Below are 69557 nucleotides of genomic sequence, written 5' to 3' on the forward strand. Positions count from 1 at the left end.
TCCTAAGTGCTCTACTGGCTCGGGAGCAAAGAAGGCTTATGAGGAAGAATGAGCCTATCGAAAGTGCTCTGCAAGCCAAGCTGAAATTGCATACTCGCGAAAAGGGAAGAGGATGGAACCGGAATAGAAGACATGTTGAGGCCGGTCATAGTCATAGCCGGGGAGGTTCAAGTAGTGGTGGACACGATAGGAAGTGGAATGCGGTTCTATGCAAGCATTACGGAAAGAGAAACCACCCTCATTTCAAGTGTTGGAAGAGACCGGATGTGAAGTGCGGGAGGTGTCACAAAATGGGCCATGTTGAGGCCATTTGCAGGGAAAAGCATCGGCAACAACAAGCTGAAGGTCAAACTGCAGTAGCCGGTGAAGTGGAGCACCTGTTTGTTGCCTCCCGCTTCATCTCAAATGCATCTAGAGATGGATGGCTCGTGGACGGTGGATGCACCAACCATATGACAGGTAGTGAAGGATTATTTAGCAATTTAGACAAATCTGTGAAGTCTAAAGTCGGGATTGGCAATAGAGAATGCATAGAAGTAGAAGGCAAAGGTGATGTAGTGCTTGAAGGTCCTGGTAGTGTTAAGCTTATCACGGAGGTTTTGTTTGTGCTAAAGATAGATCAGAACCCGCTGAGTGTGGGTCAGTTAGTAGAGAAGGGGTTGAAGGTCGTGTTTGAGAAGAGTGAGTGTGCCATAGGAGATGAGAATGGTCACATTTTTTTTAGGATTCCTATGAGGAACAAGTGTTTTACATTTGATCCAGTTGATGAGAATTATGAAGCCATGAAAAGTATACAAGATGAGGAGGAGTTATGGCATAGAAGACTGGGTCATTTCCATAGCAAGGGGCTGCAATACTTGCAGCAAAATGAAATGGCAGTGGGGCTACCTATGTTGTAAAAGGAAGTAACCGGCTGTAGAGCATGTTTACAAGGCAAGCAAGTGAGGATTCCTTTCAAAAGGTCAAATTGGAGGGCCAGTGAGAAGCTGCAACTAATTCACACCGATGTGTGTGGTCCAATGCCGGAGGAATCACCGAATGGCAGCAAATACCTCATCACTTTCATAGATGACTGCACTAGAATGTGTTGGGTGTACTTCATAAAGACTAAGGCTGAAGTTAATGAGATTTTTTTGCGATTCAAAAGAGAAGTGGAGAAGGAGAGTGGCTGCAATATCAAGACAATTAGATCGGACAATGGAGGAGAATACACCTCGGGCGGTTTCAATGATATATGTGATAATGCGGGGATCAAGCACCAACTCATTGTGCCATACACTCCACAGTAAAATGGAGTGAGTGAAAGGAAGAACAGAAGTATCATGGAGATGGCTAGATGTATGCTACATGAGAAAGAACTCCCTAAGAAGTTCGAGGTTGAGGCTACCAACACTGCAGTCTTTCTTCTGAACGGATCGCCCACTAAAGCTCTCAACAAGCAGACACCATTTGAAGCATGGCATGGTTACAAGCCTAAGGTGAGCAACTTGAAAGTGTTTGGTTGCATTTGCTATTCATTGATTCCTTCTGTTAAGAGAGATAAGCTTGATCCAAGAGGAAAAGCATGTATCTTTGTGGGATATAGTTTGCAATCTAAGGCTTATAGAGTTTATAATCCCGCTAGCAACCAAGTTGTGGTGTGTAGAGATGTGAGTTTTATGGAAGATAAGAAGTGGGACGGGTGTGTAGAAGGTGGCAAGGCTGAAGAGGAGGTAGTGCCATTGCGGGTTGAACCAAATGAAGTGGAAGTCGAGGATCTAATTGATCATGTTCTTGTGAGAGGCACTAGATCTCTTGCTGAAATTTATGAGAGATGCAATATAGCTATGATTAAACCAGCTAGCTATAAGGAAGCAAGTGAAGATGTGAAATGGTGTGCTGCAATGGAAGAAGAAATCGGAATGATTGAGAAAAACCGGACATGGGATCCGGTTGAGAGGCCCAGAAACGTAAAGGTGATTGGAGTGAAGTGGGTATTCGGGACAAAGTTGAATCCCGATGGCTCAGTACATAAGCACAAAGCAAGACTTGTTGTCAAAGGCTATGCGCAGGTATGGGGAGTAGACTATTCCGAGACCTTTGCTCCAGTGGCAAGGTTAGATACCATAAGGATCTTTGCGCTCTTGTTGCACAAAAGGGCTGGAAAGTATTTCATTGGATGTGAAGTCGACTTTCCCGAATGGAGAGCTAGTGGAGGAGATATATGTTGAGCACGGCTGATGGCTTTGTAGTGAGAGATAAGGAAGATCATGTGTATAAGTTGAGAAAAGCCTTGTATGGGTTGGAAGCGGGCTCCAAGAGCTTGGTATAGTAAGATTGATAAGCATCTGCGGGAACTTGGGTTTAAAAGAAGTTTGAGTGAAGTGACCCTATATGTGAAGAAAGGTATGGAAGGTGTAGCTATTGTCTCTCTTTATGTTGATGATCTTTTGGTCACTGGTGATTGCGAAGAGCAGATTGCGGAACCGAAGAGAGGACCCGATGAAGCGGTTTGAAATGACCGATCTTGGACTAATGTCCTTCTTTCCGGGTATGGAGGTGCAGCGAGAGGAAAGGCGAGGTATTCATCTGTCAAAGGAAATACCTAAGAGAGATCTTAAAGAGATTTGAGATGGAGGAATGTAGAAGTGTGAACACTCCTATGAATCTAAAGGAGAAGCGTAAGATCGAAGGAGCCGAGCCCTCGATGAAGGAGTATACGGGAGTTTAGTTGGTTGCTTGATGTATCTAATCGCAACAAGACCCGGATATCTTGTATGCGTAGGTGTGCTTTCAAGATTCCTAAGTTGTGCTGGTGAAGAACACTTGGTAGCCGCAAAAGAGTGATTAGATACTTGAAAGGCACTCGGTCATTTGGTGTCAAGTTTACTAAAGTGGACAATTGCGGGTTGCAAGGCTTTCTTGATAGTGATTGGGCTGGTTCGATCGAGGATATGAGGAGTACAAGTGGTTTTTGTTTTACTTTGGGATCGGATGTTTCACCTGGAGCTCAAAGAAGCAAGAAGTGGTTGCTCGCCCATCTTGCAGGCTGAGTTTCTAGCAGCTCTTTGCAAGCAGCCAATCATGCAATATGGTTGAGAAAGGCGATGCAGGATCCGGAAATAGAAGTTGAAGGACCAACCGAGATACTTGTGGACAACCAAGCTGCACTAGCCATATCTCAAAATCCTGTCTTTCACGGGAGAACCAAGAATTTCAAGATCAAGTTCTACTATTTGAGGGAAGTGCAACAAGAAGGTGAAGTGAAGCTACTCTATTGCAAGACGTAAGATCGGGTGGCTGATGTGTTTGCTAAGCCACCGCAAGCAAGCGGACTTGAGTTACTGAAGAAGAAGGCTGGAATGTGTTCTGCTCCTTAAGCCAAAGAGGAGTATGTTGGTTATGCCTTAAGGATCATTCTTGGTCATTTTTTGTTCTGGTCCGTTAGCTGTTTGTTTTGTTTTACTTAGTCAACAAGAGAGTAGGAGTTTGTTGTTCGGTTCCTATTTTGTTGCTAGTTAGTGCAATTCAATTTTTCTTTATTTTTTTAAAATGCTATGTACTCTTCTCGGAATTTTTTTAGAGTGTGACAAGTGCATTTCCAGATTAATCTTCTCTTGTTCTTCTAAATTGAGAGCACATTCTCTGTAACAACAGAGAGCACATTCTGTGCAACACGGATAACGATGGGTTGAAAAAGAGAGAGACGAAGAAGACAAAAGAAGAGAAACCAAGGCTCATAGAGAGAGACGAGCAGACCGAGGTAAATTTAAGGGTAGAAAATAGCTCTCTTTTAACGACAAAGAGATGTGTGCATCGCGTTCACATAGGAAGAAAAAAACAAGAAATAGCTTTTCTTGTCTAATGGTCTTCGCCTCTCCCCGTATAAAACATAAACCGACATCTATAGACATATAGATTTTCTTGTTCTTTTAAGTCTTTGCCTCCTTCATGCATCATCTCTGTTTAAAACTTCATACATGCAAATTTAACGCCGGAACACGGTATCCCGCAATGTCACCGAAAAGCCATGTTCACAGATAGAGAATGTTGCATGAAACTATTGCAACAAAATGGAAATGACCTTTTACACACACATACATAGAGAGAGGGGGTATATATGATTTTGGTGGTGATGTTCATGTTCAATTTGGTAGCTTTCGCCCTTGCCGTCGAGGCGGATCAGCGGAGGAACACTATAAGTGGTCTCTGTTCAGTGTACTCGACCAAAGCACTAAGGTTCTTTTCTTTTTTGTTTTTTTTTTTTGTGTTGTTTCTGTGCATTCCTCTCTTCAAGACAAGTCGCTCTCTGTTTCAAGAAGAGAGAAAGAATGTAGAGCAACCGAAGATCTCACCTCATCGGACAGTGAAATCTCAAAAAGTGATATTGCAAATCCGTAGGGACAAGCATACGCAACACATAGTGTTCACGGTCCGCAAGATCACATTTTGAGATTTCACTGCCCGATGAGGTGAGATCTTCAGCGATGCGTTCATGGGCAAACTGTTCCTTCAACTCTCTTCTAATTTCTCGGCAGCGAAAACTTTTTCAAAGTTATCTTCGATCACTCTAATCTTTCTTTTCCTTCTCGGACGAGAGGCATCGGATTCTCTTCTCGGCATCTAGGGTTGAGGCCATCTGGAGAAGTTTATGTTTTCTAGAATAACACATGGTGGCACATCATACGGAGGCACATCAATTGCTATATCCGTCGAACGAAAACAAAGTCCCATAGATCCCGAGAAAGAGGGCCTCCCCAAGGATTTGGTTCTTTTCTTGTTGTGGATAATTTGCATTGAAATTTGCAAGAGATTGTTGGATGCTGTCTTTGGTAGGTTTATGGGCCTAGGAGTAATCCCATGGCACTTCTTTATCATAAACACTTTGGCGGATCTCTTTTGGAATTACTTGGTTCTTTTCGCAAAGGATCTTCCGTATAGCTCCGTATTTTCCATCGAGGTTTGCAATACCATGTGAAATAAAAGCTACTGCTTTATGAATTACATGGGACATAAAGAAGAATAAAAATTGGAGGAGGAACTCCATTGGGTTTATTTGTCTTTTTTATGTTTCTTTAATGTTATTTGCGTTTGAACCAAATTATTTGAATCGTACACAATTTGCGTTGATCGCTCGTGTTCGTATTAGTGTAACAAAAATTTGTGTTGATTTACAACAAAATTAAAGTGGCCTAACTTATGAACGACATAAAAAGTGATCAAATTGTTCCATAAGCATGTCAAGTAGCGTCCTCTTCATCCTCCTCAAAGTCCCCGAATTCCAAACGCTTGTACTGCTTGTTTGTCGGGAATGAAGCAACCTTTATGCTTGGAAAATGTGTTGCTTCCATGCTTGACATTAGTTAGCAAAAGCAAGTACCGATTTCGTGCGAACCATCATTTTCTAAAGTTTCTCCCTCTCTGTAATTGGCTTCTCTCATCTTATTTTTATTTGAAAGAGAGATTTCAATAAAACCATGTCATGGAAGGTGCTATGTTAATCAACAAATTCATGAAAAAACTATGACAAACAACATAAGTTAGATGCTGATGATGAGCAGGTGGTTTACGGAAAATGATTTATGCTTTTTCTCCCGAAGAATCAATTCCGAGCTAGCCAGTTAGATATTCAAGGCTTAAGTATACCCCAAGTGCCATAAGTTGTGTACGCGCTCACTTTAGTGCCAAAACTTTCAAATCGATCACTTTAGTGCTAAGTTTTTGTAACTTCGATCATTTCAGTGCTAAAAGTTTTAAAACGATCACTTAAGTGCCAACTTTTTTTTAAAACGATCATTTAAGTGTCAATGTTTTTAAAAAACGATCACTTTAGTGTCAAATTCACCGAGCTCCGTCATCTCAAATATTAATAAAAAAAATACCACGTGTCGAATTTTCAGCAAGCCACGTTAGCTCTGGCACTAAAGTGATCGTTTTTAAAAGAAGTTGGCACTTAAGTGATCGAAGTTACAAAAACTTAGCACTAAAGTGATCGATTTGAAAGTTTTGGCACTAAAGTGAGCGCCGTACACAACTTATGGTACTTGGGGTGTACTTAAGCCGATATTCAATGACAAACTAGTTGGATGTATTTTCAATGTTGAGCTAGTTGAGCAGATATTATTCGTTTTTCTACTTTTATTATGCATGTTTAGGCTAAGTGTAAATATGTGAGCTCAAGCTATATTTCTCAATACACCAATATTGGACTATTATGGTCTTTAGAAGGGAAATATTTATTTCCTTCTTTGAATTTTCAATTCTGTGGTGTAGGTGGGGATAGACATTCTTTAGTTATTTGCAATTCCGTATACGTCACGTACGTATAGTATAACGTCGTCAACATGTTTGATTAATTCCTAAAAAACTTATGGTAGGTTGTTAAGGAATGAAGAATGAAGAGACACGAGGTATTTGTGTGGATCATGTTACATAATTATAATCACATTTGGATTATGTCAAAAAAAAATATCTCCCTTTAACGTGATGTTTTCTGTTTCGATTGATTCCTTTTACGGTGTCTGGTGAAATCACGGTCCTATGTCACTAGTTCATATTTGTGATTGAGTCATTTTGGTGATATAAAATGTGCATTTGCCTAACATTATTCCAACGCTTGGACTTCTTTAGTGGTTCTTTATTATTCAAACTTTGAAACATACTCTTTTCTTACATGAATTCTAGTGTTCCCTTTGTTGCTTGTTCATAAATTATAATAGAGAAAAAGTGATGCCGAATCGCAAACGGAAATTGGCTAAACAGGAGAATTGGAATTGATAATGAGGAACAATATGTTCTCTTAGATATGATTATCAAATCGATAGAATAATATCAAAAAGTCTAAAGTCCCTTTCACTCAAAACCATAAACACCCTTATATATGGTGCTAACCCTAATTAACCTAGGAAACACACTATTACGAAAATATCACTAAAATCACGAAATTATCTAAAATCTAAAATTATGTAATATTACGCAATATTACAGAGATTGCCAATTTTATTTGCATCATTCTCCTCTGCTAGGAAAAAGATTTGTCCACAAATCCGGTTCGTCTTCGTTGACTTCAATCTCTTCAAATTCAATCCCATCTCCAAGATTGCGAAATCTGCTTAGTTTGGGACAGCCTCTCCAACGAATCAAGTAATACATCAGCTTGAGCCCCAAGAAATTCTCTGAAAACACATCTTCAAGTTTATTCATTAAAAGACACAGTGCAAAGTGTACAAAACTTCCTTTCTTGCTTAATTCACTTTCATCTGCGGGAACTTCCACATCGACCTATTTGCTTGCCCACAAATAGATGGGAAAGTTAATAAATTTCCAGTACTTCTTCACTAAATCTTTCCCATAATCAAATATAACTTCTGCAAGCGGGATCCCCTGATGCATAATTGATGGCATCATATACATGGCCTTGTGCACCGTGATATGACACTGGGCAACGACTTTGAGAATCTGGCATATAAAAACTGCTGCATCTTTCTCAGTATAACCGATGTCTTTCTTGGACAATATCCGATCGAGTAATTCATCACCATTATATATTCCACAAATAACATACAAATTTGTGTGGAAGCCCCTACCAAATTCAACAATACCTTCATGAATATTAACAATATCCAATAGTCCAGGCACACGCACCTTCAAAGAACTCGATGTGCCCATCACGTTCATAGTATCCATACAAACTTCCACGGACAACGGACCCAATGCGCAGTCGCGCGATTCTTGCACGTAGCACGGACTTGTGATCGCGCCCTCCTTGAGCGCATCCACCTCCCATGCTGGCATCCGCGCCGTCGCTTGGGGGACGTTAGCCTTCGTCGACACGATGGCTTCTATTGTCGTGCCTGGATCCGCATCTTCTTGTCCTCCATCGAATTCATCATAAACTGGATCTTCATTAAAGATTGGATCTTCAACAAATATTAGATCTTCGTCAAAGATTGCATCTTCGTCAAATATTGGATCTTCGTCAAAGATTGGATCTTGAAGCTCGGGAATCTCGATCTTCATCCCGAAATTGAGAAAAGTGGACTGACTTTCGGGTCGTACTCCTCGATTCCGTCCCTAGTTCAAATCCTCGAAAGGATTATCATCCTCCTCTTCATCATCGGATGGATCTTTAGATTCCGCTCCTTCTTCAGATTGAACGTCCAAACTCGCCTCTGCAAGTTGTCGCTCCAAATCCTGGATTCGCCTTCTCTGTTCTTCAATTTCTATGTCTCGCGGGTCTCTTAGATGCGGTTGTTCGTCCGCTTCGAGAACGACTCCACGTCCCCGACCACCACGAGCTCGCCGTCCACGACCTCCTCGATTCTGTTCAGCCATCGGTCCAAGGCAACTTGTGCTCCGATACCAATTGATGTCGAATCGCAAACGAAAATTGGCTAAACAGGAGAATTGGAATTGATAATGAGGAATAATATGTTCTCTCGGATACGATTATCAAATCGATAGAATAATATCAAAAAGTCTAAAGTCCCTTTCACTCGAAACCATAAACACCTTTATATATGGTGCTAACACTAATAAACCTAGGAAACACAATATTACGAAAATATCACTAAAATCACAAAATTACCTAAAATCCTAAAATTATGTCAAATTACGCAATATTACAGAGATTGCCAATTTTATTTGCATCAAAAAGTCTATTCCATAGAAGAGCTATCAGAAACTCTGTATAAGGCGATATAAAAGCTATTATTTGATAGACACAGTTGTTGATCATGCTACACTTTTGGTATAACGCTGGCGATGGTGGTGATCGGTGGGTGGTTACTAACCATCACTCAATTTTGAACTCTTTTTCTTCTAAGTTTTCATTTATGTGCTTCTCTCTCTCTCTCTCTCTCTCTTAGTGCCCAAGATGTTGCTGCAACATCTTGCAATGCATGGAGGATCAAGACAGCAGTGAGCGCAACTTCACCTCACCAAAGCTAGAAGAACCTCCTTCCACCGCCGCGTTAGTTATGCGTTACCCAAGTCCTCATATTTCATCGCCTTAGCTCCAGCGGGCCCTCCATAGCGGTGTATGTGGTATGCTATTCCAGCGTACCCAAGCCCGAGCTCTATGGGGACGATGAGACGCTCGGCACGTATATTCCATTCAAATATAGAAAAAAAATATTCGAAAAACATAATAACCAACTCAAAAAAAATTGAAAAAATTTTGGTTTGATTGCTTCTAAATGTTGATGCATGTTACCGTAAATGTTGATTTCGCATAATTATAATGATTGATAATGGTTTGGTGCATGATTTACATGTTTTACATTCGAGTTTGTAGCTCGATTTTGCGTGTCTAGATGATGGAATCTTCTGACTTTCTTCAAGAGATTCATAGATCACTTCAAGAGCTTCGATTTCATATATAGATCATCCAAAATGGGCATCGTTTGATCTGTCTAATGCATTCATGAATTTCACGATTTAAATTTGTAATATGCTATTCATTCATTTTTCTGTTTTCTAACATATTTTCATGTTTGGACTAAACTGTACCGAGCTAGCATGAATGTAAAACAAAAAATTCATAAAACAATTTTCGTAGCTTAGATCCATATTTTTTCAACAGCATTTTTTGTGTGCAAAACCGAGATCGTTTGCTATGTCAAAAATATCTCATAGTATGAAGTCAAAATTTGAAATTTTTGCTTGAATCTCGGAGGTTGTTCTGTTTCGATTTGACCTTTGTTGCTTCTCGATTTTTTATGATTTTTTGGAATTTAATTGATAAAACTCTCTCGATAAAAGTTGTTCGTAACATCCAAATCTATCACATAAAAAATTTTCATTGCAATCAAAATCATCTTGATCAGTGCGATCGTCCCATTAAGAGAATAAAATTCTTTGAAAATTCCTTTTTTGTCCTCACATTTGCATATCATTTGATTTTTATGATTTTTTCTGTGTAGAATCTATGGATATGTTCTTCATGAAAATTTCTCGTAATATCTTGAAGCTTGACATATCAAAATTTTAGAAAATTACATGCACATTTAGTATGCACAAAATATGCTAGAGATTCATAAAATCTACTAAAATTTCTTTAAAAATATTTTTAAATATTTTTAAATATATTTTTATTTTATTTTTCCTTTCATTTTTCTCCTGCTACCGGCGGCAAGCGGCGGAGGGACTGCGGCGAACAGCAGCAACCGGCTATGGTCGACAACGGACAACGATGTCGGTGGTGGTGAGCAAGAACCGGGGGCTGCGGCGGACAGCGATGGAAGATAGAAGGAAGCGGTTGTTGGCTACGGCCGGCGGTAGCGACTACGGGCGATGACGGATGGCGGCGGACAGCTATGGACAAGAACAGATAGCGGTGGTCAACAACAAAGGGTAGCGGTCGAGGCGGCGGCGAGCGGTGGGCGATCGGCCAACAGCTTTTATATTTTTTATTATATTTTTCTTTTATGATTTCTTTCATTCACTTATAATAAAAAAATAATAACCAAGTTGAGCCTTTGAAGCCCTGTGCCAATGTGTAACTTGTGGGAGTTGCCCTCATGAGTTGAAAATGGGTTTAAGTGTGTGATTTATTTTTGACCCATCTGATTCAACTTAAATTTTTTGGATCCCATTTCATTCAGCCCTTTAAAAACTTAAAATCCATAACAACCCATTTGTGCACCCATATTGACGGCTCTAACCTCGTCCGAACCTGAATGATTGTGACATAGACTTTAAGAACAATGTGTGGGGCCTTCGCTCTTACTCGTGGAATTGAAAGCGAAAGAGCGAAAAGAGTAAATGAAAGTCATTAAGTGCAGTGAATGAGTGGGGACCTCACTGCCTTTTATAGAGAATTCTTCCGCAATCGACAAGTATGAAGGATGAAGGAGACTCAACCATAGTTCATGCATTAATTGCCATAAGGTTAAACTAATGATTAAGGTGGGTATGTAGTATTCAAGTGTCCCTAAGTTTATAGATAGGGTGCATGTGGTGTAATGTGATTGACTATAAGAATAGACATTTGGGTGAAGGAAGGAAAGAAATGTTGTCTATAGGCCAGTTAATCATTATGCACGTTAAATGACTAAGACCATTTGTTGAGGCAGTGTATGACTTCATCTTTACCAATCTTCATCTGCTAGCAAAGGAATAAAGGCTCCATCCGCTGGCAAAAGAAGAAATCATTAAATGTATTAAATGCTCTAGGCGATGCAAGTTGTGAAATCAATAACAACATGGGAGGTGAATCCGTCAAGAAGAAATTAAAAGAGGTGGCATACTTAAAAGAAAGACAAATGGCTCAATTGTAAGATTTCAAAAATAGATATTAATAAATCGTCAAGATATCAAGTAAATCATGATGGAATTGAAGAAATTGTTATTCGTTTTAAACATTGATAATATAAAAAAAACATATTGAAATCGTCAAAACGTTTCACAAGATTTTCTGAATGAAATGAAATATTCAACTCATAGAATTTCAAATATACGACTAGTTTCGATATGTAAACTCGGTGCATATCGGTCTCTGTTGATAACTAACATGGTGTTACGTGATTCACCACCACTTTATAAAATCAATATGAAAACAAATATCTAATAAACCGAATATATTTCTCAAAAATTACGAACACGAAAATATATTTCACATTTTCGCTAAATTACGTAAATCACCCAACTAGAATATCTTGAGTGCGATGTTTATCGTCCATGAACTCCCATATAATATATACTAGCGTAGGAATTTTCAGGATGTCACATATTTCCTCCGATTTTCAATTATTTCTTATATCTCATGGGATTTTGCATCGGACATCTAGTTCTTTTACCCCCAGCAAAATGGGGGGGTGGAATGAAAAAATCGCCATCTTTTGGATGTTGTTCGTCATCTACTTTGTCATATGAACCTCACCAAAATGTTATGGGCCATGTTATTCTTGCAACATGCTATATCACAAATTGTCTTTCATTCTCTATACTTCATGGGGGCATACCTTTTTCTACTCTCCATCCTACGAGCCCACTTTTTTCTTTACCACTCCGTATGTTTGGGTGTGTTTGTTTTGTGGATCGTCTTGGTCCTAGTCATGATAAGCTCAACCCACGGGCTGACAAATGTGTGTTTCTTGGGTACTTTCAAACTCAAAAAGGGTACAAGTGTTATAGCCCAATTAGTCGGCAATTCTTTCTCTCCACGGTTGTGGCCTTTTTCGAGGACCGGTTATATTACTCCTCCGTTGACCGACCGGTGACTTCTTCCGAAGATACTTTGTCCTCGATCACGGCTCCACAACCGCCCGTCCCCTTGATGGGGGTGCCCGTGCGATCGCTCGATTTTCAGTTCTTCGACAAGACCTATCAACGATACCGTTCTGTTCAATGTGAGGAAGTACCGTCGCCACGCACGTTAGACATACATGCTTCTCCACCAATTCATGTCCCGCCCTCAAATCCGTCTGTTTCTTCCGAGCCCGAATCTACTATTGATATTCCCATCACATTGCGCAAAGGTATGCGTTCTTGCATCGATCAACCGAATTCTCAATTTACTCCCTCTATTGGTTTATTTTGTCATACTCATACTCCTCACTCTCTTTCTTAGTATTTATCTTACGATTGTCTTTCTTCTACATACTTCTCATTTGTTGCTTCTTTATCTACTATGTTTGTGCCAAATACCGTTGTAGAAGCTCTTGCCCATTTAGGTTGGCGGCGGGCTATAGAGGATGAAATACATGCTACATGATAATGGGATATGGCAAATTACACCATTACCCGATGGTAAACAAGGCGTGTGGTGTCATTGGGTTTTCATAGTGAAGTTTCAACCAAATGGCTCCGTTGACCGTTTGAAGGCACTTCTGGTTGCCAATGGTTATACTCGGACCTATGGAGTTGATTATGATGATACATTCTCTCCTATTACAAAGATATCTTATGTTCGTGTTTTCATATCTCTTGTTGTCCGATATGGTTGGACTCTCCATCAGCTTAATGTCAAGAATGTCTTTCTTCATAGTGACTTGGCAGCGAAGGTGTACATGGAGCAACCCTCGGGTTTGTTACTCGGGGGGAGCCTACTGATGTTAATTGCCTGCACAAGGTGTCATATAGGTTGAAATAGTCTCCTTGTACTTGGTTTAGCCATTTTCGTGATGCGATTATTCTATTTGGTTTGAGGCGCTGTGCCGTCGACAATTTTATATTTAGCTCTACTTCTCCTAGGGATGTGTGCTCCTTGTTGTGTATGTGGATGATATTATCATCATTGGAAGTGATTATGTGGGCATACAAAAGTTGAAACAGTTTTGACAAACATATATGAGTTGTCTGCGATATTTCTTGGGCATTTAGGTGGCCTACTCACGTGATGATATCTCGTTATCATAAGACAATATGTTATGAATATTCTTAGTGAGGTTGGTTTCCTTAGAGCGAAGCCTGTCAATACTCCAATGGATCCTACTGTGAAGCTTAATGCAGAACATGTCGACTCAATTCATGATCCGAGTAAGTATCAAAGGCTAGTGAGTAAGTTTAACTATTTAACTATCGCTCGACCATATATTTCTTTTGCTATTAGTATGGTTAGCCGGTTTATGAGTGCCCATCACATTACACATTGAAATGCAGTGGTACGTGTTATTAAGTACTTAAAGGGAACACTTGGTGAAAGGCTTCTATTCAAGCATCATGGACATCTTAGTATCATTGGCTACTCCGATGCTAATTGGGTTGGATGTTCTATTGATAGGAGATCGACTTCCGACTACCGTGTATGCTTGGGAGGCAATCTTGTGAGTTGGAAAAGTAAGAAACAACATGTTGTGTGTCAATCTAGTGCTTAGGCGTAATAACGGATCATGGCTCATGTAACTAGTAAGTTGCTTTGATTGAGAATATTGTTATCTAAACTCAGTATACCATCTTCTGCTCCCTCGGTTTTGTGTTGTTATAATTAGTTTGCTATGCATATTGCTTCAAATTTAGTTTTAATAAATGCATGAAGCATATTGAAGTAAATTGTCATTTTATGTGAGAAAAGATTCAGAATAAGAAAATAAATCACTTGATCAACCATGATCATGCTCACCCCATTGTCTATTGTGTGTCCGATCCCACTTCTTTTTCTCGTCCGCTAAGCCAATCTCATGGGCTTTTCCAAATATTGTCCACGTCGTCTAATCGTCGGCAATGCATGTGCATCTTTTTGAACGGGACAAAGCTAGAAACTAGACATGGCCGGTTCCTCAAAACCGCCCGATTCGGGCCCATTCCCAAGCCGATTCCGATTCCATTTTTTAATTTTAATTTTTAAAATAATAAATAATAAAATAAACATAATAAATTATAAATTATAATCAAATTGTACATTGTAATAAAATGTGGGAAAAAAAAAAAGAGGAGGAATGGACTTGAACTTAATGAATTATCATTAAGCGCCTACATATCTTCTTGGGGATAGAAGAATCAAAGCCAATGTAGTACTTTTTACTTTTGATAATCCCAACTTACCTCATCGTCAATCATCACTACCCGTTGTGGTACCCGTGGCGGTAGTATCTCCACAATCCTCACTAAAAAATTCACGTTCTCGATCCAGCTCTTGGTGTTGAAATTTAACCTTTGTCCAATCGTCGACACAAGCTTGAGCTTCCACGGACTCCAGGCTTAATCTTCAACGGCGATAGTCCAAAACTAATCCTCCGGCGCTAAATGTTTGTTCAACTGCAATTGTTAAAGAATGGGTTGCTAATATCTAGCGAGCGATGAGGGCAAGAACTGGGTAATCGATTGAGTGACTCTTCCACCACTTTAGGATTTGGAAATCCGTACCATGTTCTGCATCACGAAACTCAAATTGAGTGGTTAAATATTTTTCTAATTCGTAAATACTACTTGTTGCCCATTTTTATTTTTTATTTTTTGCCTACTCTTAAGCATATTGTATCAACTACTAAGTAAACTACCAGCTTCGCTACGTGAGGCGATAGATTGTAAAGATCCACAATCACTTAAACCATATCTATTACAAAATTTTTCATATAATACTACTAGAGATTCTTTAACATCTTCTTGTATATTTGAAATATCTATTGAATCTTCCAAATGTAAACAATCATGATAATACACATTCAAATAATCTAGTAAACCGTCTAATTTAATACGTTGATAAAAAACAATACCAACTAAATAGACAAGAGGAATTTGAAAATAATAATGTAACCATTTTCCTCGCATTACTAAAATAATCCGATTTAATTCAGTATCTTTTTCATATTTACTAAAAACACTACCAATATCAACACACTTTATTAAAAATAAATGCGTAATAGGATAATAAATACCAGATAAAGTATTAATAGTATCATTAAAAATTTTCAAAAGAACCGTTCCTCTTTGGGGCGAGGTTGGGCTCTTTCCCCACCGGGCCCATCCCTTTTTTTTTAAATAAATGGGTCAGAATCGTGGGCCCGGTCAACGGGCTGATTCCGGGCCTCGGTTCCACTTTGGCCACGTCTACTAGAAATGGAAGCGTGGGACGTTTTGCTGGACGTTGCTATAGAAACACCAGACGTTGTGATTCTATTATAAAAATAGGCTAAGCTAGAAAGAATAAAATCGTGTCGACAGTTGTCTGACAATTTCGAGTTTTACACCTCACACGTGGCGCTCATTTAGCCCATGCCACGTGTCCTGCGTTACCTACTGGGAAGTCGAACGCCATCGGTTCAGGATATTATAATCAAGGTTTGATGTGCGCGGGGCTTGGATCGAATGACGTGTCCCCTAGACGTTGCGGATCCAGCACGCGACCCGGCCCGAGCCGAGACATGGGGAAACAAAGAGAACAGGAAAATGGCGGGAAATAGGTGCGTGTCCTGTCCGTGGATTGCGGTGGCGGGACTCGGTTAAAGCTGTCGTGTGCGGAGTGGGGCCCCCAACCGGAAGAGCCTGGTCAGCACAACAGCAGGGAATTTCTTGGCTGTGGACGGGCCCACACACGCCGCCGTGTCCATCGCTCTATTGACCCTTTCTTCCCTTCCCCACCGCGCATATCTTGGCTTGTCCTTTTTTGACGGTTGGATACTCGTACGCCTACGCTTTGTTTCACAGCCGCGGTGGATCGAGCGATGTGAAACTTTGATTCGCAAGTCGACCGTCGCAAGTCCGGTCTCTCAATTTTATCATCAGTATTGAAAAGTTCTGATTGATGCGCGAATTATTGGCACAAATTCAGATATAGGGCTGATCTAAGATTTCTCAATTGCATCGGGAATAGGCCAATTTTGCAGCCTTAAACCGAATATTTTCCCGCGGGGACATACATTTGGCCGACCCTTTCGTTCTTTATTTCAAAGTTTGCACTTGAGCAATCGGGGTTATTCTCTTTCAGGACTTGAAAAAAGAAATCGAGTTTTCGAACGTCAAAGAGTTTTAATTACAAATGTTTTGAAAATGTTGTAGACAGAAGATTGAGAATGAATGGGAAGAGCAAAGAGAAATTCTTCTATTTTGGTTCGTGATTTCTCTCCCCAGAGGTCGATTGGACACGATGTTCTAAAACAAAAAGAGACGATGCGGAGAAAGGAAATGGATAATCGTATTTAATAAGTGAACTAGTTAGGAGTAGAGAGAAAAAAATCACTCAAAGAAATTCGTACCGAATAAATTTCAAGCTTATCCTCTTTAGTTCGGTGTCCATAAAAGACTTCCCAAATGATTTCTTATTTAGATTAAGAGAAATCGAAGTAATCAAATGTATCAAGTTCTTAAAGTCCCTCTTAATCTGTCCGAAAATGGTGGGATTTGCAAAGGATTGTGTAATAACACACGCTCGTGCTGTTGCTCCATCTTGAGTTTATAAATACATAGAACAATTCTTAGGTCTTGAGGCATTCATCGCTAGTGTTCAAGCAACGTTCGATCTCTCTATTTTAATTTTATATTCTTCTCCAATTAGTTGAATCCCTTTCTTTTCTTCGTATTGCTCATATGATCAAATCGAGCTCAATATTTGACGAGCTTAACGTCTAGAATAAACGAAATTTTCAATGCATTGAATTGTCTCGAGACACATGCAATTAATATTCGAAAGTTGAACTTATATTTAATAATCATGCACGCTCGTATTAATTTCGAAGACGATATCCGCTCGTTCCGTGGATATGGAGCTTTATCCAATACACGTGGGCGGGTCGGATTGCGTGTGTCAAAACAAAAAAAATTCGGGTCATAAAAGTCCCGTGCCGTCGACCGTAACCTTATTAAATATCCGAGAAATTAATTCCCTCATAATGAAAAAGATTAAGGATGAAATAAATTATGAGAGACCAGTTTCATGGTCAATTCATGCTTCATTTGGAACTTGAAATTTATCCGTTGGAATCGGTTCTCGAAGTTTTGAAACCCGAAACCTACTCATCACAAGTTTCAAGATCTACCGAGATTCCACTCATAATCCTAATTGAATTATTGCAGCGAATCGTCGCCTCTGATGATTATCATTTACCGCTACAATCCACCAACCACAACTCATATTCAAACAACACCATAGACTAGAAACATCAACAAAATATAAAAATTTCAGTCGTGGATATCGCCGAAAATAGAAACTTGAATTAGTATGTCCATATTAGACACTCATTGGCGAACACCATGAAATAAGGTAGGATCGCGCGAAAAAATACCGAGCAAGAAAAACACGAAAACTCGATCCGAGCTCCCAAACCTACCCCGTCGAAGTTGGTTTACTTAGATTTTTGAACCTGAAATTCCTAACCCACGTACCTTGGAACCACGTCGATCCATCCCTCGTATAAATTTCGTCGTGTTGGTGCGGAACGGTGAAGTCAAATAAAGAAAGCCAACGAGTATCATGATGACTGGTGAGCAGACACGGAAATCGAAAAATGGAAATGAAAATTGGGAAGCTGGTGAAGGCGATGAAGATTTTACAACAACGACAACACCCAAATGGAATCATCCGTTTCCTTCTCCCCCTCGTTAACCGAAACCACCTCCTCCCACCCACTTTCTCTCCCTTCATTTCCTCCCACCACCTTCCTTCTCCACTCCTCTTGAAGCGTCCCACCGATCCCCGATCAGATCGCTACTCCTCTCTCCGCCGCGGTTTCCGGATCCGTCGCCCGCTTCAGATCGATCCGAGATTCGATCGGGGCTCTGAGAGGTAGTGGTTTCTGATCGATCTCGACATGGGTTCTCGTTTTGGGGTTCGACGGGTTTTCGAGAAAGTAGTCGAGGGTTCGATCGGTCCGCAGGTTTCTTTTCGGTGACTGGTGTTGCCGGGCGCTTGAATCGACCGATCGGTTTCTGGGTACTGTGGTTAAGCGCTGATCGAGAGTAGGTGTCGGCGTTTTCCTTTCCGAAAACGCTGTGTAATTTGTTCTCTGATCTTTGGTTTCTTTCTTTCTTTCTTTCTTTCTTTCTTTCGGTTTGTTGACAGTGAGTGAGTTTCTTGAATTTGCGTTGAACTCGAGGATGCGGGATTGAGCCGCTTTATCTGAGCCCCTTCGATTTCTTGATTAATCAGGAACTAAGAGACTTGCTTCAATAATTTTTTGAACTCCACAAATTGACCATCTTTTGTTCCTCTGAAGATGAACCCAAATGATAGAATCTTGACTATGTGTTTCCATGTAAATTTGGCGATCTTCATGGGTCATTTACTATTTTGCTGCGGCTGAACTACAAATTTGAGATGCTAGATTTTTCACCGACCTCCTTTTTTGAACTTTAAGCTCGAGTGCTCTTGACATTTTGCTGTGTTTTTCTTTCCTCATCTCGTATAATTAACTGATTTTTGCTTCTAGTTTCATTAGGTCTATCACTGAGCACGTATAGTTTCTGTACTCGGGTGGTCATTCTTCATCATCCTCGTTTTTTGATGTTTATATTCTTGTTTTCAGCAGGAAAAATGTTCGGAGGTGATCCCAACAATTGTGGGTTTCCAGTGTTCCTTGGAGATAATGGGTTTCAATATGATACTAATGCATTGCCTCAGCTGCAGTTATTTGGAGATTGTAAGTTCAAGCAAGAATCCATCGTTGATAGCTTGTCCTATTTTTTGGCTTGTGAAAATTAGTGATCTTCTGCCGTTTTTAGTCCCTTTACACTATCCTGCTGCTGCTGCTGTTCTCATCATCATCATCATCATCAAAATTTAGCAGCAGCCAATGTATTGTTATTATGCAGCATTATCATCAAAAGCCAGGTAAGAAGATAGCCTTTGCATCATCACCATCATCGTCAGTATTTAGCAGCAGCCAATGTTTTTTTATTGTACAGCATTATCATCAAAAGCCAGGCAACTCATAAGATAGCCTTTGCATTAATAGCAGCTATTCTCGTGGAGTCATGGTATACGTGCAATTGGCAAACCTGTACTTGTGCAAATTTATGTCATGCTCATAGATGAGGAGACTAGTATTTTCCTAGCCATGTCTGATCAGATTCGAGATAATTGAAGTTGAGTAACTTTGGTTTTGGTTTGCCATGCCAGAGAAATAATGTAAGTAACTCCTGGATGCACATTGGTTGTGTTCTGGATTATTCATGCTAGAGAAATTGGAATCATCTTTTTATTCGAGAATTTGGTGCTACTTTTGGGTTTTTCTTGGACAATGGCAGTCAGATGCTAATTTCCAATTGATTTGTCGTCGAAATTTCAGGAGCAGGGCTAGTGACTAACTGTGACACTGGTGCTTTGAAAGTCACCGCTAGTTTTGACTAGATGCATATTAATTGGCTGGTGATACTTTCCACATTTATATTGTTCTCGTCAACTTTTCTTTCCTATGCCGTTATACTTCTTCCTTTTAATTGGAGCACGGCGTGTACTGCCTCTCAGTCATATGTTTGAAGCTTGCCTAGGGCGTGTTCTGTAACCTGTACCTGTCGAATTGCTATGATGTTTCAAGCATGGCATACTTAGTTTGGCTTTCTAGCTAGTGGCAGTTACATTATGCCAAATATCACTCATTCCCTTGAGACTTCCTCTTTAAGAATTGAGTATCAGATGGAACTCCAAGGCTACCTTCTTTCTTCAGAATTGTTAGGAGCACTTCTTTTTCCTGTTGCTTCTTTGCTTTCATATCAATCAAGGATGTTCGCTTTTTAGCTTTAACCTTTTTTTTTCCCTGCATTACATGTTTTCTAATGTCGTAATGTAATGCATTCTGTCGCAGATCCAGTTGGAAATAGTATCAGTCCATTAAACTACACCAGAAAGGATCACACTACCAATATGGATCGATCAACTAAAAGATTTAGGGAAGCTGAATCTTTTTCCAGAGAGCAAAAGCATCTGATAACCCTCAGTGATAAAATCTATCCAGATGAAGCAGGTCATTCTGGGAGCATTTTCAATCCCAATCCTGTGTCAACTGGTTTGAAACTTTCATATGAAGAGGATGAACATAACTCCTCTGTAACATCTGCAAGTGAAAGCATGACAGCTGCACTGCCTCTGATTCTGTCGCTTGGCGATAATTTCAAGGTGGAGTTTGAGCGACAGAAAGAAGAATTTGATCACTATACCAGAATACAGGTAATCTTATGTGAAAGGTTCTACCTTTGTCCAGAAATTTTGGGATTTTTATAGTAATGTTCAAAGAACACAAGAAATGTGTTGTCTTGTTTTGGTTGTAGAACTATCTACAACTATTTTGGTTTAATATCCATTTGGCGCTGTTTGATGACGCCTAATATTTACGCCAGGGTCATTGGCAAACTCATGTATTAGCAGCATGAATTGAATATGTTTGTTTAAACTCGTGACTGTAATTTCTGGTCATTTTGTTATTGACAGTTAGAGATATTATTTCGTGTCGTCCACGGATGAACAATCTTAGCTTTAGCTTAGACTTTGATATTTAATTATCTAAGTTTAAGAACAAGCCTATGCTTAGTCATTAAGATTGTCATTAAATGGGAAACCACTCCCCCCCAAGAAAAAAAGAACTGATGTCTTAAAAGAGATGATCTCCTGCGTGATGCTGACCAAAAGCAAAAATAGTTAAGTCTTTGGAGATCCATTTTCATGTTCAAGTGCATTGTGTCTGGTACACGTTCAGAGAATGTATCTGCGTTTGTTAACTGTTTTCCAAACAAAAAAGATGGATGCTATAATCTCAACCATATATTGTGACTAGGATATAGTCAATACATCCATTTCCCCCTGTTTTAATCAATGTTGAACTCCTATGTACGCTGGTTTCTATGAATGTTATGCGCATGTTGTCCACTTAATGAGATGAGAGGACATCTATGATGCGGTGGGAGAGACATGCAAACTAATAAAGTACTAAGATGTCAATTTGTGGTTTATGGTAAAAACTTTCTTCACAACTCACTTTGAATCTGATTGCCTTATGTTTGCAATCCCCTATATTGTCCTTGTTTATATAGATTTGCCACCTCAATTGGTGCTGTGCCATCTTAATGACCTCTTTGCTTAAATCAGGAAGAAAACATTACGAAGGGTGTAAGAGAACTAAGGCAAAGACATACAGCTGCTTTTCTGAGTGCTGTAGAGAAAGGAGTAGGCAAGAAGTTACACGAGAAGGACCTTGAACTAGAAAACATGAACCGCAAGAACAAGGAACTAGAGGAAAGAATTAAGCAGGTGACAGCAGAAGTTCAATCCTGGCACTACCGAGCTAAATACAACGAGTCTGTTGTGAATGTACTGAAGAGCAATTTACAGCAAGTCATGGCTCAAGGCGCCATGCAAGGGAAGGAAGGCTGCGGGGACAGTGAGGTGGATGATGCAGCCTCTTACACGAACCAGAACCATCTCAGCTTGGTGGACGGTTTGAGGACATCAGGAGTCATGAGGAACCAGATGACCTGCAAATCATGTAAGATTAAAGAAGTCTCCATCTTGTTGTTGCCTTGCAAACATTTGTGTCTATGTAAAGATTGTGCAGCGTTTACTGATGTGTGCCCCCTCTGCAATATGATGAGAACTGGCCTAGTTCAAGTGTACATGTGTTGAGATTTTCCCTTGGTTTGTGCAAGGCATAGATAAGCACTTGCTGTTGTCAAAATGGTGATATTTACTGGGTGAATTATTATGATATGGAAAGTGGATTGCCCCTCTTTATAATCAAGAGTTGTCTGATAATGGTGTCTTGGTCATGGATAGTTAATCAACCGGATGAATGGTGTCTCTAAGAATAAATATAGGGAAAGATAGTGCTATTTTGTGTTGGCCTTGGCTTCTTTTGCAGTACATACTGAATTGGAAAGGCAGATTAGTAGATGATGTTTGTGATTGGGTCGTTCTGGCAGTGCAAAGTCATGATTCAGGCACCATTCCAGTTCAAGATCTGCGGGGAGTACTAGGGCGATCTGGGTGTCGGAATCATGTCTTTGGTACTAGGACGGCTCGTCGACAAACTATACGTTATTTATGCCTCAGTTAATAGTGAACTTCCTTTGTACTATTGTTAGTAAATTACCCAATGGGTCGTAAATGTCCTAATTGTCTTCGCTAATAATAATTGACTGCGAAGTATGTTTTGCTAACATTTCTTTGAAGGACGCTTTCTCCCTTTTTGTGGTTTGAACATTTTGTAGGTCCTATGGTTCATACATAATTTATCTAAGTTAAAGTTTCTTGTTCAATTGTTTGCAAAATACTTGAATCATTGTAACGTTTTCTTCGCACTCATAAATTTTCGCAACTGGTGATTCGGTGATTTGCCTTACTCATCGCAACTTTTCTTAATCAAATGTGAGCTTCATCACCTTTGAGTCCGTAACTTTTCTTTAACGTCTGTAACTCACGGGAGGAAATCGATTTCACGTGTTGCATTTTTCAAAAGCAGATCCGACGGACTACCACTGAAGACGCATAGGGGGACCATAGAATTTACTAGGTAAGTGGGAATGGTGGGGTGTTTCCGTGTTCCACTTTGAACTATCGTATCGAACGGGTCTCAGATATTATCATGAAACGATAAATTGACTTTTAGTTCTTTTGCTCTAACTCACATCCATATAGACAAATCTAGCAACCATTTAATCCATCATGCAATACAAAATCTAACGACGCATACGCGATCCGACCCCACCGATATTGCTAATACACTAATATATCTAATCCAATTTAAAAAAAACTTATTTATTATTGTTGACAACTGATTTTTAGACATTTCAATTTTTGAAGGATGATTATAAATACAAATAAAAAAAATGTTATAAAACCAAAATGGAACCCTTGGCCAAGCGAACCAATTTTGAAAGAAAAATATTTTTAGAATTTTTCGGACTTTTTGGAACTTCCTTGCATTTGAAAATTGCTGAAAATTAAGAAAAATAACTAATAAGGTTATAAAAAACCGAAAAAATAGTCATTTGTCTTCTTTAATTTTCAATTTCATTCTGGACACATTAGTTTTACAAAAATTCAATTAGAAACTAAGAGACTAATATATCTAATCCAATTTAAAAAAAACTTATTTATTATTGTTGACAACTGATTTTTAGACATTTCAATTTTTGAAGGATGATTATAAATACAAATAAAAAAAATGTTATAAAACCAAAATGGAACCCTTGGACAAGCGAACCGATTTTGAAAGAAAAATATTTTTCGAATTTTTCGGACTTTTTGGAACTTCCTTGCATTTGAAAATTGCTGAAAATTAAGAAAAATAACTAATAAGGTTATAAAAAAAACCAAAAAAATAGTCATTTGTCTTCTTTAATTTTCAATTTCATTTTGGACACATTAGTTTTACAAAAATTCAATTAGAAAAATAACTAATAAGGTTATAAAAAACTGAAAAAATAGTCATTTGTCTTCTTTAATTTTCAATTTCATTTTGGCCACATTAGTTTTAATTTTCAATTTCATGTTATTCCCAACTCATGGGATTTTTTACCTTAATCAAGCAAAATATACAAATTGGGCCCTTTCTAGGCATTATCTTCCTTTGAGTCAGTTATTACATTTGATCTAGATATATTTAATTGTGTTTTAGTCAAAGCAATTTCGCAATTTGATCATATTCGAATTTTGAACTAATTGTGGGACATTTTGGACCTAATTTGGGGTTTTTGGTCAATTTATTGTTTTCATGAGGAACTGAACCCTTACCCAAGTGTAATTGACCCTAACAGACACATTGGTGGAATCATATTTGCAAAATTCAGTCATTAAGGTCTTCAGTTGGTCAATTTACGCTTAATTTGGCACAAAATTTTGGGGTTTTTATGGATAATCAAACCAATTGGATCAAACGTTACCACGACTAGGTCTTAAGCATGTTCTGGGATTCAATTTTGAGTTTAAATTTGCAAAAAATGTTGAATTGGGGGTTTAATTGAGTTGAAATATCAGGATCGGGTCAACGGCCCGGTCGACCCGTTGACCAGGTTGTTTTTGCAGAACTAATTTGGTTCGTTCCCTTGGATCGAGAGAGAGACCGAGAAAGGAACCGCCAAATTGGTACCCAAATCACAACACCCAAGCCGCAATCCAGCGCCGATCATCCACCCAAACGGCTTCGGCGCCAGCTAACTGACCAAAACGTGTGGGGCACTTGCGGGGACAGGTGGCAAAATAAAATTAAAAAAAAAAAAGAGCGGGGAGAGTTTGTTGGAGGGGGGAATTAATCTGCCCAAGCTCCATTCCGCGTGAGAGGCACGTGGGTGCACCGGGGAAACTCTTAACAGAACTAGAGAGTGAAGTGAGAGAAAAACTAGAGAGAGAGGGGATCGAGAGCTCGTTTGGTCGCCATTTCTAGCTGCGATCGGGAGAGAGATCTCTCGAGCTCCAATCGGCCATCCGCGAGCAAATCAAGCTCGCCTGAGCTACGTCTGACCTCCATTCGAGCTTGACGAAGGCTTCAGACGCCGCCCTTGCCGCTGTCATTGCCGCTTAATAGGTCGGTTTCTCCCTCGCTTGACTATGCTCTGTTTTCGGTCTGATCCTGTGCTTGAGTTCAATCGAGCGATTTAGGACTTGTTTTCGTGTTTTTGAGTTTCGATTCGCATCTAGAGTGTCCTCTAAGCATATCCTATGGCTTTCCTTGCATCGATTTGCCTGAAACCGCCATAATCGAGCTTCGCAAGCTCTCCAGTCTGGTGGCGAGCTCGCTACCTCAAACTAGATATGGCCGAAGCTTAAGGACCTCGAGGTAAGTTTCTGAGCTTCCTTATATGCTTGTTGATTCATTAATTTTAAGATTGAACCCCGAAAGTTTGGAGAAACGATGTCGCCGGAAAATCGCGACTGTTAGTTGCTGGTTAGGTAGTTTTTAGGCTTCCTCGAAGGCTAAATCTGTTATATGTCGATCCTAGGTTGTTGACTAGTCGATCTAGATAAAAAAAATCGGAGAGGAATTCATGTGTTTTGGCTGTTGTTTGGGACTTCCGGCGAGGTTCCGACAGTTTTGGCCAGACTTCGCAGACTCCGATCGTCTTCCCCGGCGAACCAGTTGACCAGTCAACAATGCCTATGTGGCGCCACGTCGCGCACAGCTGGCATCCACATGGCGCACAGGTGGCGCCCCGGCAGCTTTTAAAAAAAATTAAAAATTGATAATCTTAGGTCAGTCGGGCGAGCGGATTGGGTTTGGACCGGGCAGGATCTGGTCACTGACCCCCCCCCGCAAACCCGACACGTGTCAGCCTCTGGATTAATCTAGATTAAAAAATCTAATAAAAATTAGAAAAATAAAAAAATATAAATAAAAAAATTTTGGCAATACTGTGTCATTTTGGATTGACCCATCGGGTCAACAGTTCCGAAAAAACAAAATTAAAGAAAATAAAAAATATTTTTAATTAAAAAATAAAAAAATCAGAAAAATTATAAAAATCCATAGAAGTAGAAAAATGACTAGTTTTACCTTGTTTGACCTAATTTTCTTAGTTTTGGATTTAAATTCTATGAACATTGTAAAATTTATCCCTTTTGGAAAGTTGCCAACTCGCTTCAAATCAAATCCAAATCTAATCCTTTACTAAGACCTTAGACTGCGTTTGGTTGCCTGGATTTCTAGTTAGGATATGACTGAACATGATAGAATAAGAAATCTAAGGATTTTGTCATATACTATTTAGTGCTTGGTGAGTTACGGATTTAAAGTCGAATAATCATAAGCAAAGAACAGTTGAGATCGACTCTATTTTGCTAAAACATATAAATGCTTTAGAAATTATTCATTTATGAATTCTAATGAGTAAATTATTCTTGAGCAGAAGTTTGTGCAATATCGACGGAGCATACACCGCAGAATCGATGGTCTCAATTTGGAGTTAAATTCTTTGAGAATGACTCGTTGTTTTGTTGAGTGAGTAAATAAGTGCTGAACAATCAATTATTCAATCTCTTTTAGCAAGTTGAAGTTGCACTCGTGCAGGTCATCCAAGAGAGCCTTTTCGAATGTCGAGACTCATTTTGAAAGTTGATGATCAACATCGAGTTCTTCATAATATGTCGAGATCCATTTAGAATATTGAAAAGGTTCATACTATTAAAAAATGAGGAACGCGATCTCATATAACGCCAAACAATCAATTGATGAACAAGGTAAGAGCTTGAGAGAGTCCAAACCAATTTAGAGCCATCTGGATCCTTAATTGGTAATCACCTCAAAGGGTCGCGACAATTACAAATTTCTATTGTTCTAATTTTTTTTTTATTTTTCTTAGGAAATCGCCAGATTTTCTTCTTCCTCCGCCGGCGGCTGGTGAATCAAAGAAACAGTTGTTAAGCAACTCATTTATAACTTATTTAAATTTATTCTTAAAACTAAATTTAACCCATTTATAATTCACGTTATTAAATATAAATCAATATATGAGTTTTACCCCCATTTTGCCACCTCCGCAGCCGTCCTAATTTCCCAGCGTGAATGTGGACGGAACTTTAGCACTGTACTATCATTTGCTTTGGCCCTAATTCAACATATTCAATTCTCCAAATTTATGGCGGCTTCCTAACTCGAGCGCCAACGCCTGTAATATCCCCAAAAACGACAAGAATCACGAAAGAACATAGTGAGTCATTTTCCAATTTTGTCACCACTTTTGGTTCCCTGCTCATTTCTTCAGACGTCGTAAGTCTCTCAAAATGCAGAGCACGGCGTTCGCCCTCTCCCCTCCGCTCCCCTCCCTCAGATCGCCGTCGCTCCGGAGCCGCCGCCGGTGCTTAGGTTTCGGATTCGATCCCGTTCGCCTCTCCGCCGTCGCCATCTCTCGCGATCTCTCTTCTCCCGATGACGCCCCTTCTGGCCTCCCGGCCGTTCGTAGTTTCCCGCCTAGATGCTGGTCCTCCGGCCCTCCTCCGCCTCTCTCCTCTTGGAGGCTTAGGCCGTGGAGCGGCGTGCGCGGTTTCGGTTGCGACCGGGAGAAGAGCCGTTTCGAGGTTAGGGCGACGTCGGTCCCTGAAGCTGCCGGCGACCGAGAGAAGTCGGGGAGCATGGCGAAGACGTTGGAGCTTGGTCTGTTGTTTGGGCTCTGGTATCTCTTCAACATCTACTTCAACATCTATAATAAGCAGGTCCATTTTCGTGATTTAGCTTCTTTCATTTTTGGATCGTCGTCGAGCATGTCCATGCTTGGTTTATCGTGAAGGTGCTTTTTACGTTTATCCTCGTAGTTTTGATGCTTGCTTGGTATTCTCTTGGATTCTTGTTTGCTTCGTTCCGTGCTGACAGTTCTAGACTGCCTTCATTTCTAAGGCAATCGCCTAACTTTAGGACAGACCGAGCAATTTTGCGTTTCGGTGCTTTGATTACTCTAGTTGTTTCCTCATCAAATTTCCGACTGCGACTCCAGTTGGTTAGATTTGTCCAATAATTGTGGAATCTTGAGTTCTCTTACATAAACAATAAGGATCTTCACGCATTGAAGCCGGAGGGTCACTTCAGGAACTTGATAGTTCAGTGTAATGCATTACTCATTATGTAGATGAAAATTCTACAAATCCCGAGGGAATTTTACAATAGGTAATGCTAACAGGTGATGGTAATTTTTCAATTGTGTTAGTAACTCAATTATTTTGTCATTAACTTTCTAAACAATGTTAGTAGATTACGGATATTGTAGGACCATCCACATATAATGAACTATTTGTCGCGTTTTACTTTGGTGATCACTCATGCATATGCATCGGTTAGACAGTTTAGTGTAATATTGAAAGGGAGATGTGTTTGATATCTTTCCTAGGGTGAAATGCCTCGAGACCAGCATCATCCTTTTCAATTTGGCTGTGTAAGCTGGTAAAAGATCTTAGATGGTGGCCACGGAAAGTTCTTTTGGAGGCACTTGCTATTTGAATGGTTCGAGAAAGAGAAATCTGACAATATTACTTGCTACAGGTTCTAAAGGTTTACCACTACCCAGCAACCATCACTATGATACAATTTGCAGTAGGATCTGTCCTTGTTCTGTTCATGTGGACATTTAATCTCTACAAAAGGCCAAACCTCAGTCGTTCACAGGTACCTTGCCATGCAATCGCAAGTCTACAGTTTTTCCTCCTCACATTCAACCGTTTTGTTTGTTCTCATTCCTTCTGTGACTTCTCTATTGACAGCTTATGGCAATTGTCCCACTGGCAGTGGTACACACGTTGGGTAATCTCTTCACTAACATGAGTCTTGGAAAAGTAGCTGTTTCCTTCACTCATACAATCAAGGCCATGGAGCCCTTCTTCTCAGTTATCCTATCTGCAATGTTTCTGGGAGAGGTGCATTTTTCTTTGAGACTTAGGTCTTAGCTTTCAGGCTTTCATGATAAGATCATCTGGTCCATGAAACACTAGCTGCTTTGGTGACGATATGTTCTGCTTCTATTCATGATTTAATGTCCAATGATGAAAATTTGGTTGGGTGCTACTTTCTTGAGTGTCTGTTTTGCTTCTGCCCTTCCCTAGTAGGCCTGATGATATCTTGAACTTGGTTCATTCAGTGACTGGTGATGTTGTGGTCCATATGGGTCCTTTATTCTGACATCTCCTGAATTCGGCAGATGCCAACTCCCTGGGTTGTTGGTTCCCTGTTGCCAATTGTTGGTGGAGTTGCATTAGCATCCATGACCGAGGCTTCTTTTAACTGGTAAGTTTTGAATGCAAATGCATTTGTTAGATTAAATCCAGATAAAGATGTGTTAACTAAACTAATTTAGTTGTGTATAATGAGAACTATGAAATTCTTTCTGTGGTATGATATCCTTTTTTTTTTTCAATGTTTGTAACCTGGTTTCCTGATTCTGAAGGGCGGGGTTTTGGAGTGCAATGGCTTCAAATCTAACCAATCAATCTCGAAATGTTCTTAGCAAAAAAGTCATGGTGAAAAAAGAGGTGATCCATGCTGACTATCTTTTTTAGAATCTCCAAGTTTTAGTCTGAGTTCTGCACGTTGACATCATGCATCTGATTGATTTAGTCAAGCACCATTTGACCAAAAATCAAAGTAATAATACCATTGCCCCTGTTCTTTTCTGTTTTAGATCATCATCCATGTGCTAATGCTTCTAAATTTGCTTTAGAAGAAGAAAAGAATGTGAGTTTGCTGATTGTTCTATATATTTTGTATTGACAGGAATCGATGGACAACATCACTCTCTTCTCAATTATAACAATCATGTCGTTTATTCTACTATTCCCTGCAACATGTTACATGGAAGGTTTCAAATTTACTCCTGGCTACTTTGAATTGGCCGTAAGTGTTCCCTCAGAATAATAAAACTCACTACTTCAAGCGGTTATGTTTTCTTCTAAAGTGGGCCTTGGTTCATGTGTTTTATAATCATGTGAAACAGGCAAAGAGTGGATTGAATGTTAAACAAGTATTGGTCAGGTCTTTACTAGCTGCCCTTTCCTTCCATGCTTATCAGCAGGTGAGTCTATCATCACTTTGTTACTCTTCTAAAATATTTGCTGTTGAACCTCGATCTTGAATGAAATTCAAATTTGAGTATGTTGATGGGCTAGATTTTTGAGATTTGAGTAAGTACTAAGCAAAGATGGTTGAGACTTAAGAGTGGTAATCGTGCTCTAATGGAATGCTTGAGTATGGATTTCTCAGTTACTTTAAAGCAATTAGGAAGTGAAGCTTTTGTTTGTCTCGCAAATATCTTGAGCTATGCTTTAATTGTTGGTTACTTTCATTTGAGCTCAAAAAGATGTACCTTTTCCTTTAGAGTTTTGTACACTAGTAAGATAGAAAAACTCCAGATAATCTTGCTAGACTTGCTAGTAAAATGACAGCATGTCTATCTGTGCATAAACATTGGTTGTTCATGCTCTTTATTAAAAAAGGTCTTTCCAGAATAGTGCTATGTTTACGCGATGTTCTCTACACAGGCCATTCTGTCAGATAATAGATACTAGGTCTTGTGATATAGCATCTCGGCTTGTCAGAACACATGGAGCCCAATCTACACCCTCATGTTATGCACGTGATGACACTGACTGCTCTTGGTGGAATTTTGCAGGTCTCCTATATGATTTTACAAAGAGTATCTCCTGTCACCCATTCTGTTGGTAATTGTGTGAAGCGGGTTGTAGTCATTGTCAGTTCTGTTCTTTTCTTCCGAACACCAGTTTCCCCCATCAATTCTATAGGTAACATTGAAATTTGTTGAATCCCAGACTTTTGTTAAGCATAAATTATTCTGTGTACTTGCATTTCTGTATGCTGCAGGATTTGAATCCACATAACTGCTGACATTGTCTTGTTCGCTGATGCAGGTACTGGCATTGCCCTCGCTGGGGTTTTCCTTTACTCCAGGGTGAAGAGGATTAAGCCGAAGCCAAAGACGGCATGAAGTCATTTTGGGAAGAACTGTTGGCTTGTAGATCTAGAATTTTGATCAAGTTTATCTCACAACAGCGATCAATTTGCTTGCAGGTCTGGCAGAATTTGCTATTTGCTTCTACTTTGCGCAAGGTTTATTCTTTTGCAAAGACTAAATAATTGTACCCCGATTGGTTGGCAATGGCAAGGCACCTTGAATTTGGTTTGAAAATCACGAAACCCATCCATAATGAATATTTGCCATTTGATATCAAAGTATTCGCAGGAACAAGTTGATCAATGAAGTTAATGAAATTGGTGAGTCGGCAAACCGGTCAGCCGATTATTCTTTCAGATTGTATAATTATTCATTGTAATTACTATTGGCAAACGATACTAACTGGCATGTGATAAACTAACAGGAAAAAAAAAAGGAGTGATGCACTAGCAGTGCTATCTTTCTTTGTGCACTGGCAAGGCGTCCGTGCAACTCCTGATTGTAATATTCTCTTTTAGGAAACGATACTAAAGAACGAGGAACGAATATTCCCGGGTCCATGAACCAAAAGGACCCGGCAATACAATGTCATAATCACTATAACATGCCAAAGGAGAAAAGGAAAAGAAATGAAAAAGAACCATCCATTATTGTGCTATATAGTGCTGAGTGAGAGGGAAGCGAGATATGTCTAATTAGAAGATGAGAAAGAGATGGGCCGTCCTAGTCTCTTGATGCTAAATGCACCTTTGCTCAAAAGCTTTCTTAGGATTGCTTCCGTCGATTACCGAGTGGTGAGGGAAATCGTAGGGCATTTCTTCAGCACAAAGCCAAGCTTCACTGAACACCCGGATGACTTCTTGGTAAACTACTGCGTTACCTTCTGGCGTCAGGTGCAGCCCATCGCTGTAAACAAATTAAAGATTTAGAACTCGAGATTCAAAAGGCAATCCAAAAATACAAGTATCAGGGATGCCGATTTCAGGATTGGAAAAGCCGGAGGCTTTATTGAGTAAAACTAGGAAAGTTTCGTTATACCACTTCTAGATGTTTTATGATATGACCAACCTCAGAAACTTTTTCTGCCACCCCTCAGTTTCCTGCATCTTGGACCAAACATCGATTGTGCGGACCCCCAGTTCGTCAGCTAACTGAACGCACTGCTGTGCGTAAGTTCCAGTCACATCGTTAGTCCTTTCTGGCAACTCTCTAGCACTCTCGCCGTACAATGATCTGTTACACATTGTAAGAAGTTCGTCTATAATTATGTTATACATCGCAATCAAAACCGAGGAGATAGAGGATGATTAATCAATTCCTGAGGCCTAGCTATGTTTGAACATCCAGATTAAAGAGAAAAATAAACCTTCACAATGTTCCTTTTTCTGATTGCAAAGGTAAAACTCTTCCACAGCGGGATGACTACAAATCACGTGCATGCAATCAAACAGTGACTTCACTCAGAATGTGAAATGGTGCCGTGATCAGAGAAGTTGTGGATCCTCATAAAATTTTAGAAGAAAAAGAAGTGTTTATTAATGAAAGTCAAATGAATTTTGAGCACAAGGAAGGTAAAGAAGCAACTAAGATTCCACAGAAGGAAAAGCAAAAGTGTCATGCTAACATCATATTATGCCAGAACGAATTATTATACTGCAACAAAGGAGAAGCGTATACCTAGCATATTCATCACGTCCTTCCACATGAACCGGTGGTGGGGTAATAAGCACAATTAACATTGTGGGGGACCATTTCTGAAATGGAAAAAGAGAGAGTTAACTTTCAGCTTCCACATACTAAGACAGGCAAAAACATCTGCAAAGCATGACCTGCATATCACAAAGTTCAAATCTTTCCTTGTAAGGTTGTAGAATGACTGTTTCGAGGTTTGACTAGCAATTACCGAACCAAGCAACGAGATTGTCAGTTCATTATCGGTGACAAAGAGTGGATCACGTATTTCCAATGAGGATCGAAACTAAGATGCAAAAATTTTAGATATGCACTCGTAATGCAACATGTAGAACTTATAATGACATTTCTACTTTTAACAGCTCGACTAAATCAATGGGATCTGAACCTTGAGATGATGAACGATCTTCTTGAGGTTCTCCTTGTATTCATCGACAGGCACATGTTGACGTTCACTCAATCTTCCTGAGAGAGCTGCATCATTAGCCCCGAAGAATATTGTGGTGGCTACTGGAGGCTTTGAAGAGTCCTACAAAGTCAGTCACAAGAAATATACATGTTCAGGTTATGTTTGACGAGTGAAAATGAGAAATACACCTCTAAACATCTAAACTCTTTGATATGATTATCTAACGTGATGTACATGCCATCTTCCGAAGGTTGCAGCTTTTTAGCTGCAGTCTGGCAAACTATGAGGTGAACTGGCCCCATGATCCAGTCTCAAATGTACAAAATGTTGAACCATGTTTTGACCCACGAGATTGATCTTTTGAAAGAGTTAAAATGTTCACATCGTTCCAAAGTAAACACGTTCAAATCATCTTGGCCAAACATTTGCCTATCCCATTTCATGTCATTTCCCATGCTTAGAATAGCCAGCCCTCCAACGTAGAAGAGAGCAGTCCATCTGATGCAGTTTTGCTCCTCCTAATGGTCGTATTCATTGACGAGAAGCTAAAGAAGATGCCCTTCTCCATGAAATTGCAAGGCACGATCTGACCAGCATGCAACTTTAAAAATCACCCAAATGTGTAATGCCATTGACAACAATGGAACTTCCCTATTCCTACCTGTTGCAGCAGAACATGACTGCCTTTTATGACTGCTTTCCCGCTTTATATGATACCGGCAGTAAGATAAGAATGTATGGAGAAGCCTCTACTTCCAATACATGTACTAATACCCCTGAAGGTATTGAAGAGCAAAACCACCACATCTAAGCAACACAATCAAAGTCCGCATGGACATTATGGCCAACATCTGGCTTACTAACTAGCTAACTATCCTCCTGCCTGCAATTACCGTAGCACATAGTAAAACTTCACCTCCCCCAATCTAGCAACAATTCATCTTGCGTCTTAAACCCCCATGTTCAACATTTTCCCACTCCCACTTTGGAATGCTTAGGACTGTTATCATTCTCAACATCCTTAGCGTGATCTACTAGAAATCCCGGACAAAATTTGTCAACTTGGAATCGTCAGTACTGTAAAGTCTATGATTTGAACTCAACAACTAAAACAAACATCAGAGCGAGAATCAAAGAATCTGCCAACGGTTCAAGAAGCACAGTAGAGAATTCACCCAGAAAGGAATGATTTATGTTCCCAGAGAAAGGGGGAAGAATCACACACACCAGAGGGAAAATGTGGTGCAACAGGAAGAGAGCCCATCGGGTGTTGTACCCGCCGTATCCACGGAGAACTACATCAGCCTGCATAGCACCAAGAAGAACAAATCACAGCCAAAAAAGAAAAAAAAAACATCGATGAATGTTCAATCGAAGAACGTGCGATCGAGAAGTGAAAGGCGAGACCTTGCGAGAGTAAGTGTCGGCGAGAGCAGCACCCCATCCGCCTGGCCGGAAAGATCCCTGCGTTATTGAATCCCCGAACAACACGATCGCTGGTCTCATTCTACTCTGCTCTGCTTTACACGGGCGGAGAGACAGAGAGACAGAGTCGGAGACAAAGGAAGGCGATGATTATTGCGTGAAACGAACGCCGTTATCGACTGCCTCCCATCGCCATCATAGTCACTTAGTCAGTCCTGCTTGGCAAACGGAGAAGGACGAGGGAAAATATTTATTTCGCAAAAAAATAAATAATAAAAAAAATAAAATTTTAAGATAATTTTTTGTGCTTGTATCGTTTAAGAAAATAAATAAATAAATAATATTTTTTGCCATTTATAAAAAATTATTTAAATAAAAACTATTATCAACAGTGAAAAGTATCTTTTATTGATTCAATATTTTTAATTGATAAAATTCATTATTTTTAGAAATTTTTTTAAAATTATTTTATTTCTCGCGAATTGCACGAAATCTATGTACTCTCTCCAATTTTTGCAAATGTTGTGCCTGAACTTTTTTGGCCAAAAATGTTATACGTAATTGGAAAATACAATAATTTTGCCAAGTGCATTTGAGTCGCAGGATTGTCGGTAAAAGGAAAAAGTGATCGGATTAGGGGCTCTCCATGCTCCAAATATTCATCTCCTACTTCGTGAGAGCATACGAAAACTTGGGAAAAGTACGCTAAAAGTGCCATAACTTATGTATGGCGTTCACTTGAGTGCCATAACTTTCAAAACATTCACTTAAGTGCCATAACTTTCAGAAACCGTTCACTTGAGTGTTACGTCGAAGCAAAATCGTTCACTTGAGTGCTACATTAACTTTTCCGGCGTGCCACGTCGCCTTTCCGGCATGCCACGTCATCTTTTCGGTATCTACAGTAACTTTTCCGGCGTGCTACAATAGCTTTTTCAGTTGTCACGTCAACTTTTCCGGCTACCACGTCAATATGGCACTTAAGTGAACGATTTTTAAAAGTTATGGCACTTAAGTGAACGTTTTGAAAGTTATGGCACTCAAGTGAATGCCGTACAAAAGTTATGGCACTTCTAGTGTACTTTTCCCCGAAAACTTCTTTAAAATTATTTACCGTTGGCACTCAAAATTGCCCCAGTCCGTGACTATCCGCTCGGGTTGAATAAAACAGAGCGAGACATGGCAAGGTTGAAATTGACTTTGCCTTTTCGATTGCCGGCTTCGAACGATCGGCAACGTGACGGAAAGTTGACGATTAGATCTTATAAGGTAAAGTCACTAAGTATCGAGCTGCGACGTGTCGATAAGTGAAAATCAATTCAATCGATAAGGATATCAAAGTTAAAGTTGAAATTGATGAATCGTAATCGACATTTCCAAGGCCATTACACGATTATGGCCTAGACGTATAAGACATTATTGTCATCGGACACAGAAGATATGAAGTATGTGTAAAGAAGCACATAGCAAAAATTTGATACCTTCGCCACGAGAGATCGCCAAGAGAGCCTAAGTCCGCCAGCCAACATATTTAGTTAGACCCACTTTCACTCAAAAGCTTGAATCATTGAGTTATGAACCAATTATAATATATTAATTGCTCAACACCACTTCAATTCTCTAATGTAGGACTTTTTAACACAACTCACATGTATATCCTAACAATCTCCCCCTTACATATGAACTCAAGTGTTAGGTGTGCTCCATCTAAATCCAGGTATCCTTCTACACCAAGATATCTCAACTTGAATATCTATAATGCCCATCGGATCCACGTTACTACAACACAATGCCCACCTGCCTTGAAATCGCATTGGTCACCGGATTCCTTTATTGAGATATTCACCAAATACCGATACATATTAGGAGTGGGCCACCGACCAACTATCGGCTCCGATAATAGTGTTGGGTGGTCCTCTCATCCTAAAAGAATTATTATCTCGTTGCTTCTTTTTATAGGCTTTACACTGAAATCTACGATGTCCCGTTTGGTGACAAAATCAGCACTCATCTTTTATAACCTCTCTCCTCCCCCTTGATTGTGACCTACCACGCCCGCTGAATTTTCCTCTACTTTCACTTCTCCCACGGTTCTCCACTGCTAGTACCGTCGAAGATGTAGATGTCGAAAACTTATCTCCACCTGAGACATTCCTTCGCATCTCTTCATCCATGATATCGCTCACAGCATCATCTAGAGTCAAATCATTCTTCATGATGCTCGAAATTGCTCGCACTGCGGTGTTGTAGCTTTTCGGAAGAGAATATAAAAAAAGGTAAAGCCTGCAACTTCATATCCACATTAATCTTGCGAATTCCAACCGATCTGTGACCCGCATAAAGCTGTTATTATGCTCTGCAGCAGATCCTCCGTCAGATAACTTCATATTAACCAATTTCTTAGCAAAAATATATGTTTTGATGTGGACGGTTTCTCATAAATATTTATTAGAATATCCATGGCTTCTTTTGCAATCTTTGCTTTCGCGATGTGGTACCCTATCTTTTTCGTTAGCCCTAGATGAATAGCACGTAAGGGCCTTTTCATGAAGAATTTTCCATTCCGATTCTGCTATTGGGTCCACTTCCGATAAAAAAATTTACATCCCGATTCTGCTGTCGGGTTCACTTCCGCGAACTCGGGTTTCCAACCCTCAGGTGGTGCTTAAAAATCTTTCTGATAAAGATAATATTCGATTTGAAATTTCTACCATCCGAAATCCTGCCCATCGAACGTACTATTTGCCTTCAATCTAACGTCATCAAAAAACCCAAGCTAGATGAGGCCTTTGATACCAGTGTTTGCAGTGCGCAGTAAAAGTCTAAGTCTAAGCTTGTCAACATATCCGGTTGGATCTATATTCACTCAAAAGCTTAAGGTAATGGCTTATAGGCCAACTATGATATATTAACTGCTCTATACCACATCAATTCTCCGATATGGAATTTCTTTAATATAATTACTCACACGTGCACCCTAACAAGTATGAACAAAAAGATCTTTTGGTAACCGTTTGTAAATATATATGTTGCTGAATTCTAAGAGTTACATAGGTTGTTGTTTAATAATTACCAAAGCATAATAGTAACCTGGTATGATCTGAAAAAACATTGAAAATTATTCATGCCTAAGTTTCGTAAGAAAAATGAATTGTTTCTTGTTTCCTCTTTCCATACAATTCAATTGATAATAAGTTAATTACAGCAACTTTTTAGGACGACCCTACATCTGGTGTGAAAAAATTTGTAATTTAAACTAACATGGATCGAGAATATTTAGATTATTTAGATTTCCTAAACAATTATATATATTGTCTCGTTTCCCCCCATTTCAGCATTTGAAATGTTATTCCTCATCCAACACTAAGCACTTGAACTTACGAACTTGAGAGGAAATGGAAATCACTATGCACTTTTTTTTTTTTTGTAATTTTCTATGATTAGTTTCATTTGTATCAGAAACAATCAAACAGTAATTTACTTTGGAAAAATGCTAAATAAAAGCTTGAAGTGCCATCAATATCTCAAATAAAGGCCCAAAGTAAAATTTATTTCAATTATTTCAAAAGAAGGGTCCGGCCGATAGGTATTTTCATCCTTTATTTTTTTGCAATTGTTTCCTTTTTTCCTTTTTCTATTTTTTCTTTTTCTTTTTCTTTCTATTATTTTTTATTTTTTAACCCTCCCTTCCCTCGGCCATCGCCCGCCACGAGCAACAAGCGCCCTCGCCGACATCAAATGATCCTCGCCAAATTCGGCAAGGGCAACCCTCACCCTCATCCGGGCTGACAAGGGCCGCCCTTGCCAACGTCCGACAAGGGTCGCCCGCCTAGCCCTACCCTCTCCCGGGTTGGGTGGGTGAGGGCGACCCTCGCCCGATGCCGGCAAGAGTGGCCCTTGCCTGAGTCCGGCAATGTCTAGGGAGGGAAGAGGGAAAAAGAAAAAGAAAAGAAATGAAATGAAATGAAAAATTGCAAAAAAGCAAAGGATGGAATTGGTCGCGCTAGGCAAGGACGGCCCTTGCTAGACGTTGGCGATGGCCGAGGAGGGAAGAGTGAAAAAAGAAAAGGAAAGGAAAATAGGAAAAGGAAAAAAAAAGAAAAATTGCAAAAAAAAGTAAATGATGGAAATATCATTCGATCATGCCTTTTTTTGAAATAATGTGGGTACTTCATATCCTTATTTGATACAAGATTTACTTCAGGCAACTATTTAAAAAAAGGGTTAATACTACGTAAAACCCCAAACTGGTACACCCGTGACAAATCTAGCCTAAATTATTTTTTTTACCACAAAAAATCCCAAACTGGTACTCTTGTGATAAATTTACTACAAACCAGTACACTTGTGACAAATTTACCCTCCGTTAGTTTTCGTTAAATTTAACTGTCAAATTGCTGAGTTGGTGACACGTGACGGTTGATAGGTATATTAATTTGAGGTTTTTATCCTCTGTTTATCATAGGTTTATCAAATTAGTTTTTCGTGATATTAACTCAATTTAACGAAAGATAAATTTGTCACGGATGTATCGGTTTGGGGTATTTCGTGGTCAAAAGAATTGGTTTAGGGTAAATCTGTCACATGTGTACCGGTTTAGGATTTTTTGTGGTCAAAAAAATTGTTTGGGGTAAATTTGTCACGGGTATATCGGTTTAGGATTTTTCGTGGTCAAAAAAATAGTTTGGGATAAATTTGTCACGGGTATACCGGTTTAGGATTTTTCATGGTATTGATCTTTAAAAAAATAATGGCATTTCGGGCTCTTATTTGAAATTTTTCTTTTTTCTTTTAAATAGGCCAAATCCAAGGACACGCTTTGCTGAAAAACTAACATGTAAATGTTAAAAAAACATATAAAGGAAAACGATAATACCACGAAAAACCTCAAATTGATACATATGTGATAAATTTACCAATAACTATTTGTTTTCCCACAAAAAATCTCAAATTGGTATACCCGTGATAAATTTATCAAAAACTATTTTTTTACAACAAAAACACAAACCGGCACATAGGAGTGAGTGGTTCTAGGTTTTGGGTAGGTTTCACATGGAACTTATAACCTACCCGCTAGTACGGGTTCCTCATTTTTTGAAACCTAAAACGTAGAACCTACCCTCTATACCTTGGAATCCAGAACCCGCCCCGTCACGGGTTCCGGATCCGATTCCAGGGTACCCTAGAACCTGTCAATACGATTCCCTTTGCATCACATTAGAAGAAAGTCTGAACATTTTGATTGAAAACAAGCAGAAATTCTTCCCACAAAAGTTTACAAGAATATTCTCAACAAAAGTCCTTTGACAACAATGAACAAAGCTCACTTCGACAAAATACCTGAAAATATTGAGAAGACAAACTATTACTATTACTATCACAGGAAAAGAGCTTAAACATAGTATGTTCCGAGACATAATTTCCAATCTCTTACCCGAAAGATGATCAACATTCAAACTTGCAAGACAAAACTAAAACACCCCACTTGGATGCATTACGTAATGCCCAAAGGAAACATTCTTTAAACGCATGAAGCAATGCGGCTCAATCTGCTATAGAGGAAACAGAAGGTTTTCTTTCGGCCCATACGTTGTGGAACAAGTTAAGGAAAAAGTGCCAAAGCATCCAAAACATCCATATGCAAACAGCTTATCACGAGCCTTCCTTCCGATCGCATGAGACCCGAAATCTAACTACTTGAAATCAAACAAAACAACAAACTAATATTAGTTTTAAAGTAAAATTATTGTTAACTAAATTGAAACAATTAATAGAAAGCACCACCACATATAGCAATTCTACTTCAACCCGTAAGCTTTAATTACCGAGAATAATATCCTCATTAAGACAATTTACATCTTAAAAAAAAAAAGAAGATTAAATAGAGCGTTCATTCAAAATATATATAAAGGAATTACAATATATAAACATATAAACATCACTTACCCGACTCAAACATTTCAACATTCTCAATGCACTCTTCAATGTTAATTGGCATACGAACGGCTCTTAACCAATTTTGAGTACAAAGCAAAGCTTTCACAACTTTAGGAGTCAATGAACTCCGAAAGCCATCAAGCACATGACCCAATGTATTAAAAGTCGACTCCGAAGCAACGGTAGTTATGGGAATAGACAAACCATCTCGAGCCATCAAAGATAGAATTTTATATTTTGAGCTGATAGTCTTCCACTACATTAGAAGATCAAGATCAAGAGTCTCCTCATCTTTATCTTGAAGATACTTATCAAGCCCAAATTTGTTCCCATCATGCGCTTTTTTCTTTGAGAATATATAGGTTCTCCGCCAAACTTAGATGTCATACTTGCTAGTAGCTTCATTACCAACGGAATTGGAATTGCTACTACTAGCACTTAGGCTTTAGCCACCACAGTTTTGATTGCTTGAAACAAAAGATTGCTCATAAAATTCATACAACTGCTCCAATACTTTATTTACCTTATCATACATCTCATTGATTCTCGATTCATCATCATAAATTTGTTGATAACAAAAACTCACATAATTCAACTTCTTTGTAGGATCCAACACAATGGCAATTAACACTATCATATTCACCTTACCTAAATGCCCATAATATTTGTTAAATTTCTCTTTCATTGTCTTTCTCATAGGTCCAAGCTTAGGATCTAAAGAATCTGTTGCGTCTTTCAAATATTTGTACAAAGCAGCTATCCTCTCAAAATAACCATTTGAAGTAACATATGAACTCCCAAACATCACTTTGGTGGCTTTATAAAATTGTTATAGAAAATCGAAAAGAATAATGGCATTTTTCCAATCATCTTTAGGAAGATCATGGTTAAGCTCACCTACGAAAGAAAAATCCTCTTCTTCCATCCTTTCAAAGGCTTTTATGAACTTTATGGCGGTGTTTAACATGAGGTAAGCGGAGTTTCATCTAGTGGCGACGTCAAGACAAACCGAACCTTTATAAGTGATCCTTTCACTCTCAATGCAAGATTGAAATGTTTTGGCTCTCATGGAAGAGCTCCTCACATATTTAATCACGTTTCGGACACGTTGAATAGAAGCATCTACCTTAAATAAGCCATCTTTCACAATCAAGTTTAATATATGAGCAATGTACCTCGTGTGCAAGACCTTGCCATCTAATATCAATGTCCCTTCTTTTGAAAGTTTGTCCTTCAAATAACCAATTGCAACATTATTCAAACTAGAATTATCTACGGTGATTGTGGACACCTGTTTTCTAATCCCTACTCGTAAATGCATTTTTCCACCATTTTCCCAATCTTTCTATCCTGTGATTATGCATCACCACAAAATTGATGATCTTTTTATGCAACTTCCAATTTTCATTGATAAAATGTGCAGTAAGATACAAATAATTCATGTTTTAAATGGAAGTCCATGTATCGGTGGTGAGTGCGATCCTTGAATTATACTTAATGAAGTAAGTCTTCAAACAAGTTCTTTCACTAAAATATAACTTCGTGCAATCTCTAACCACTGTAAATCATAATATTTGCTTGAAAAGAGGTTGTAACTCACTGATATACTCACGAAATGCAACACGCTCCACCAACGAAAATGGTTGTTCATCAACTATAATGAAGCGAGCAAGTTTTTGCCTACAACGATCTTGATCAAGCGTCCAAGTCGACAAGACACTACCAGTACCAGGATCCCCCCTACCTTGCCATTTTCGTTGTTATTACTTGGTGCAAAGAATTTCTACCTCTTATCTACATTGCGAGGAAACTTCTTGCATGTTACCAAATGCTTCCTCATTGACGAAGTACCATTAGAAACACTATACTTTAACTGAAGCCCACAATGCATGCACCGCACGTTATTTGCTTTTCCAGTCTCCTCATTTATGATTTTCGTAAAATGATCCCACACATCAAATGTACTTTTCTTGTCACGAGGAGGAAGACCAGCACCAAGTACCTTGTTTGTCGCACGTGCACCCATGGTCGAGGATGGCTCTTCTCCACCTTCATTGGTCAACAATCCTAATTCGGTGTCCAGAGTCGTCTCCTCGAGTCCCTCCACCTCTATTGACAAGCTATCTTGATATATTAACTTCTCATATAAACAAAAAAAAAAAAAAACCAAAAGCAATGAATTGGGATTTTCCAAAAATGCAATACCCAATTACAACCAATATAATAGGAACACTGGAAAAATCATGATGTAAATGCAAAGATCAAATTTCATATTTTATACAGAGGCTAGTTTTTCCTTTTCTCTTTTCATCCCAAAGCAAGTAAATAACAATTTTCCATAAATAGCGAATTGACAACAAACTGTCACAAAGAATCTCATAAGAAATAACCCCTAAAGACATCATTTTTCTCACACAACATAGAATCTCTCGGCTTAAGCAAAATTAAAGCGGAACTGCTCTTTTGCAAACATAAAAAATATTCAACATAGTTATGGGCATTTGCAATATGAACTATGTTCATTTCTGAATAGGCTATGGGCAATCTTCGAAAAAGCATTTACATATCATGCGACTTAATATCTCCCTGTGTAATTTGTGCTAGAGAGGTGACACAACTGGAATAGGCTATAAGCATTTACCAAATCTCAAATTGACTCTCTCTTCCACTCACTCCGAGCTAAAAAGAAATAAAAGCAGCTGAAATGCATTGCATTAAACCGAAAACAGCCAAGAGAATAGACAAAGTCTCAACCTCTACCTAATAAGATACTCACTCTACCATACAACAATCAAGCCCCTGCATACAAAAACTTGATTTACGGAAAGACTAATAAGACAAGCATCTTCCCAATGGCAACAAGCAACAAACCCAATCAGATTAACCCAAATTAACACAAGCTTACCATCCTCCAGAGCAACCCAATTAAAACTTAAATCTCACGAATGAACCAACTCACACAACGGACTTCCTACTTGTGTTAATCAAGAAATAACTTAAAATAAAAAAAAAAGGGCACACCGCAAATCGACCAAGAGACCAAAAGAAGTAGTGAAGACTGTAATTTCGGAGGTGTGGTACCGAGAAGATGCAATTGACGTTGAGGGAAGGGTCGTCGTCGACTCGTCGAAGGGCTAGGGAGGGAGCCAAGCCTAGTAAACGATGAGGTATGGCCTCTTGAGGAATAGCAAGGGAAGGGTCGTCGTCGACTCGTCGAAGGGCTGGAGAGGGAGCTAAGCCTAGTAAACGGTGAGGGATGGCCTCTTGAGGGACAGTAGGGGAAGGGTCGTCGTCGGGGGAAGGCACCGAGAGGCCGTCGGAGGGAGGACGTCGTTGGAGGTGTGGGTGCCGAGGAATGATGGGCGATGGACAGAGAGGGAAGGGTCGTCGTCGTCGAGGGAAGGGCTGGGGAGTGAGAGGAAGAAGTGAGAAAAGAGGCGTGCGTCGTCTCATCGTGCAATCCGAGGAAGAGTAGAAATTAGAAATAAGAAAATAAAAAGCTAGGGTTTACTATTTATATATTTAGGTTTCGGTTCCAGTTTGATTTCGGGGTAGAACCGGGAACCGGGAATCGGAACCAAAATCAGCGGTTCCCGAAAGGCGGAACCGGGAATCGGTCCCAGGCACGTCGGAACCGGAAATCGAATCGGAACCGTCGATTCTGTTCTCAGATTATCGGTTTTATCATGGAACTATGCTCATTCCTACTAGCACACATGTGATAAATTTGTCCCAAATCATTTTTTTTTATCACAAAAACTCCATCCCGATATACCTATGACAGATTTACCTAGAACTAAATATTTTATCATAAAAAACACCAAACCGGTACACAGTGACAAATTTACCTTTTGTTAGTTCCCATTAAATCGGATTAAAACCATGAAAAACTTCAAACTGATGTATCTACGATAAACAGAGGATAAAAATTCAAAACTAGTACATCTGTCATCTGTCACGTGCCATTAAACTCAACAATTTGATGATACAATGTAATGAAAAACTAAAAAATGATAAATTTATCACAAATATATTAATTTATGGTAAATTTATCACATGTGTATCGATTTGGAATTTTTAGTGGTTAAAAAAATGATTTAGAGTATATTTGTTATATATGTATAAATTTAAAAAAATTTGTGATAAAATATTTAATTAGAATAAATTTATTACAAATATATTCGTTTGAAAATTTTCGTAACATTAAGGCCAAAGGAAGCCACGAAAATGCCCACAAGGTTCTCTGTACTCGAAACGGCGGCTGCCGTTAAGTTGACGGCGATGCCGGGCAACTTGCGCGAAGCTCCCGCACCGTCTTTAGAATCTTTTAGCTGCAGTGATCTCGACGCCACCACCATCTCCCACTCCTTCACTTCGTCGCTGAGAGCTCCAAGCAAGACGACGAGACGACGACTCCTCGCCGATTTAGGGTTTCTTCGAACTCCGATTCTGGATCTTCGCCTTCTTGAATTTTCTCGAAACCATGGAGAAAATCAGGAGAGCGTCGCACGCTGGCTCATGGTACACCGACAACCGTGAGTCCCTCCGATTACCTTTCCTCCTTCGCTTTCAAATGCCACAGCTCCTTTCTCCCTGCGATTAACGAAGGGCGAAGGTTTCGAAGAATGGCTTCGCGATTCTCGCTTATTCCTTTTTTTCTTGATCGTAAGTAAGCCGTAGATACAAAAAAAAAAAAAAAAACCTGTGCAGAGGAACAGGGCATTCCCCGGATAATGACACGGCTCAGTGGCCGGAACCAACTCAATCGTCGATGAGACCATCAGTGCCAATGAGTTGGTCGTTAGTTTTTCTTTATGGGATTTTAATGATTCGATGATTTTACAGTGGGGTGTCGTCGGCGTAGCTTTCGAAGCGAGAAATTAGCTTCATTTAGCCGACTACCTTGGGGGATGAGTTATTCTCTGGGGTCTTAACTTGAGAAATCAGTTGGCTGTGCCAACTGAGAACAAGAGTTCCAATGTCTTGTTACCGAGAACTTGTATGTCTGCGGAGGTCGATGGGACGAGAAAATGTAGAATCACTGGAATAGTCAGTGAATTTGCTTAATTTTTTTTCCGAACACATTGGTCCTTACAATATCTTTTTTGTCTGATCATCAGCTAAGAGATTAGCCGAAGAGCTAGAGGGATGGCTTAGAGCAGCTGGCCTGGAAAAATCTCCTGATGTAAGAGGCGTGATTGCTCCGTAAGTATGCAAGTGTTATCTTGGTTCTTCTCTCATGCTAACATGAGTTATAATCAATGTTCGTTATTTTGTTCCATGTTGTTCGCGATGCTTTCTTGATGGCCCCGAGTACAGACATGCAGGTTATTCGTATTCTGGAAGAGCTGCTGCTTTTGCTTTTGGAAATATAGATCCTACAAACATGTACGTCTTCCTATCTAAACAGTTCCATTTGATTGCAATAATACCCTGTGGCGCCCCTAAAAGAAATGCTAAGAAGGAGAAATACAGGAAAACTAAAATGCGCACCAAAAGTAAAAACAATACAAAGGACTTTACAGAGTCTGTTTCATTTCAAATTCTCACGGATATATAATTTCAGTTCCAGGATATTCCTCCTTGGACCATCTCATCACTATTACACGCCCAAATGCGCTCTTTCAACGGCTACTGTTTACAAGACTCCCATTGGGGACCTACCCATTGATTTGGAAGGTATTTTTAAGCTAGTTTTATCATGTTTGGAAAGTTAAACTTTCAAGGGGGATTGATTTTCCTTGCATCTGTGATGTAATGTTGTAATCTGAAGTGTGGGTTGTGGAGAAGATGCAAAGGTTGGTCCAGATGAAAGATTGTTGCAGAAGAATATGCATTACTGGAAATGCAGACCTTGCATGCTTTGTTTCCATTTTATTTGTCCAACTGATGTTTGATCCTGATCAAGAAAGTGGTTGGTGTTTTATTATTATTTTTTATTTACAATGCTTTTTGTTCTTATGATGTGCTCTCTGTGTAAGGAAGTCTTTCTGTTTCCTTTGAATTGAAATTGATTGCATGTGAGTTTTGATATTTTCCATTGGTATTCTGAAACTAAATGTTCGCCTCGAGTTACCGTTTTATACCTTAACTTCAGTTATCGAGGAATTAAAAGCGACTGGGAAATTTGAGCTGATGGATCTTCGAATTGATGAGGCCGAGCACAGCATGGAAATGCACTTGCCATACCTTGCCAAAGTCTTTGAGGGGTACTACCTCTGAGACTAATTAAGCTGCTCTTGTCTATTCTTGCTTCTTTTTGTTAAAGGTTACTGTTTGGTGGTTATAATGCAGGCACCCAGTAAAAGTAGTACCTATATTGGTTGGTGCTGTTAACCCCGAAAATGAGGCCATGTATGGGCGATTGCTGGCCAAATATGTAGATGATCCAAGCAACTTTTTCTCAGTATCGTCAGATTTTTGTCACTGGGGAACACGGTATGTGCAGTTGAGATTTGCTAGTCATTTGAAGGGCAAATATGATCCACTTTGGTGCATTCTACTTTTTTCAGTGGGAAATTATTATGAGTCGGACCTTGAAGTTCTTTTCAGTTATGTTGAAGATATTTTGTAATGTAGAGTCTAGAGTGTTACAAGGGGAATCAGCAAGAGCACAGTTACCATGCCGAAGGTTCATTTTGTGATCATGACTTGTGAACAATTTTGACTCTGTAAAGTTTAATTTTTTGAGCTTTACAGCATGGATGCAGTACATAGAAATATGTAGTGTAGCTGGAGAATTGTCGTGGCCAGGTTTTATTCCTTGTTTAGCCTAGTTTGCTTTAAAAAATTTGCTGCAGCGGTTGTTGATGTTCTGATTAAAGTTGCTGTTTCTTGGATCATTAAGGCAATTTATTTGCCAAAGGGGTTGGGAAAAGTCGGTTCTTTCTGACCCTTTCCGCCTGAGCTTGGCCTTGATTTGTCATTAGATTCAATCTGTCATCAACGTATCTTTGTCAGAGGGTTTCCACAGAGGATTGCATTGAATTGGCAAGCAATGGAGATGCATTGTTGTTGCTGTCTGTCTTTCTAACCTGTGCTGTGTTCATCTTTTGTATTTGGACTGAGGATCGACTTAATGAATATCTGTGGCCATGTTTTTTCTTTTACTCATGAGAGCATGAAATAATTATCCATTGATGATCTAAATCTTAATCTGATCTGATTGCATTGCTTTTGGCCTTTGGGTAGCTTGTTGATATTCTCAGTGTGACATGTCTTTGCCTGCGGTTTGTTTCAGCTTCAACTACACACACTACGACAAAAAACATGGGGATATATACAAGTCCATAGAGGCCTTGGACAAGATGGGGATGGATATAATAGAAACTGGAGATCCAAATGCATTCAAACGGTATCTAATTGAGTATGACAACACCATATGTGGACGTCATCCAATTAGCGTTTTTCTACATGTAAGACCTCAGATCTTCATGACATTGCTTGAATACCTTAACTAATTAGCTGACCTGACAGCTTTTTGCATAAAGGAAGGTCAGATTGATAGTTGCCAGAAATCTGGACATTGCTTTCATATAGAGCTTGGCATGAGTGAGATTTGCATATAAATTTATGGTATCATATTATGCTGCATCACCTATATATTATCTCTGACAGGTATTTGGTCTGGTCAGATCACTGTCCAGTGCCTGCTACGAATATCTGACTTATAACCATGCAATCCCAAGAGTGCCTGAGTAATGACAAGTCGACTATCTTGATATGGAGCATCATTTCTTTTGCTTATGCATCTTCTTTCTTCCTTCAACTAGTAGCAACTGTGTAGTACTACAATTGGAAGCATGCAGCATCACAAGTATCTATAGCTCTTTTTTGTCCTGAAAATCAGTGTGGACACTGAACCAGAAGAATCCAGTAAGTCTTGTTCTTATTTGAAGACATCAGAACAGGAAATGGCTCCCTCTGAGGACGCTAATACTTCTTGCAAGCAAAAATGTAACGGACAGTGGATTTCGGATTCGTCCATGGCAGCACATACTCAAATTACATTTTGTGGTGTTCTCGTAGTATTGCCTTCTAAAGGCAGGTGTTTAAGGTTTGTCTAATCTCCTTTTTTTTGGGTCCCTCTTGATCAGATGTTGATGAACAGCTCTGCTAAGATAAAGATAAAATTCCTTCGCTACGAGCAGTCCAGCCAGTGCAAGAGTACGAGAGACAGCAGCGTAAGCTATGCATCCGCCGTGGCAAAGGTCGATGCTTGAAGCTGTCAAAGATATCTCTTGAAGGAGAACGCTCGCCCGTTTGTGCGTCTTGGAAAATTTGAATGTAAAAGAAGATGATGAAACCATGACTGTCCTTAGACTGACCAGCAGACCATCTTGTTTGTGGGCTCATTGCTGTGAATGATAATTCGGCAGTGGGGTTTCATTTCAAGTTCTTAACTGCAGCAATGGGATCAAATCAATGATAGCACGGCGTACTAAAGGCTTCAATCCAAGGTGCAAGACGAGGTGCTCAATAAACAAAAGGAATGAGTGTATTTGAAAGTTTTAAAATTTATCATGAGAATATAAATGAGTTTTAAAATTTTCAAAAAATTCAATTAAGTCTTAAGATTTGTTACATTCGAGTCTTAAAACTTTCAAGAAGTATAAGGAAGTCTTAAAATTTGTCATGAAAGTGTAATAAAGTTTTAAAATTTTCAAAAAATGTAATTAATAAGAAGATGAATTAATATGACAAGTTTTAAAATTATTGTACTTTTTGAAAGTTTTAAAATTTGAATGTATTTCGTGATAAATTTTAAAATTTAGAGTGAATTTTAAGTTTTAGGATTTCGATATGTTTTTTTAATTTTTCACACTAAAATTGGACGTGACGTTATAATTTACGTGGTATTCGTTCTTGAGGAACATTTGGATGGTTGCCCCTTAGCAGCCGTCAGATTACCTGGGATCGTACGGCGCCGAATATGTCTCAGGTGGTTCGATACGTCACGTAATTATTTTGTCCTCATATGCCGCCACGTGTGCACACGTCCCCCACCGCCATTCCCCCGACAATCTATAAATTCGCTTCCCAAATGACAGAACTTTGCATTTTCTTCTTCTTCCCACAACCCCGAGACCTCACTCCCCTCATCGCATCGCTCTCTCAAATCGGACCCAGCAATGCTCCGAATGGCCGGAGAGAAGCTTTTCGGGACCGCCGTGCGGGCGGCTCCGCGTCCGCTGTCGATCCTGGGGAGGTCGTACCACGAGAGGGTGGTCGACCACTACAACAACCCCCGCAACATCGGATCCTTCGTGAAGGACGATCTGGCGGTCGGCACGGGCCTGGTCGGCGCGCCGGCGTGCGGCGACGTCATGAAGCTCCAGATCAAGGTGGACGATTCGTCCGGGAGGGTCGTCGATGCTCGTTTCAAAACTTTCGGTTGTGGGTCGGCCATCGCTTCTTCCTCTGTTGGTGAGCCACCTTTTTGCCTATCAGTATCATCTTCTTTCTCTTCCGGGTTTTCGTTCTCTACTTGTGATTGGTTGAAGAGATGCTTTTGGTTTGGTAAATACGAATAGTCGAGCGTTCTTTTAGAGATGAGGGAGATGAGAAATTGGAGAACTTGCGCGTTTCATGTGACATCGCTTCGTAAAGTTTTTTGAGCTTGGTGTTGTCCTCTTTCTTTTCCAAGAGGTTATGCCGGCTGGTGGAGTTGGAGATATACAACGTAAGTAGATTCGATAGCAAATGAATGGTTTCCTCTGGTTCTTCAATCTGTGTTCTCTGTAGAATTCCAAGGATGAAATCGATTCATGTTTTCAGGGGTGGTTAGACTTAGACCATTCTCTCGAACTCAGTTTGAGCTTTAGAACTGAAATTCAGGGCGGGAAACGAACTGTGATAATACTATCTGTACAAAAATAAGAGGAGAGACATCATGTGGTCGTTCCTTGTATTTCTGCTGCGTAAAAAGCATGCTCTATATCTATTTCAAGCCCCGTATATCTCAACCCTTTTGGCCAAATGTCTGTATTTTGTCAAAGCTGTGTTGCTTTTCTGCACTCCTTGATGGCTGAATTATGCTTTACCGTCTTTTCAGCTACCGAATGGGTGAAAGGCAGAAAAATGGAGGACGTCTTATCGATTAAGAATACGTAAGCATCTTTCTCATCCACCATGCCTGTAATTTTTTCAGCTGGTTCTCTTTGGGGATGCCCATCCATTTAGATGGAGAGTAAAATTTATGCGCTCTGTTCATTGATCTTCCGCTGCTAGCCAAGTGTAGTCAAAGTCTCGATCTTGTGCTCCCATCATGGCCGGCCCTCGGCTGATTCTTTAGGCCATTGCAAACTTCCTTTGCAGGGAAATTGCGAAGCATCTTGCCCTTCCGCCGGTGAAGTTGCACTGCAGCATGCTGGCTGAGGATGCCATCAAGGCAGCCGTAAAAGATTACGAAGCTAAACTTGCCAAATCAAATGCCGGCCCGAAGACGATCGATGGTTGAGATATAAGAGATGCTGATGTAAATATGAGGACGAGCTCACTGTCGCCAGATGTACAACCTGTTTTAGAAATGTTCTAAAACCTCGTGTATGTACTATACTTGGGCGAGTATGGTGTGTATTTTTTGTGTTATGCTCATCGCTGTGATGAATGCATTGCTGACGGCGAAAGAGATCATTTGATATTGAGATGGGTCGACCCTTCCTTTGCATGAAGCAATGACTTCTGTGTGGCGATGTCAAGAAAGATTTTAGGTGCTAAGGCTGTCTATGCCGAGGGTGTCCTAATTCCTACCACTTTGGTAAATATTGGTCTGTGGATCGTTGTACATACGAGGAGCTCTCTTAGTGGGTATTGAAGTGAGTGTTCCGATTTATTTATTTTGCGAAAAATAAATAATTTAAATTTTTTTCTTAAAAATGATTGCTTAAATTGCTTAAAAAATAAATAAAAAAAAATATTTTTATCGTTTTCGAAAATATTTAGACATAAGATGTTGTTGGTAATAAAATTATTTTGAACAACTAATTATCTTGAGGAAAATATTTTTTTAATTATTCATTTTTCGGGAAATAAACGATGCCTTAAAACACTTTTGTTTGAAGGAAAACTGTTTTCGGGAAATTATGCTCCGCCTTTTCGATTTTTGGATAACTAATCGATTCATAAATAATGTTTTTCATGAATTAAAAAAATAAAACTTAGATCTGGGGAAAAATGACGCCCTTGTTAATGGAGAAGGGAATCACTTTCTTTAAACCACCAAATAAATAGAAACTCAACATTTTCTTTGAAAGCGATTTTTGTAGAAAATATTTTCTTTTGTCATGGAAGTTTTCAGCGAAACAAACAGATACTTAAAGCTTGTTATTTTCAGTCCATGAAAATGATTTTCCGACATTCAAGCATTAGAAAGTAGGAAAATAATTTCTTGAAAATAGTCTTCCTTCAAACAAACTGACCATTACTCAAATTTATTTTATTCGAGAAGCAAAATGTCCCACTCAAATGAGCTTTTAAAGTATGAAAATGATACTCAGGGACAAACCCAACATTGAGCTTTTCATATTGTGTCCCAACCCTTTCAATTCTCACACCTACCACAATTGCCCTCATATATTATGAATGTCAATCACTTGAAAAGCTTTTGAAATTTGGGAAGATATTCAATCTCATTTTACAAAAGGGTCAAGCTTTTTCCACTTTCACTATAGCTAAAACACTCTCCATCACATTGTTTTGACACTATTATCATTTGTGGGTCTCACCTTTTTCTTTTAAGCATTTGTCATTTGCTTTTCTTCTTTCTCTTTTTTATTCTGTTTTTCGTTTTATAATTTATTTCTCTGTTCTCTCTTTCTAAAACATCTCTTTCATGCCAATAGTAGACAAATTTTTGACACCCCAACATTCGTCACCGGATTTGACCAAAAAAAGAAAAAAGAAAATCTCTGTCACCGGCATAAAAGAAAACGTTTGTCACCGACACAAGCAATTGACGTAGTTGAAGCCCAAATTTGCATAAACGTATTCCTTACCCAGCTAGTCCTCTACCATATTTACTTCTCTAATTCAAAACTATTGTAAGTGAAAAATCATATCTCTTCAATCTTCATCCTCATTCCATCCATTGCGTTCCTTGTTATTCGTTTTCCCATTTTGCATCAAACACTTCAATTGACTGATCACGAAGACAAGAAAAACCCCCATTAAAGATTCAAATCCAAGAGCCGAAATGCTCACCCAAATCCTCTCATGTTTGCTTCTATGTGTTCTTCCTTATCGTCTATGTCATCACCGATTCGCCATCACCTACCCGCTTCCGGATCCATGGCTAGAATTCGCCCCTACTCTAATTGAGTTTTTTACGCAAGCCAAGAATGCCACCTTCAAGAATGACAATTCTCTAGATCGGCGAGGACTTGGCCCTCCTCACCCCCACGGTCTTCTTCCATGTCGATCTCGATCACAAAGTCGCCATCGCAGGCGATTGAGAGGGCTTAAGAGGTGATTGCGAACTCAACTCTCATGTCCAAGCCCTTAGGCAATGAGTAGGCTCCATTGTCTGTCAATTGTACAAATTTTCATGCTACGATCGCCGTTAAGAAGTGCAATGCAATAGCCTTTAGGTCAATTGTGTTCTTAGGTATCAAATTTCTATTAAAGATTCAAAAATTAATGAGTGTGATGTGGCCCAAAAGACAAGTGACAAAGGCAAACCACAAAGGAGAGTGTTCTTTTCTTCTTTTTAATATAGAACCACAAAGGCTTGAACCATGGTCAGATTAAGAGGGATGAAGAGAAGTAAAAAGAAAAGAGGAAAATGGGACCCACAAGAAAGATAATACAAAAAAAAAATGTAACTCCATAACCAAACAAAAATGATACATAAAAAAGATGGGACCCACCCGCCTAAAAGGTAGCCATAAGAAAAAAGTACTTTCTTTGGAAATGATAGCTACTTTACCATTCGGAGAGAGATTAATATTAATTGGGAGTACTTTAGCTATGGTGGGAGTGAAAAAAGTGCAACTCTTACAAAATTCATAATGTTATCCTTTTGTGACTATCAACAATGGATCTCTCTCCTATCACACATATTTTCTCTTGAAAAGAAAATCAAGTTCACCCAAAATACATTTCTTATTGATAATTAGTGTGCGCTGACTAATATTCCTAATTATTTTGTTATTATTATATGAGAAAATTCTAAATAAGAGCCTAAAGTGCCATCATTTTCTCAAATAAGAGTATGAAGTATATCTTAAATAAAGGCCTGAAATACCTTCATTGTTTCAAATAAGCACTTGTCTACAGGGCATTTCTTCTTTTACTTTTTAAGATTTTTTCCTTTTTTTAAAATTTTTTAAATTTTTTTTTTCTTTTTATGTTTCTTTTTTCTCTTCCTTCCCCCGGTCATCTCTGGCACCGAGCGACCCTTGCACGATGCCTGGCCTTGCCACCCCGGGCGACGATGAGGATTACTCTTGCCAGCGTCGGGCGAGGGCAGCTTGACCTCACTTGGATATGATGACATATGCAAGTGGCAGGGGAGGGAAGAGGAAAAAAAGAAAAATAAAGAAAGAAAAATGATGAGAATGCCTTTAATGTGATGATCATACCGCGCAATTTAGTTAAATTTTTTTTATTAAATAGCACAAGCGGAAGAAAATAATCTCATATTTAAACATAAGGTCTTCATTAATTAAGGACAACTGCCATCACAACTAACACATTACGACCGACAACTAAACATAACCACAAACAGACGCACACAAAATACTCTAATCCTTCGCTCCCTCTCCGGGACTCGCCTCTGGCCGTCGCCACCATATCCGCCATTGTTGCCTTCGTGACCATCATCATCGAGGATTAAGGGCCCAACACTCGGTCACCTTGCCTAACATACCATGTAAGGAATCTAAAAACAACAACGGATAAACGACCCGTGTAGGCAAATATGACAATAGTATATCTCACGAAGACCGTTAGAGAATCGGGGAATACGATGTCCTCAGCCCATAACATAATTTGATATGATACCCCATAGAAGTGGTGTGAAGGCACATCCATATCTATTGATCTAAAAATATTAACAACGAGGGTGAACTATAGCCTAGCAAGAAAAGCATCTACATATTACAAGGCATGATTGAATATCGCATAGCACCAATTTATCCAAAGATATGCATTTTTTAGAGGGTCTTATCAAAATAAGCATATTTGGTAATTAACGTAACATTTCATCAATTTCAACAAAAAGGTTTTTATTTATTAATATTGCAACAACGACTTCCATGATTCGATCCATGATCGTCTTCGAACCTTTTTCATTCCCATACCAACATGCTAAGGTGTTGACGGTGTTAAATAGCTCCATTTTCTTTTTATTTATTAACCCGACGCATATCATTACATCTAATCAAACAGCAAATCGCGACAGAAATGAATTTCACACGGATGGTATGCCATGCATTCGCGAGTATGCAGTCATACGTTTGTTTCAACATTAGTTCACATTTCTGCTCACGGTTTGCAAAATATCTTGCCAAGGCCCACGGACTTCTCCCCTACATCTGCACATGGCACTACCAAGCTTTCCGCACTTGAGCATCTCCAACTCTGGAGGCTTCCCCGATTACACAGCAGGGGCAACCCGGATCACACAACAGAGACTTCCCAAACTCCTGGGGCTCTATCGGTATGTTGTCCAACGGGAGTAACTTTGCAAATTTTTACTTCATGATTAATGCACACATGTATTTATATGGTATACTACGTGATCATGCTATATGCAACTCACTCAATTTACCATTATCCGGCATTCACAGTAACATTTTCTCATAGCAATTCATTTCATCCCATCACTGAAATCGAGGTAGATTTAAGCCCGATTTTTAATATATTAATTAAATTAATAAAATTTTCAAATTTCACAAAATAGTAGTTCACTTAGTAAGGATCAATTTCCGTTTGAAGCTCTTGAGCATCCAACCCACAGATTAAAGGGCTCTGCCCAATTTTCATACATAACACATTTAGGGACAGTTTTACACTCTGAACGAACTTTGCACTTTTACCCTAGTAAGTCAACTCTAAAAATCACCGAATTTTAGTATATTGTAGTCAAGACCCAAATCTAGAACTTTCGTGACCAATGCCTGAATTATCTTTCTATATTTTTCACGAAAATTCGAGGAAGTGACACCAAATTTCAGACCCAGAAACAGAATACAGTCAGTTGAAGGAGTGGTCTTAATCCCAACTTAAAATATTCTAAAAATTCTCAATTTAATATATGTTTTAGCTTAAGATGTTAGCTCCAGTTTCCATGTTTTGTACCGGAGCCTTACGTGTCTACAGGAAGAGATATAAAAATTTTTAACATCAAAGATCAGATCAGGCTCAAAATGGCAAATACAGACCCGTGGGAGTAGAAAATAGTAAGGTTAATCACACATGCTCCAAAAATTCTCAATTTAATATATGTACTAGAGATGTTGAGAGTCACTTTCATGTTTGGACTTAAATCATTTAAATTTCACAAAAGACGATACAAAAATGGCAAAGCCAGACAGTCATAGTGTTCCCAATTCAGGCACAGTTTGAAACCATGGAAAAGTAAGGACTTTTGACCGACCATATGAGCTCCAAAAATGCTCAAAATAATATATGTTATGTTTTAAGATGTTGGCTTGAACTTTTAAGTTTTGGCTCAGAGCATTTGAAGTCCACAAAAATATGTACGAAAATAGGAAAAACAATGGTCTAGGATAGTCTCAAAACAGAACATCTCACAAGGTTCTCTCTTTTGACCAGTTTCTCTCACATAAGCACGAAATCTAACTTACACACACATAGGCATCTTATACCTCACATAAATCATGCACAGCAACATTAAATCATAAAATGTAATGAATAGACATTGAACTTGCCTTAAAAATGCAAAAACACTTCAACCTTTGGTGGAAATCACTTTAACTCTTCTTGCAGATCTCTTGAGAGTGTTTGAATGAAGTGAAAATTTGAGTTATAGGGAGTGAAAGGGAGTATATTTTTGGCCAAGAGGGGTAAATGAGAGAGAAAAGGAATAATTGTTGAGTAAAAGCTTCAATTTTGTCATAAAATCACATTGGCCTAAGTGGGTGGCCAGAATAGTATTCATGAATAGTATTATAAGGTGAATAGTTTTTTTGAATAGCGAAAATTGGGCACAAATCCCATGAAAATTTCAGCCATAAGTGGGTGGCAATGTCCATTTGCCCCCATAAGTTCAATTATGTACATTAACCTTAGTTTAGACTATAGTTTTCTCTATAATTTAATTGGCAATTCAATTAGCATCATATTAGTAACTTTATTGTCAAATAATAAGTGAGGTGACATGCTCGAATTATGAGAATACTTAATTAATTCAAATATCATATGTTATACTTTTGATAATTTTTTCTTAGAGGTTAAGATATACTATAGTTTTTTTGTTTGATTCCTCAGTATAATTGACTTAGTAAAAATAAAAATCCAATTTATACCATAGTCGTACTCAAATGGCAAAGTAACATTTTTGAGATGTCCCCTTCGCACGATAGTCAATTATAATTTCTCATCCGAGAATTGTCAATTATCAAAAATTACATGACATTAGTCAATTCTAAATCACGTAATTTAATTTTAATATATTTGTCGTTCTTAATGAATTAGGCGAGAATAAAATAGATGTCTTTATGTCCTTATTTGATATAATGAGTGTATTTCAGATTTTTATTTGAAGTAAATTCCATTTATAACCTTTATTTGAAAAGATGGGATCAACGCTACGTCCTCAATTGAAATTTTTCCCGATTAGATTGGCTTGTGTTGTTTGGCTGCAGCTCTCCCGCACGGAAAACGGGAGTGGACGTATTATTCTCGGACCAGAGAGAAGGAAGGACATGTACAAGGACCAGAACCGGTCCTGTCCCAAATCAAAACGCTAATTGTAGCAAATACTGGGAAATCATTTCGTACAATGTGCTTGGGTTGAATTCTGACACCGTTCATCCACCAATTCAAGGTCCGTTCTTTCTCTTCTTCTCCCACAATTCGAAACCCCAATTTTCGCCATTCTGGCTCGACCAGTCAAAACAGCTTCGCGTCTTCTCTTGAAAGCGAAAAAAGCCATCTCATGAGTTTCTTGCTTTCATCCAATCTCATCTCTTTTCTGTTTACCTCGATCATTGATCCGTGCCCTTTTTTGGGCCCTGATTGGTGCTCGATGTATTATCTTTTTAGCAGTCATTCTCTCTCTCTCTCTCTCCTCATTCCAATTTCCACTGAGGATTTCTTTATTGCCTTAAGCTACAGGTCAAAGAAAGCTATCCTACCTACTCTGTCAAGGTGAAACAGTGAACTTTGAAGTTGTTTGTAAGTTAGTGCTCCCTCGTTCTCCGAATTTATTAGTTGTTTCTTCCTCAGTAACGCTTTTCCGTATATATAATTAAGAAGGGCGTCCTTTGCTTCCCTTTTCATGTTTTTTTTTGCCGTAGGTGACAAGTGTCCATTAGGTCTGCTCTGACCACAAACAGTTGGGGGTTAGGTTGGTGAATTTTTTTTGGATTGATGGCTGGTCCAAGCGAAGACTACCAAAGCTCTCTTGGAAATGACGATGTGAAAGATCAAGAAGATGCCCATGAAAGCAGCAATCCTGTAGACGAAGAACAAGACATTGAGGGTGATTCCATGGCTCATCTGGCCAGTAATTCGATCCACAGGTCTAGTTCAAGGCCTCAGCTTGACCTCAGCAAAGCAGCAATTCAAGGGACTTTTGAAGAGAGAGATCCCACAATTCTTTTGCCTAATCAGTCTGATGATATCTCACACTTGGCTCTTGACATTGGAGGTATGGAACAAGATTCCGTGTTTTTTGGTTCCCAAGTTTTTCAAACTGTGTTGGTGTTTTTTTAGCTCCCTCATCTTTTCGCCCTTCTCTCTTTTAATTTGTGTAGCCGTATTTTGATGGATTGCATTACTTTATTTTTCGTTGGGAAGTGTAAGGTTTGACAATATGCGCTGCATGAAGTTTTTGTAGAGATTATACAGCAATCTGCTCTTCAGTATTAAAGCTTTTCATTGTTATTAACTTGTTTTTGTGTTTATATTACTATGTTCCCTTTTATGTTTTCATTTCCTGGAGATACTTTCACATCTTGATGTTGGCTTCATCTTTATGAGGATACACTATGCACGCAGGTTTCCACGCTTTTTTTCCCCCTCTCCAGCGAGCTTAAAACTTCTTCCTTTTCTATATCTTTGATGTTTTTGGAGTGGACATATCGGCTCCTTTTACTTTCCCTGCTGCTTTGAAGAACACTTTAATATGTCTTTACTAATATGTTGTGAGATCCTGTTTGCAGCTGGTGTGGATCAGAAGTGCTTGATAGTGCTTTCTATTTGGAGGGGCTATACCTGAGATAGTATTTAGAATGCATAATTAGAAATGGATGATATGAATTCTTCTAACACTGGAGAACAGATCAAAGTTGAGTTTTTTGACGAAAAGTAAATAAGATAATGTATTCTAGCACTTGGAAGGACGAACAGGGGCCTTGCTGATAGAACCTTTTCTTCTCAGTTGCTTGCACTGAATGTTGGCTTCTAAAGCGGCCCCAGTCATCATCAAATCTTGATGATGTGTTGGTGTTCTGGCAGGTTCTCTCATCAAGTTGGTGTACTTTTCAAGGCACGAGGAGCAATCCACTGTTGATAAGAGGAAGAAAACTGTGAAGCAGAGACTAGGGATATCCAATGGCATCAGGAGAAGCTACCCTATTCTAGGTGGAAGGCTGCATTTTGTTAAATTTGAGACAAACAAGATAAATGAGTGCCTAGAATTTATAGACTCCAAGCAGCTTCATCGCAGTGGTATATTTCTTTTACGCTGTCATGCTCTCTGTGTGCACCATGTGCTTGTGAATGCTCGAGTGCTTTCCAGTACACCTGACACGTTTGCTTGAGTGAACATATTTATCAGCAATTGCTAACACAATGTATTAGATTTTTGGCCTCTCATCTCTGTAACTTATCTTTTTTCCTATCTAGATATTTGTTTCATTCTGTGATTTCTAATACACAGGATCTATTCTCCTTACACTGATGTTCTGGTTTGTCATGTTGTCTCAGGGGTAGATGCTCACCATTGGGGTTCTGAGTCTCCCAATTCACAACCCATTGACAATGCTGTAATAAAGGTGAACATTTGTTCATATGACTATTGTGGAGTGTTCTGTGATCCTTGCCAAATGAATGGAGAAAAGCCTAAATTTGTTTAATGTTCTTGAAGACGCAGACTTTTTGAACTTGATGAATATTTTTCCTTTTAGGTGATTGAAAGAACGCAATTTTTATAGTATACATGAAATGAAAAAAAGGACCTAGTTTTTCTTCATGCTGGTTGCAGCCCTCTTCTATGTTTTGAGAAGAAGCTTACAGCATCACATTATGGACATTAGGGACGAATTTTTTTTTTTTTACTTCCCATCCCTTTATAAGAAAAAAAAAAAGATAATATAAAGTCGAACACCAGTTATTCAATGGTGGACATTATTTTCTCATTGTCTTCTGTGTGGTGCTGATTAGTTTTTTTCTTAAAAGGTCCAACTAATTTTTTCTCACGTTATTCATCCTATCATCATTACTAGAAAAACCATAAGTTCCTTTAGTACCTCTGGCAAGTTATATGTTTATTAGAAATATGTGTATGTGCATACGTGCATGCTTTTTGCTGATTCTCATTTTGTTGGGATGTGGATGTTTTTGAAAATTAACAAACATTGATGTAGTCAGACTCTTGGCCCGGGGATATTGTCCGTGTTTCAGTTCTTATCTTGTAAAGATTTTTGTGCGCGCACGCGCGCTTTTTGTTGATTTTCATTTGATTGGCATTTGGATGTTAATGAACAGTCTCTGATGTAGTCAGACTCTTGGCGAGGGAATAATTATCTCCTTTCTGTTCTATTCAAGTGAAACTCGAGCCATTAATGCATTGTTCTTGTGAGAAGGCCACAGGTGGTGGAGCATTCAAATTTACAGATCTCTTTAGAGAAAGGCTTGGTGTTAGTATTGAAAAAGAAGATGAAATGGATTGTCTTGTAGCTGGTGCAAATTTTTTACTCAAGGTGAATCTTTTCCACTTCCCCTTTCAGCTAGATTTTATCCTTGTCCATTATTTTTCTTTTCCTGAGACAGGGAACTGAAGCTTCAAGTTTATTTTCAACAATATAAACCTTATCACGAGGACATGTTTGAGCACGTGAATCTACCTATGAGCCTGAACATGTTATGGAGTGCCTTTTCTGTTTTCTATTCAATTTTCTCGCCTCCAATCTTCAGCATTTCGAATATCAACTACAGCAAAATTTTCTGGGTGGAGCTCTGCTATTGTTTAGTCATTCACCGTGTTAGTAATTGCAAAATTATGCATTTTTCAACTACAGCTCTGCCAGCATGGAAAGACTTTAGTTCACTTGCATTAGTATTTTCATATCTCGTGGTTGTGATGTCATCCTTAAGTCTCTTGGAGCCTCCTAACATTGCTACTTATTGTAAGTAGGCAATTCGTCATGAAGCTTTTACTCACATTGAGGGACAGAAAGAATTTGTGCAAATTGACCACAATGAGTTGTTTCCTTATCTTCTTGTTAATATCGGATCTGGTGTCAGCATGATTAAGGTAAATTTATCATCTTTTACTGTGGCTGTGCTTAAGCTTATATGTTCCTAGTTAGTGTTTTTAATCTTGCCTGCTACAGGTTGATGGCGATGGGAAATTTGAGCGAGTCAGTGGTACCAATGTTGGTGGAGGTACATACTGGGGCTTGGGAAGGCTGTTAACAAAGTGCAAAAGGTCAATCTTGAAAGTCCTTATTTCCTTCTATGTGTCTGCAAGTTTTCCTAAGCTGGTGCCATGGATTGTTATTCGTGCTTCAGTTTTGATGAGTTGCTAGAGCTAAGTCAAAGGGGAGACAACAGGACAATTGACATGCTTGTTGGAGACATATATGGTGGTATGGATTACTCTAAGGTATGACTTGCTTTTGATTCCTTCCATTAAGCTTTTTGCTAACATAAGTTCTACAAACAGTGATATCCCATGTATGTCAAATTTACTTCCGTTTTCATGTCACTGAATCTTGTGTTTTCACATGTTTATCCATGTGATCAAGCTTCTCATGTTGTTAATAATCCCAGATTGGTCTATCTGCATCCACGATTGCTTCAAGTTTCGGTAAGGCTATTTCTGAAAACAAGGAGCTCAAGGACTACAGACCTGAAGACATATCCTTGTCTCTCTTGCGAATGATTTCTTACAATATTGGGCAGGTAAGTTGCAACCAGAGAGGATCCTGTTGTGACTGTTTTAACTCTACAATTTGATGGCACTACAATTGTGACCACAGGCATGAGTTTGATTGTACTCTATCCATCTGGCCTTTCATTAGTTACCTTACACAAGTCTCTCATTTAGACCAGAGAATAACAAGAGGTCACGCACACAATTATGTGTGTCCTCTACTTTTTATTCCGTTCATTCTGGTGGATGATGCACCAAGATTATATGATTTGGCATCTGAACAAATTATCCTGGTTATTCATCTTAACGAAGAAAGTTATGAGTGACGAGAGCATTTAGGGGGATCAAATCACTTCAAAAGTATTTATTAGAATTATTAACTACTTGTTTACTATCTTAGGAAGGTGGCAATTAATCCATGTTCTTCAAATGATATAATACATGGTGCCTCTTCTGGATAAATGAAGCACCCTGAAATTTTTCTTGGCGTCTTAATAGAATATGAGAATGGATATATTGAATGACTTATTAGGGCTTAGTTTAGTTGCTCTAATCTTGCAGTTACCACTTTAAAGAAGCTATGTGGTTTTACATTGTATTGGAATCTAATTTGCGATGGTGATATTCTCACTGTGCCTGTTGTTTCTTTGATTCTGATTTGATCTTTTGCTGTGCAGATATCTTACTTGAATGCACTAAGGTTTGGGTTAAAGCGAATCTTTTTTGGTGGTTTCTTTATTAGGGGCCATGCTTATACGATGGACACAATATCTTTTGCAGTTCATTTCTGGTAAATTTTTTGTCTACTGTGCTTATTCATGATCTATTTTGAAAACAGCTAAAGTGGAAAGTTGAGTGCATTCTTTTATCAGTCTTGATTATCACTTATTGAAAGCTAAATAGTGCTGCACTTATGCAGGTCAAGAGGGGAGATGCAGGCAATGTTTCTGCGGCATGAAGGATTTTTGGGAGCATTAGGTGCATTTATGAGCTATGAAAAGCATGGTCTTGATGACTTAATGGTTCATCAGTTAGTGGAAAGGTTTCCAATGGGTGCACCATATACAGGAGGAAATATTCATGGCCCTCCTCTGGCAGATCTTAATGAGAAGGCAAGTTTAGTTAGAACAGATAGAAGCTCTCCTGAACATATCGACTGCTCTGAAACTAAGAATTAAATTCTTCATGTTGATTTGCGATTTTGCTCACTTTTAACTTTTTTGAGGATCTGGTTTTCTTTGGAGCTCCCTATTTCAAAGAAGGGAGAATCATCTGTACCCCTTTAATAGGCCGTTTGGTTTCCTCATCCATTCATCTGTACTGGGGATCAGAGCCTGTGCTTTGGTTCAGTGAGAGCAATCTTTCAATCTTTTGAACTTGTCTAAAATGTAGTTTCTGTTCGACCTTTCAATTCTTCTTCTGTTTGGTTAAATTCTCTTTAATGGCATTCTTTTGACTTTCAATTTGAAGTTTGACAAGGATGTCTTCAAGGGACTTCATTGCTTAGACAGTCTTTTGGATGAGAGCTTGTCTAATATTTAAGCATTATCTTCAGATATTTCGATTGAGCTACCAAAGGTTTAACATTATTATCGCTTGTTAGTTACAAGTGAAAAAAGTTTCTCCCATTCAACAACTGTTTCCATGGTTGTTAATGCTTGGTCAATATTTTCCATTTAACATCAGTGACATCCTATTGTATGGAAAATCCAAAAAAAATTTCTTAGTAGATAATGGTTAAACTTCACTGCTATGATGGATTATAGCATGAAACTTGTCTGGAACCTGTTTAGCAAGGTTTTGATGTCGAGCCCATTGGCTTTATGGTCGGTTTTCAATCAGATAGCTTTCAATAATAGAGGAAGTTGGGGAATAGATTACATAAGCAAGTTGACTAGGAGGTGGAACAATATTGGTTTTTCGAAGAGGTTCCTGCTTTTATATTTAATTGTTCTGGAAAAGCTGAAAGTACATGTTGGCTGATCAATGTGAGGCTGCCACTAGTTTTGAGTATAAAGCATGTTAAAGTGGCTTTGGATGAAGATTCTTTATTTCCTTTTATATCCTTTTATGGTGTATCAGTGTCCAGGCATCTTTAAAGCACAATTCCCTACAACCATGTGCCCACAGGAAGAGAAAAGTTAGTCCTAACATGTAGATGGCCAAGAGAATTTATAAAATAGAAATATTCAGTTAGACCAATGGTAAAGAAGAGAATAAAGATCATCCTTTTTTGTTTTGTCTTTCATCTTATCATAACAAGTTGACTGCTTTTTATGTACAAATCTGTTATGAATGAGTTCATTTTCAAATGAACTCAACTATGAAACTACAATCATTCTGGAGATGTTGTCATGGCCAGTGTGGTTGCTTAAACTGGTTGTAGGAGAAAGTAAGTTTAAGTGACGAAATATTCTGTACTTTTGAGCTCATGTGGATGTCAATGTCAATTTTCTTGTGGTAGTTTTGTTGAATTTCCTGAAGATCAGTCTCTGTTCTTATGGTACAGTGGTCTACTCATTTCTTAGGGATCATTTTCATATGAGATATTGAGTTCAATAAAGGAATGTGCTTGTATTGGCTGGGTTGTAGAGAAACATACACCCATTGCAAGAATTTGCAAGACAGAAAAACACATCAACTGCGAGCATTTACAAGACAGCGTGTTTTGTGAATATGTCTCCCTATGCTGTATTCCTGACTATTTTCTCTTGATTCCAAGTCACGCCCTTCTAGAGTTTCTCCTATTTTGTCTTGCTTAGGGTATCAGATATATATTAGTTGAGATCTTGAGCAATTCCCTTCGGTATTTTTTATCATCCATATCCTCCAGCTTTGATAGTTATCAATACTTTGCAGAATTTCACAGAATGCCTCATGCTTGTGGATTAAAGTGCAGATTTCATGGATGGAAAAGTTTGTGCTGAAAGGAACTGAGATCACTGCACCTGTACCAATGGCTAAACCTGGAACCACCGGACTTGGAGGCTTTGAAGTGCCTTCATCAAAGGGAGGTACTCTGCGCTCTGATGCAAGTGCTTTAAATGTTGGTGTTCTTCATCTTGTGCCAACTCTGGAGGTGTTTCCCTTGTTGGCTGATGCAAAAACGTATGCAAGATCGCACACTTTTCTTATTTTGATTAGTTATTTTATCTTGCAATCAGCCTCCTCTATTGTAAGCTCATGCTTATTCTGTCAAAGAAAGACCCAAAAGAGCAGGGGTTCTTACACTTTTGGCTCATACAAATACTCCGTTGCATCTTTGAGATAACATTTCTGAATTGACCAAAAGACGTTGAGACTTCTATTGCATGCATTTTTGTATGGCATTGCTTCCTTTCTGATGCTGTTAAAGTTAACTGGATGGCTTTCAAACTTTTGTTAAGAAATTTAAATGGAAGGATGGATGCTTGGTTTCTGCTTCATTCCCATTGATTTTCCTTATTCCAATTGTTTGATAGTAATGTTCTTATTGATACTCCTTTTCTGATGAATTGAACAATGTCTCTACCGGTGCCTGATATGCTTGACTGCATATAAAATATTCCTCCATTATGTTATGAATTGTAAACTTGTAACTTTTCTAGATACCAGTGATTGCATATTTCCACTTGCCCTTTTAACACTATATTTACTTGCAATTATTGCAGATATGAACCGAACACTATTGACCTATCAGAGACTGGTGAGCTAGAGTAAGTTGCAAACACTACTCACTGTCAATTTCACGTATACCACTATTACTTCCTTAGCTGATTCGTCTAATCTTACTGAAGATACTGGTTCACCGTGCTGCTGGAGCATTTACCAGACCTTGTTGATAAGGTATCTAAATGTTGTGATTGTGGCCAATGAAAATCTCCCTCCCTCCCTCCCTCCCTCTCTCTCTCTCTCTCTCTCTCTCTCTCTCTCCCTCCTTGGACCCTGCAATGCAGTAACTGCAGCAGAACCACCAACACAATAATTGTGAGGTTTTCAACACTCTGTCCTGCTCCTAGTCGTCTTTAAGCTTTAACAGATTCAAGGTTCAAGCTAATAATAAGCAGTTCTCCAATTGTTATATAGTTGTAACTTATGTGAATTGCAGGCAGTTGCAAGCGAAGGAGGAACTGATGATGCCAAAAGGAGGGGCGATGCATTTGCCCGTGCTTTTTCAGCTCATTTGGCTCGGTAGTTGTATACTTATGTCTCACACTTGTCATAATTTTGTGTGACATTGATGCAAGACTAGGAGAAGAACTGGTTCATCGATACCATGAGTTGGGACCGTGGTTGGATGAATATATAAAAAGTGTCTTCAGAGCTTGTGTGTAATTCTCTTTTTGGGCGTCGAAAGGACTTGAGTCTAACCTTGTAATGAATTGAAGGAATACCATTAGTTACCTTCATCTTCTTAGGCATCCGTACTTATGGAGGTCGACTAGTGTGTCTTTTATCTGAATGATTGAAAACTGGGAGATCTTTTTTGTATTGCAAGATATTGTGAAAATTCAAAAGATGCATAAAACTGGTTATCTTAAAAATCTTGTTGCAATGTTAATACCCTAAAAAACCTCTAAAGATGTCAAAAAATATGTGGGACAGTCAATGCACTAAATACTAGTAATACTGTTGTGGTTTTTTCATCAAGGTTGCACTTGTTTTTAATTTAAGTACACAGGACTGGTACATAATACAGCGCCATTGCCCAAAATAAATTATATGGCTGACCCACTTAGTGAAATAAGGCTTAGCTGCATTTATTTTCTTGTTGTTTTTTCCGTGTCAGTTAGCAGCTGTTCAGTTGAATTCCTTCACATGCTAGTCAGCAGCTTCCAACCAAGTTTGGGGCTCAGATTGTGACTGTTGGAGAGAAGGCAATTTAAAGCAATGTTTTACTTGTATTTCCTCTAAGTTGTTTCTTCAATATATGAAATTACAGTGTGCTTATAACTATGGTTGCTTTACATAGCTTCAAACTTCCCATCTCATTCATAGATGATGCTTGTCTTCTTGGTTGTTGAAGTAATGAACTTGAATGAATATACGCTCTTCTCCAATACTATTGGTTGCCATTTTCTTTTTCTAATTGCTTGGTGACTGTTTTTGACTCTTGATTGATTGTCATAAGTGAAGCATTAAAATTCAGATAATACTCTGCCGAGCAGGTTGATGGAGGAGCCTGCTGCCTATGGAAAGTTGGGATTGGCCAATCTTTTGGAATTAAGGGAAGAATGTTTAAGAGAGTTTCAATTTGTTGATGCCTACAGAAGCATAAAACAAAGGTAAAATTTTTATTAACAGCTGAATAGTTTATTCATGTGAAGGGGATGTAAGGGTCATTTTAATTCTGGAAAAGTATTCCACTGATAATTTCCTGAAAGCTGGTTACCATTATCACTTTACCACTTATCTGATATTACTTTTAGGAATTTTCAAGTTTAAATTTCACATTTATTCACTGTCACTGTTGGAGATTGTGAAAGCATTATAAGGTTTCTGTGGAATTCCATTTTTCTCATTTCCTTGGGCAAATGACTTTTTGTCCTCCAGTTCTCCCGAAAACAAGGAAACCCACAGTTGCAGGTGCATTTGTTCATTATTTTGCTATTTTAATTTCAGATGAAAACAGAAACTGAACTTCTGGTACCAAATGGACCCTAATAAACCTGATTGTTTCTGCTTGCTAATATATTTGTTACCTAGGCCCCAAGGTGAGTCCTCCAACATAACATGAGAGGCTTATGATTTATGCAGGAGTATTCTTTGGAGATGGTGAATGTTTTTGTCAGTAGTTCAGGTGGTTGTAAATGACATTAGAGTAGTTTCCTCACTTGACAACTTTGGTTGTGAAACTGGAAATGCCAATAAAAGGACCATTTCAGATGAAAACAGAAACTGAACTTCTGGTACCAAATGGACCCAAATGGACCCTAATAAACCTGATTGTTTCTGCTTGCTAATATATCTATTACCTAAGCCCCAAGGTGAGTCCTCCAACGTAGCATGAGAGGCTTATGATTTATGCAGGAGTATTCTTTGGAGATGGTGAATGTTTTTGTCAGTAGTTCAGGTGGTTGTGAATGACATTAGAGTAGTTTCCTCAGTTGACAACTTTGGTTGTGAAACTGGAAATGCCAATAAAAGGACCAAAGAGAAGAAACAGATTCAATCCCGCTATCAAGCAGGTTAAAGGATTATGAAATAAAAAAAAACTTATCGGGACTGTGTAAGCGTGGATGTGGCGCCATCTTTAGTTTTTAATTTTCTTCGGCTTGAAAATACAGGGAAAATGAGGCGTCGCTTGCTGTTTTGTCGGACTTGTTGATGGAGCTTGATAGTATGAGTGAGGTGAGTGTAATATGAGTACTGCTCTACCATTCCCTTCTTACTGGGGTGAGTGTAACACGAGTACTGCTCTACCATTCCCTTCTTACGGGAAAGAATATTGAAGTATTCAGAGTTCTGAAAAATCTGCAGTTTGAATTTTCGGCTCATCTAGGTGTAGTCTTGATTTCAACCAAAGAAAAATTAATCAGGGGTCGATTATTGTGGAATAAATACTACCAATGAAATATGCTGTAACAATTTAGTCATTTTATCAACTGAAGCATGTACTTTGATTCCAGGAAACACGGCTGCTTACTCTAATTGAAGGTGTCTTAGCAGCAAATATATTTGACTGGGGATCTCGTGCCTGTGTGGATCTTTATCATAAGGGAACAATTATTGAAATTTATAGAATGAGTCGGAATAAGATGCAAAGACCGTGGCGGGTAAGGGGATTGAACTTAAACTCTGACACAGATTCAGGAAAAGGGGTATTTGACCTACTTTCATGTTGTAGGTGGATGATTTTGATGAATTTAAGGAGAGAATGTTGGGATCGGGGTTCCAGAAGCCTCGCCCCCACAAAAGAGCTTTACTCTTTGTGGACAATTCAGGTGCTGATATCGTACTCGGCATGCTTCCGCTGGCGAGAGAGCTCCTGCGACGTGGAACAGAAGTAAGGTTTCCTTTACATTTGCAGACTAAGAAATGGTCTGCAACTGCTAAACGAGAAGTGTTGCAAGTCTTTCTTGCACAGTCTGTCTACTGTAAACTAGTTAAACAAAAATTAGTCTAGTAAACTCGATTGCTTGATATTCACATCTGAATAGTGTTAGGCATTATGCTTATGCTTCATTTTACATTTTTGAATCCTCCCACATAAATTGGTGAAGACATCTAACTTTTCCTACAAAGGCTAAGAAACTTTATGCATCTGTCCTCAATGAGGTTCAGACCAACAAATGTGATGGAAACCTCCCAAAAGAAAACGGTCGTCGTCTTATTGACTTGTGTAGGAAAGCATAACTATCGATTAAAATAATTATTTGTCTAGGTTTGCATATTCTCTCAAAGCCTCAGCTTCTATTTCTTAACCTTTCACTATGCTTTAACGGATGCATAATGATATTCATTTGCAGGTAGTTTTGGTTGCAAACTCACTCCCTGCTTTGAATGATGTAACTGCTATGGAGCTTCCTGCGATCGTTGCTGAGGCTGCCAAGGTTAGCAACTCGAAATTCTCATCCTTCTGAGAGGATGGTCAGTGAAATAACATCACTTTGTTTTATCATGTACCTTTGCCTTTGCTGCATTTTGGTTTCTTCTAGAATAAAGAAACCGCTTGCACAATAAATAGGAGCGTTCTTTTATTTCCAACTGCTCTCTGATCTGAATATTAAAGCATGCATAATTGACAAGATAGACTAATGACTGTTGCGATATATTACAGCACTGTGATATTCTACGAAGAGCAGCTGAGGCCGGAGGCCTCCTTGTAGATGCAATGACCAACACAATCGATGGCTCCAAAGAAATTTCTTCTTCAGTTCCTCTGATGGTTGTCGAGAATGGATGTGGGAGTCCATGCATTGACTTGAGGCAGGTCAGCTCTGAGCTAGCTGCTGCTGCAAAGGATGCTGATTTGGTAGGTTACATGTTCACACACTGAAATTGGGCCCCATTTCTATTTTGTAAAAGCCTTATGCTTTGTTAATGTACATCATTCTACTCTATTGGTCTTCCTGTCTAAAGTTAACATGATGGAGCTCTTGT

General features: G+C 38.9%; 6 protein-coding genes across 11 annotated transcripts in view; 5 read left to right on the plus strand and 1 right to left on the minus strand.

Moving 5' to 3' along the window:
* Positions 1–17868: 17868 nt before the first annotated feature.
* LOC115734616 (BOI-related E3 ubiquitin-protein ligase 1-like) lies at positions 17869–22082 on the plus strand. Of its 4 annotated transcripts, XM_048281644.1 has the most exons (5): positions 17869–18137; positions 18416–18521; positions 18878–18992; positions 20157–20518; positions 21434–22082. In XM_048281644.1, exons 3-5 carry the CDS (start codon positions 18887–18889, stop codon positions 21965–21967), a joined length of 1002 nt encoding a protein of 333 aa, XP_048137601.1. In that variant the 5' UTR covers positions 17869–18137; positions 18416–18521; positions 18878–18886; the 3' UTR covers positions 21968–22082. The 4 variants fall into 4 exon arrangements, with proteins under 4 accessions (XP_048137601.1, XP_030521325.1, XP_048137602.1 ...); XM_030665465.2 differs by lacking the exon at positions 18416–18521 and having other exon boundaries at positions 17869–18139; positions 18882–18992; XM_048281645.1 differs by lacking the exon at positions 17869–18137 and having other exon boundaries at positions 18414–18521.
* Positions 22083–27026: 4944 nt separating this feature from the next.
* On the plus strand, positions 27027–30949 carry LOC115734615 (triose phosphate/phosphate translocator, non-green plastid, chloroplastic-like). The gene is made up of 10 exons (XM_030665463.2): positions 27027–27487; positions 28308–28430; positions 28526–28678; positions 28960–29045; positions 29206–29290; positions 29532–29651; positions 29752–29829; positions 30427–30556; positions 30683–30769; positions 30843–30949. The coding sequence occupies exons 1-9, from the start codon at positions 27059–27061 to the stop codon at positions 30757–30759; spliced, it is 1281 nt and encodes a 426-aa protein (XP_030521323.1). The 5' UTR covers positions 27027–27058; the 3' UTR covers positions 30760–30769; positions 30843–30949.
* Positions 30950–31265: 316 nt separating this feature from the next.
* On the minus strand, positions 31266–34442 carry LOC115734619 (GDSL esterase/lipase At5g62930). 2 transcript variants are annotated; one of them, XM_048282684.1, is made up of 6 exons: positions 34235–34442; positions 34055–34132; positions 32807–32947; positions 32404–32480; positions 31795–31941; positions 31266–31632 (listed from the first exon to the last, which is right to left on the minus strand). In XM_048282684.1, the coding sequence occupies exons 1-6, from the start codon at positions 34331–34333 to the stop codon at positions 31464–31466; spliced, it is 711 nt and encodes a 236-aa protein (XP_048138641.1). In that variant the 5' UTR covers positions 34334–34442; the 3' UTR covers positions 31266–31463. The 2 variants fall into 2 exon arrangements, with proteins under 2 accessions (XP_048138641.1, XP_030521329.1); XM_030665469.2 differs by having other exon boundaries at positions 31795–31959; positions 34235–34441.
* A 10070-nt stretch (positions 34443–44512) lies between these two features.
* On the plus strand, positions 44513–48577 carry LOC115734888 (protein MEMO1). Its single transcript, XM_030665864.2, has 8 exons — positions 44513–44724; positions 45310–45394; positions 45509–45577; positions 45756–45868; positions 46287–46398; positions 46484–46627; positions 47430–47604; positions 48286–48577. Exons 1-8 carry the CDS (start codon positions 44673–44675, stop codon positions 48409–48411), a joined length of 876 nt encoding a protein of 291 aa, XP_030521724.1. The 5' UTR covers positions 44513–44672; the 3' UTR covers positions 48412–48577.
* A 657-nt stretch (positions 48578–49234) lies between these two features.
* On the plus strand, positions 49235–57554 carry LOC115734793 (iron-sulfur cluster assembly protein 1-like). The gene is made up of 4 exons (XM_030665725.2): positions 49235–49615; positions 50244–50298; positions 50507–50764; positions 57545–57554. The coding sequence occupies exons 1-3, from the start codon at positions 49321–49323 to the stop codon at positions 50646–50648; spliced, it is 492 nt and encodes a 163-aa protein (XP_030521585.1). The 5' UTR covers positions 49235–49320; the 3' UTR covers positions 50649–50764; positions 57545–57554.
* Positions 57211–69557, plus strand: part of LOC115734881 (pantothenate kinase 2) — a 12981-nt gene continuing 634 nt past the window's right edge. The window contains exons 1-21 of one of the 2 annotated variants that reach the window (XM_048281673.1): positions 57211–57523; positions 57673–58025; positions 58835–59047; positions 59300–59373; positions 60184–60300; positions 60735–60854; positions 60934–61028; positions 61112–61205; positions 61373–61504; positions 62153–62265; positions 62395–62587; positions 64375–64583; positions 65126–65170; positions 65252–65300; positions 65563–65645; positions 66623–66739; positions 67742–67805; positions 68084–68230; positions 68302–68460; positions 68924–69007; positions 69235–69429. In XM_048281673.1, the coding sequence (XP_048137630.1) occupies positions 57746–58025; positions 58835–59047; positions 59300–59373; positions 60184–60300; positions 60735–60854; positions 60934–61028; positions 61112–61205; positions 61373–61504; positions 62153–62265; positions 62395–62587; positions 64375–64583; positions 65126–65170; positions 65252–65300; positions 65563–65645; positions 66623–66739; positions 67742–67805; positions 68084–68230; positions 68302–68460; positions 68924–69007; positions 69235–69429 (2583 nt within the window). In that variant the 5' untranslated portion in view covers positions 57211–57523; positions 57673–57745. Of the gene's footprint in view, positions 57552–57666; positions 58026–58834; positions 59048–59299; positions 59374–60183; positions 60301–60734; positions 60855–60933; positions 61029–61111; positions 61206–61372; positions 61505–62152; positions 62266–62394; positions 62588–64374; positions 64584–65125; positions 65171–65251; positions 65301–65562; positions 65646–66622; positions 66740–67741; positions 67806–68083; positions 68231–68301; positions 68461–68923; positions 69008–69234; positions 69430–69557 lie in introns of both variants that reach the window. The other variant, XM_030665854.2, reaches the window with a different exon arrangement.

The sequence above is a fragment of the Rhodamnia argentea genome, chromosome 7 (genome assembly GCF_020921035.1).
Source record: "Rhodamnia argentea isolate NSW1041297 chromosome 7, ASM2092103v1, whole genome shotgun sequence".
NCBI lineage: Eukaryota > Viridiplantae > Streptophyta > Magnoliopsida > Myrtales > Myrtaceae > Rhodamnia > Rhodamnia argentea.

Coding starts and splice junctions, on each gene's coding strand:
- LOC115734616 (XM_030665465.2), top strand. CDS start 18,887: ATGTTCGGAGGTGATCCCAACAATTGTGGGTTTCCAGTGTTCCTTGGA. Junction 18,993..20,156: donor GCTGCAGTTATTTGGAGATT/GTAAGTTCAAGC, acceptor ATTCTGTCGCAG/ATCCAGTTGGAAATAGTATC. Junction 20,519..21,433: donor ATCACTATACCAGAATACAG/GTAATCTTATGT, acceptor TGCTTAAATCAG/GAAGAAAACATTACGAAGGG.
- LOC115734615 (XM_030665463.2), top strand. CDS start 27,059: ATGCAGAGCACGGCGTTCGCCCTCTCCCCTCCGCTCCCCTCCCTCAGA. Junction 28,431..28,525: donor CAAACCTCAGTCGTTCACAG/GTACCTTGCCAT, acceptor CTCTATTGACAG/CTTATGGCAATTGTCCCACT. Junction 29,652..29,751: donor CTGGCTACTTTGAATTGGCC/GTAAGTGTTCCC, acceptor CATGTGAAACAG/GCAAAGAGTGGATTGAATGT.
- LOC115734619 (XM_030665469.2), bottom strand. CDS start 34,333: ATGAGACCAGCGATCGTGTTGTTCGGGGATTCAATAACGCAGGGATCT. Junction 32,481..32,806: donor AGATCGTTCATCATCTCAAG/GTTCAGATCCCA, acceptor TTTCCATTTCAG/AAATGGTCCCCCACAATGTT. Junction 31,633..31,794: donor TGGCAGAAAAAGTTTCTGAG/GTTGGTCATATC, acceptor ATTTGTTTACAG/CGATGGGCTGCACCTGACGC.
- LOC115734888 (XM_030665864.2), top strand. CDS start 44,673: ATGGAGAAAATCAGGAGAGCGTCGCACGCTGGCTCATGGTACACCGAC. Junction 45,578..45,755: donor AATATAGATCCTACAAACAT/GTACGTCTTCCT, acceptor ATATAATTTCAG/TTCCAGGATATTCCTCCTTG. Junction 45,869..46,286: donor CCTACCCATTGATTTGGAAG/GTATTTTTAAGC, acceptor CCTTAACTTCAG/TTATCGAGGAATTAAAAGCG.
- LOC115734793 (XM_030665725.2), top strand. CDS start 49,321: ATGCTCCGAATGGCCGGAGAGAAGCTTTTCGGGACCGCCGTGCGGGCG. Junction 49,616..50,243: donor CATCGCTTCTTCCTCTGTTG/GTGAGCCACCTT, acceptor CCGTCTTTTCAG/CTACCGAATGGGTGAAAGGC. Junction 50,299..50,506: donor GTCTTATCGATTAAGAATAC/GTAAGCATCTTT, acceptor CTTCCTTTGCAG/GGAAATTGCGAAGCATCTTG.